At 39.5% G+C, this 72,089-nt stretch overlaps 1 pseudogene; it reads right to left on the reverse strand.

Moving 5' to 3' along the window:
- Positions 1 to 14,651: 14,651 nt before the first annotated feature.
- LOC132010888 (small integral membrane protein 14-like) lies at positions 14,652 to 23,066 on the reverse strand (annotated as a pseudogene).
- Between the last annotated feature and the right edge of the window lie 49,023 nt (positions 23,067 to 72,089).

The following is a 72,089-nucleotide window of genomic DNA, read 5'->3' on the forward strand; positions in this document are numbered from 1 at the left end:
CTTACTAAATAAACAGGTTTTTTTTTTTTTTTTTTACGGTTTTATTTATTTATTTATGGGGTCGGGGGCATAAGCAGGGGAGCAGCAGGCAGAGGGAGAAACAGCCTTCTGCCAAGCAAGGAGCCTGATGTGGTACTCGATCCCAGGAGCCTGGGATCATGACCTGAACCAAAGGCAGATGCTTAACCAACTGAGCCACGCAGGCATCCCATTATTAAATGGTTCTGATGACATTCTTCACTCTCATCTTCCCAACAACCCTGTGCAAGTATTCATCTATTCATCTGAATTTCATAGATGGGAAAATTGAAGCTCTGTGAGACAAGTATATATTTCACACAGCTGTTAGGTGACAAAAGTGGGATAGAAATCTAAATCTGTTTGATGGCAAACCTTATAGTCTTTTTACCAAGCCAACATTTGCCATCTCCAAAATAAGATCAAGTCATTCTACCTTGTCCTTAATCATCTTTGTGTCCCCCACAATGAGTAGCATGGAATCTTACATACATCTCTCATGGGACTCCTAGAATTAGTAATTATTTTTACCATGCTTTATCTTTACAGATTTCATGACAAGGGAGAATGTGAACTATTTAAGAGTAGTAACTCTTTCGCATTAAAAATACTGATGTTGACAAAACTAAAGTTGAACACAACTTCCTTTCTATTTAAGGTGGAGAACCCATCACAGCCATCTAGAATGCATCAGAGATGCTCACTTGCATAGCCTGGAAAGAGTTTTAGGCCCCTGTTCTCAAGAGAGACAAATTTCTAGTGAGGGCAGTTATTCTCTGCAAATCATTTGGTCATCTCTACCTTGGCCTGTACTCCATTATGACATCCAGAATCCGTCTACTTTAAACATATTTTTAAAGCCTGTTATTAAGGGGGGAGGGACAATTTTACCAGGTTTTCTAACATTTCCACTATTCCTCTATTGCCAGTCTGAACAAGTACACACAGGTCCTTGTAGCTTCATTTCCCCATCTATAAAAGGTGTTTGAAACAATGCTAAGTGTTTGTTCTGAGTCTTTAAGAAATCTGTGAGATAAGTTTGGTTTTTACATGGAAGTGAATCATCCTACCCTCAGTTATTCAACAACTTCAATCTAGGTGAAACAAAAATGTAGCTGATATGTTCATGGCCCTTCTAAATCATTCCCGTATCCTACTCTTGACTTTTTGATTCTTGAAGGGCGACAGGATACGCCAGCCCCAAACATGCCACTTTGTCATTAGGACTATTTTTGAGTGAAAAGCACTTAAAAAACCGCCGATGCAAAAAAAGGGTATTCTAGGGGCGCCTGGGTGGCTCAGTGGGTTAAAGCCTCTGCTTTCGGCTCAGGTCGTGATCTCAGGGTCTTTGGATCGGGCCCCGCATCCAGCTCTCTGCTCGGCGGGGAACCTGCTCCCCCCAACCCTCTGCCTGCCTCTCTGCCTGTCAAATAAATAAATAAAATCTTAAAAAAAAAAAAAAAAAAGGTATTCTAATCTCCCTTAATCTTACTGAAAACAGGAAACAAACACTCCCTTGTGAAAGATGCCCCTCCTGTACCAGGGGAAAAGGAACATTCTTCAATGGGGAATCAAAACCAAGAGAATCCTGTATAAGTAGACCATGTTAAAATAACTCCTATGGGGCGCCTGGGTGGCTCAGTGGGTTGAGCCGCTGCCTTCGGCTCAGGTCATGATCTCGGGATGCTGGGATCGAGTCCCGCATCGGGCTCTCTGCTCAGCATAGGGGATTTTGTAATAACATTATATGACAGATGGTAACTACATATATCATGGGGGGTACTGCATAATGTGTAGAATTGTTGAATCAATGTAACTAATATAACATTATATGTTCATTTTCATTTTAAAAAGAAGGTATACTTTTGGGCGCCTGGGTGGCTCAGTGGGTTAAGCCGCTGCCTTCGGCTCAGGTCATGATCTCGGAGTCCTGGGATCGAGTCCCGCATCGGGCTCTCTGCTCAGTGGAGAGCCTGCTTCCCTCTCTCTCTCTGCCTGCCTCTCCATCTACTTGTGATTTCTCTCTGTCAAATAAATAAATAAAAAAAAAATCTTTAAAAAAAAAAAAAAAAAAAAAAAAAAGAAGGTATACTTTTGAATATTTGGACTTTATAATTAAAAGGATTTCTTTTTGAGAGAGAGAGAGTGCTTGCATGTGCAAGCTGTGGGGGTGGGTGGCTGGAGGGAGAGGGAAACAGAATCCCAAGGAGGCTCCATGCCCAGCAGAGCCTCACTTGCAGAGCTTGATCCCAGGACCCTGAGATCATGACCTAAGCTGAAATGAAGAGTTGGATGCTTAACCAACTGAACCACCCAGGCACCCCTATTTAAAAGGATTTTTTTAGAGAGTTCTCATCTTAAACAAATGTCCTATCGTTACCTGTAAGAAGATCAAATTATAATGAAAAATAATAAGGCAAAGATCATTCTTACATAAGTTAGTAAATTTTGTGTTTCTGAATTTATATCTAACTCATAAATGAGATTTAAAATGAAAACTCTAAGTTCCCTTTTTGTATGTCTGTATACATCTAGGTATACATATTTTGTAATGTGTTATCTTTCTACTTTCATATGATATTGCCATAATTACTTTGCAAAAGAGCTCTATTTAACCAGTTTAAAAAAATAAGCACTTACATAAATTAAGTATTCCTAAAACTCTCAGAAGTGTAGAAGTTAACCTAAATGTTTTTCAAGTTCACAAGATCTAGGACAATCTTTGGTAAATTAAAGCTAGCTTAAAGTTTGTTGGTTTAATAAAAACAATCATGTCTTCAGAGTTGTAAACATTAAACATAATGAAGAGATACAACTTTTTCTTCTTAGGTTTACTAATTAAATGAGTTTATCTCAACTAGATGCTTAAGACTATTACTGAGTTTAAATAAAATTCAGTTTAAAAACAAGATGTACAATAAAAATAAATTGCCTCATGTATGTAAAATACAGCAATATAAAAATAAAAGTTGGAGAGAGCCATATGTTTTCCCCCCTGTGATTATCTAAAGAAGAGTAACTTAAGATTATGCTACCTTTGTTTCATTAAACAAAGTATTATGTCTACTTAAAAATAGTTTCCAAAATCTTTTAGGAAACTTGAAACCTTAAAGTTATATTAAGTTAAATTAAATGATGGATATTCACTGAATATTTAAATAAGATAATACACTAAAACATTAATTGCTAACTATAAATTTATCTGCTTTTGGACTTTCAATTCTTATAGAGAGAAAAAAGATATTTGGTTCTGTTAGTAAGCATATCTTTTACCACATTAAGAAACTGTACTATGGGGGCGCCTGGGTGGCTCAGTGGGTTGGGGCCTCTGCCTTCGGCTCAGGACATGATCCCAGGGTCCTGGGATCGAGCCCCGAATCTCTGCTCGGCGGGGAGCCTGCTTCCTCCTCTCTCTCTCTCTGCCTGCCTCTCTACCTACTTGTGATCTCTGCCTGTCGAATAAATAAATAAAATCTTTAAAAAAAAAAAAAAAAAGAGGAAGAAGAAACTGTACTATGAAAAAGTCTAAGTCTTCAAAAATTATAAACATTTATAATTATGTAGTCAGAAATTCACTAACCTAGTAGAAGATGCTAACATATATAATAGTTCACAATTGCCTGCTTCCTAATTTTCACTAGAAAATAGAGATTACTAAGTGGTTAAAATTTATAATCAATAACAGGGACACCTGAGTGGCTCAATGGGTTAAGCCTCTCTGCCTTTGGCTCAGGTCAGGCTCAGGTCATGATCCCAGGGTCCCAGGATCAAGTCCCACATCAAGCCCTGCATGGGGCTCTCTGCTCAGTAGGGAGCCTGCTTCCCTTCTCTCTGCCTGCCTCTCTGCCTACTCGTGATCTCTGTCTGTCAAATAAATAAATAAAATATTTAGAATAATAATAATATTTACAATCTATGTATGAAAATAAAACTTTAAAATGGTCTAGAAAAAGAAACTGTGTACGAAGTATAAAAGAAGAATGGGATGTGTTATTATATAAAGAGTATACGATGATGTGTTTTTGTTAAGCAAAAAGGAAGTAATTTTGTCCTTCAGCAAAATGATTAAATGTTCCAGAATAAGAAAGAGGAAAGGAATAATACGAAATCAAACGGGTGTAGAAAATTGCAGGTTTGTGGAAAAGAAATTTTATGTTGCAAGGTCAAAGCTGGCCAAAATTAAATGGATAATTTATCAGAGTTTTAAAAAGTGAGCTCAATAATATACTAATATAAAATAAGTTTAATTTTCTCTCCATTAAAATGAAAATTTCTTAGATTATTGGTCTGCTTTTAATAAGAGATTATAAAAGGTTTTTCTTTACCTTTTATATCATCTGCCAAGGAGATAAAGATTCTATGTCTTATCAAAGTAATTTCCTGTGCTTCACATTGTCTTTATTAGATCTTTGATTACTTAGGAAAACTGAGTCTTCAATCTTAAAGAAGCTGAGGAGTTTTTGTTTGTTTGTTTGTTTGTTTACAGTTATGTGACTTTCTATATTTACCTTTAAAACCTTTTAATGGTCACTTTAATTAGATGGATAACTAAGTATTTTGTCACTGGGATAGTTCTTAATCAAGTATATTAAACCTTTAGGCTTTTTGTTTTTTTAGGTAATAAGTGACTATTTATTAAAAATGAGAATAAAAATCACAAAAAAATTATAAATTTTAAAAGATGGCCACATAAATATCACAAAATCTAAACATATAACAAAATTTTCATTAACTCCTTAGTACTTTACAATTATTCCTGCATCTTAGGGTTTTGGATGACCTCATTATATGCCAATAAATTTGTAATATTTTTTTTTAAAGATTTTATTTATTTATTTGAGAGAGACAGTGAGAGAGAACATGAGAGGCGAGAAGGTCAGAGGGAGAAGCAGACTCCCCATGGAGCTGGGAGCCCGATGCGGGACTCGATCCCGGGACTCCAGGACCGTGACCTGAGCTGAAGGCAGTTGCTCAACCAACTGAGCCACCCAGGCGCCCTAAATTTGTAATATTGTCTATAAAAATAACAATGGTAACTAAGACTTTCCTTCAGGGCATCTGGGTGGCTCAGTCAGTTATGCCTCTGACTCTTGATTTCAGCCCAGGTCATGATCTCAGTGTGGAGAGATTGAGTCCCACCTTGGACTCTGCACTCAGCGGGGAGCCTACTTGAGATTCTCTTCCACTACTTCTCCCTCACCCCTCCCCGACTTGCACTTTGTCTCTAAAAATAAACAGATGCAGATACAGTGAAAAGAAGGGCCATATGCACCCCAGTGTTCATAGCACCAATGTCCACAATAGCCAAAATGTGGAAAGAGCCAAAATGCCCTTCAGCAGACTGGATAAAGAAGATGTGGTCCATATACACAATTGAATATTACTCAGCCATCAGAAAAGATGAATACCCAACTTTTATATCAACATGGGTGGGACTAGAGGAGATGATGCTGAGTGAAACAAGTCAAACAGAGAAAGACAATTATCATATGGTTTCACTTATTTGTGGAACATAAAGAAATACATGGAGGACATTAAGAAAGGTAAAAATGAAGGGGAGGAAATCAGAGTGGGAGACCAACCATGAGAGACTATGCACTCCGGGAAACAAACTGAGGGTTTTAGAGGGAAGGGGGTTGAGGGATGGGTGAGCCTGGTAATGGGTATTAAGAAGGGCATGGATTCCTTGGAGCACTGGGTGTTATAGGTGAACAATGAATCATGGAACACTACATCAAAAAGTAATGGTGTACTATATGGTGACTAACATAACACAATAGAAAAAAAAGAAAAAATAAATAAAAATAAACAAATAAATTTGGAATGCAATCTTGGAAAGGAGATTTGACTTAGGTCTTAGTTTTCTTATCCCTGGAAAGCAGTAACAGGAAGAAGTAGGGCAGCCGAGCACAGAGCTCAAGAACTGGCCACAGACCCAGAGCGCTGGCTGCCACCTCAGTGCCATGTCAAGGGGAGATCCAAACCTTTAGACATTTTTGACAAATTTCCCAAAATCAAATTCAAAATGAGTCTCTTGACCTTCAGCTAACTTTGGAATTTCTCAGAGAGTCCCTAAATGATCTTAAAGATTTGTTCTCTGTCCTTACAAAAAGATTACACTAATAGCTTGTTTGAGATGTGAAATTACATGGGAAACGTTGTCAAATAAAAGTGATAATTAACTTTCTTTAGGTTATATTTGTATGACTAGATGTTACCAATTTTTAAAATTGTACAGAATTCCTAGAAATCTGTCACTGCCCTTACCACCTATATAATCAGTCAGAATTCCAATTATTACTTGAAAACATTTCATTTTACAAAAATAACCAAATGTTCTTATAAATTGTATCATATTTTTAATAGTGACCTCTCACCAGATCTGTAACCATGGCTATTTTTAAGGGTTTTTTTTGTCACTCATAAACCATTTTCTTACTCTTAATTATTCTCTAAGAGCATTTTCCATCAACTGCAGGCAAATATGCTTCATCTCTAAGGAGATCTGTTGAAAAGACCCTGACAAGCACTCTAGAATACAGGTTTCTGATAACTGCAGATCATAATATTAAGCTAGATAAGAATTTCTAGAATTCTGGGGCACCTAGGTGGCTCAGTTACTTGTGTCCGACTTTTTTTTTTTTTTTTTTAAGATTTTATTTATTTATTTGACAGAGAGAGAGAGATCACAAGTAGGCAGAGAGGCAGGGGGAAGCAGACTTCCTGCTTAGCAGAGAGCCCGATGTAGGGCTCAATCCCAGGACCATGAGATCATGACCTGAGCCGAAGGCAGAGGCCCCAACCCACTGAGCCACCCAGGCGCCCCTGTGTCCGACTTTTGATCTCAGCTCAGGTCGTGATCTCAGGGTTGTGAGATAGAGTCCAGGTTGAGCTCTATGCTAAGCCTGGAGCCTGCTTAAGATTCCTTCTCTCATCCCCTCTGGTGTGCCACATTCCCTCTCTCTTTCTCAAAAAAAAGGTGGGGGGGCACCTGGATACCTCGGTTGGTAGAGTGGCTGCCTTTGGTTCAAGTTGTGATCTCAGTGTCCTGGGATTGAGCCCCACATTAGGCTCTGTGCTCAGCAGGGAGTCTGTTTCTCCTCCCTCTGCCCTGCCACCCCCCACCCTGTGCTCACTCTCTTTTTCAAATAAATAAATAGAATCTTAAAAAAAGAAAAAAACTTTAAGAATTCCTAGAATTCTAATGGAAAAACTGATTGATTCATAAAACTGCTAACCCAAGCTCAAGCAAAGAAAAAGCAAGTACATGAGATTGAATGAATTGATAAGGATGGTTATAATTTTACGGCTTTTTGTTTAAAACATTGTTAGATCTTTAATGTTTTATTTTTGAGATTTGAGAAAACCCTTTTTGTGGGGTGCTTGGGGGGCTCAGTTGGTCAAGCATCCAACTCTTGATTTCAGCTCAGGTCATGATGTTGGGATTGTAGGATCGAGCCCCGCATCAGGCTCCATGTTCAGCATGGAGTCAGTCTGCTTGGGATTCTACCCCCCACCTGCCCCGCTCCTCCCCTGCTGGCACAGGTTTTCTGTAAATAAATAAACAAAATCTTTTTAAAGAAAGAAAGCCCTTTTTCTCTTTTTCTTAAGCTATCTATAAATTATCTTGATTTGATAGACTATACTTTGTAAGCAAAAATTAAAATATTTATCGGGGTGCTGTCTCAGTCAGTTGGATGTCTGCTGCCTTCAGCTTAGGTCGTGATCTCGGGTCCTGGGCTCAATGGTGAATCTGCTTCTCCCTCTATGTTCTCCTTCTCTCTCTCTCTTTCTCAAATAAATAAAATCTTTTTTAAAAAATTAAAATATTTATCTTTTTCTTCCTACCTGATGCCTCCAGAATTTGCAAACTTTTTTTTTTTAAGATTTTATGTATTTATTTGAAAGAGAGAGAGCAAGAGAGAGAGAAAGCACACAACAGGGGCAGAGGAGGGGGGAGATGCAGACTACCCTGCTGAGGAGGGAACCTGACACAGCGCTTGATTCCAGGACCCTGGGGATCATGACCTGAGCTGAAGGCAGGCGCTTAACTGCCTGAACCATCCAAGTTCCCCCCACCCCGCCCCGAATTTGGAAGTTCTTAATAAACATTCTTATTCATGATAATATAGTTGTTTACATAGGTTCAGTAAGACTCTGTTCTCTTTACAATTGGAAACATTGGGTATATTATCAAGACTTTGACTGTAATGTCATATTTGACAATGCAGTACATAGACTTAAATGTGACCAGACGGAGGGATACCTGGGTGGCTCTGTCGTTTGGACATCCAGCTCTGGGTTTTTGCTCAGGTCATGGTCTTGGGGTCATGGGATCGAGCTGGAGTTGGGCTCCACACTCAGTGCAGAGTCCGCTTGGGATTCTTTCCCCCACTGCACCTCCTCCTTTTCTCTCTCTCTTTCTTTCTCTCTCAAATAAATAAGTAAATAAATAAAATCTTAAAAAAATAATGTGACCAGATGCATTTAAGGAACTAAGTTTGACTATACGGAGCCAATATTTCTAACACTTCTTGAAATACCAGTCCAATTAATTTTGCTTACAGGATTCCCAGCCCTACAGGTGACTAAGCAAGATTACTTCTTAGCAGGCTCAGGTCTTTTTTTTTTTTTTTTTAAAGATTTTATTTATTTATTTATTTGACAGACAGAGATCACAAGTAGGCAGAGAGGCAGGCAGAAAGAGAGAGAGGAGGAAGCAGGCTTTTCTGCGGAGCAGACAGCCCGATGCGGGGCTCGATCCCAAGACCCTGGGATCATGACCAAAGGCAGAGGCTTTAACCCACTGAGCCATCCAGGCGCCCCAGCAGGCTCAAGTCTTGACCTTGAAAATAGAGGAATTCACCCAAATATATGGATGCTACAGGCAAAGTTTGATGGCAAATTCTTGGCTTGATTTCTTAGCCTCAAATGGCTTTCAAGGTTCAATCTAGGGGGTGCCTGGGTGGCTCAGTGGGTTAAGCCTCTGCCTTCGGCTCAGGTCTTGATCTCAGGGTCCTGGAATCTAGCCCCACATTAGGCTCTCTGCTTGGCAGGGAGCCTGCTTACCCCTCTCTCTCTGCCTGCCTCTGCCTACTTGTGATCTTTCTGTCAGATAAATAAATAAAATCTTAAAAAAAAAAAAGGTTCAAGCTAGGATTCCTTATTAAAAGTTCCAACAAAACAGACTTACAAAGAGCCCATGTGTTACATCTCTATTGTTGCTCACTTATGTAAATAATCAGGTCAAGTTTAATGAGACTAAACTTATTTTACAAACAAAATAGTCTTACTGTAAGGGCACCTGGGTGGCTCAGTTGGTTAAGCATCTGCCTTTGGCTCAGGTCATGATCCCAGGGTTCTGGGATGGAGCCCCGTGTCTGGCTCCTCGCTCAGCAGGAGCCTGCTTCTCCCTTTGCTCCCAGCTTGTACCGTCCCTTGCTATCTCTCTGTTTCTCTCTTTCTCAAATAAGTAAATAAGATATGTTTTTTTAAATAGTCTTACTATAATTATATTTAAGAAATATGGGGAGAGAAAATTGCATTTCAGTGAAAACCTGTAACAGGGGTTTATAATTAAGATTCCAGCCCTTTTCATTGTCTTTGAGGTTTTGTTATCTACCTAGAAACTAGTCTAGATCCTGAATTCTTCTAGTTTCCTCCAGTATATGGCCACAACTCTCCAAACTAACATCTCCTATTTTCCTTCCAACCTTCACTCACAAAGAATCAAAACTCTCATTTTCCTGAGGTCCTATATGTGATGATTGGACGACCTGAGATAAACCAGAAAATCACCACAATGGATCAGAGATAAATGAACTTCATGGCTGCTTGTGTAGGCCACTCAGAAAATTCACTTGGAACACCCGGTGCAATGAGAGACCTTCAAACTACAAACAAGGAAATTTGTCAGATTACAACTTCCATCCTTACTCTACCACATGACGAAGCTTCTTCTTAAATCTAGAAATCGTGGGGCGCCTGGGTGGGTCAGTCTCTTAAGTATCACACTCTTGGTTTTGACTGAGGTCATGACCTCATGGTTCTGGAATCAAGCCCCGTGTGTGCCCTGTGCTCAGCGTGGAGTCGGCTTGAGGATTTGTTTCCCTCTCCTTCTTCCCCACCCCCCTATTCAGGCACATGCACATGTGTGCTCTCTCTCTCCCTCTAAAAATAAAGAAATCTTTTTGAAAAATCTAGACCTCTTCTCAACTGGCTATCCTCTGAACTCAGAAATCAAGTTTCCAACTATTAATATTCATTTCTCTTTAACCTCTATAAAAAGTACTCGTCAGTAAATGCCTCATTGCTCATTATCATTTGGTGGCCTAACTTAGAACTACCCTCACCTCCATCACCATATCCTGAGCTGAGACAGAGCTATTTAAATGAATGGACCTGTTCTCAAGACTAAGAGAGTAATTCACTGAGAAACAGAATAATCTGCCAACTCAGATTCTGGACCATGGATCTTTTGGGGGAATCTTCGAAGAGGAAGAATGAAAGGATGTATAATACGCCACTTTGACATAAGTTCTATTTTGAGCAAGAGGCACTTAAACAGCAGATGCATAGAAGGGCATTCTAATCTCCCTGTTCTTCCTGAAAACAGGCGATGAACACTCCCTTGTGAATGATGCCCTCCCTGTATCAGGGGAAAAAGAACATTCTTCAATGGGGAATGAAAGCCAAGAGAATCCTGTATAAATAGACCATGTTAAAATAATACTTATCTTCCTGTAGCTTCCCCATATAGCTCATTTACTTTTCGACAATTGCCTTTTTGTCCAACCTAATGTAAAAGCTGGTAGGTTTACCATTTCTTTGGATCTTTCTTTTGTTGTGAGAGCTCCCATGTCATATAAAACTGAAAGGTTTGTATACTTTTCTCCTATTAATCTGTTTTATAGCAGTTTGATTCTCAGGCCTGGCTCAAAAACCCTAAGAAAGTAGAGGTAATATTTTGCCTCCCCTACATTCTCACTATCTCCCCTATTGATTAAAAGGGTCCTGGCTCACAAGTGTTGGGAAGAAGAGAAACAGTATTTGTAATATTTCTTAAAATATCATCTTGTCTGTTTTCTAAGCATCATTGTGGGGAAAAAAAAGAAAAGAAACCATCTTGCTGGCCAGTTTCTTTCCTCTCATCTGATTAGGTGGTCATTTTGCCCTTTTTTTGGTCAGTGGCATTGTCAATGTTTAGACCTTATTTTGGGGCAGTAGTAAATCAATAGAACCCTGAGACCTGAAGACTACTCTTTACTTTTTCTACCCCCTCTCTCTTTTAACCTTTTTCTTTCATTTTTGGAGATTTACTTCCCTTTGTACGTACACCAGAGCAGAGCTGCTACAGCTGCCTAGAAATGGGGATCACTAGATCATCATCTGTGTTCAAACATCACTGTGTGTCCAAGGGGAAAGCTATAGACTCTGACTCACCTATTTCCTGCTTTGTGGGTGGTGTTTTTTGAGAACTCTGCATAAAGTCTCTAAGATCAGTACTTGTACATCTTTGAGCTTCTAGGGAGGGGCCTATTCCCAGAAATACTTGCAAACAAAAGCTCCAAGCTGGGAAGAACCTCATGCAGCAAACCACACCTATGTGTAAAAATTTGTCAATAAATACAAAGGTGTGCCTCTTAAGAAAATAAGACTTACATTTGACATAGTCTCTAATCTCTTATTCTCCAGAGCAGAGTGCACAGATTAGTTTCTCTATGAACAAAACCACTTTGTTAGAGCAGACAATTGCAGGGGTGTATGTGTATGTGTGTGTGTGTGTGTGTGTGTCTCATGAATTAGGCAATGGTGGGCTTGAGAATAAGAAACCATAGTGATTAAGAGTCCTGAAACCAGAACTGAACTTCTAGGTGTAGAATCCTAGTGTCACCACTTATTAAGTGACCTTGGGTAAATGATTGCCCCTCTGTGCCTCAGTTTCCCAGGGGTAAAGTGGAAATGACAATAATAGCATCTGTCTCATTGGGGGTGTTATGAAGCTGAATGCGTTAATACTTTAAAGCACTTAGCACAGTTTCTGACACATGGTAAGCCTTATCTAAATGCTTACCTTTAAAATTGTTAAAACTTGGGACACCTGGGTGGCTCAGTCCATTAAGCGCCTGTTGGTTTTGGCTGAGGTTATGACCTCAGGGTGGTGAGATCGAGTCCTGCATTGGACTATGTGCTCAGTGTGGGGTCTGCTGGAGATTTTCCCCCTCCCTCTCCCTTCCCCTCTAATCCTCCCCACCCCCACTTGCACACAAGTTCTCTCTCTTTCTAAAATGATTAAGTACAATCTTTAAAATTGTTAAGCCTTTTTTTTTTTACTGTTTTCAATTTATTTGTTAATTAAAAAGTGTATAGTACAAGCCCTTTATCCCAGTCCAAGTACTCAGTAAAAGATTACATTAAACCCTGGATGGCACAGACATGATTTCTTTGGCATGATTTAAACATTGAAAAACAGTAGTTCATGTTTAGTACATCACATGACCACTTTTGCTTTATCAAAGTAATCATCAGACATGGTAACAAATACATATGCTTTTTTATTTAGAAATATTATGTTAAGACTAACTCTACTATTGCAACAACAAAAATTTATGTGTAAACTCTTCGTTTCTCCTTCACGTTGCTGTTTTGTGTCTTAAGCTGATGAGCCGGTCAAATTTTAGCAGGTTTATTTAGAGTGAGAGGCTTTAATTCAGAGTGATACACTTCCAAGGTTCCTTGAAAAATAAAAGAATTCAGTCATTCTACAAACACTATCACATCACATACCACAGTGACACTAAAAGTAACCATGGAATAACTGAACCTAATAGTTACCTTAGAAAATCTCTGCAAGTTTATTTATTTATTTATTTATTTATTTATTTATTTGACAGAGAGAAATCACAAGTAGATGGAGAGGCAGGCAGAGAGAGAGAGAGTGAAGCAGGCTCTCCGCTGAGCAGAGAGCCCGATGCGGGACTCGATCCCAGGACTCTGAGATCATGACCTGAGCCGAAGGCAGCGGCTTAACCCACTGAGCCACCCAGGCGCCCCTCTGCAAGTTTATTTAAAATGTGACTTGCTGGTCAAGGGATAGTGCTTGGATGGATACATGACAAAATCTTTTACTATACACAGTTCCAATATTAACATTTTCCATAGGGAAAGCAAGAAAACATTATTTTGCTTAAGGGACATTACATGACTCTAAAACAAAATAAACTTAATGTTATTTGTGGAATATTTAAGAGCCAAAAGTGATTAAAATATGAACCTCTATCTTTCCTTTTTCTGGATTATTTAAAAATGAATGAAGCCACCGTTCCAGTGAATGTTTGTAAGCCAAGTAATGAGTAAGATTGTACTCAATTATAAAGGCCACATGTAGAAACTTCAAGATTAAATAGAGTAGGGATGCCTGGGTGGCTCTGTTGGTTAAGCAGCTGCCTTCAGCTCAGGTCATGGTCCCGGCGTCCTGGGATCAAATCCCACATCAGGCTCCTTGCTCCGCAAGGAGCCTGCTTCTCCCTCTGACTCTGCCTGTGCTCGCTCGCTCTCTCTGACAAATAAATAAATAAAATCTTTAAAAAAAAAAAAAAAAAGATTAAATAGCGTAATATAAATTGCTAGTTAGGTTAACAGGAATACTTTATAAGTATAAGCAGGGTATGTGGCCCTTCTCAGGAATGCAGAGAAATTTTACAAGAAAAAACAACAACAACAACAAAACCTTAAGTATTTCTCTAAGAACTTTTGTTGCTAATTAAATAGACGGTCCATATAGAAAAGTATAATATACTAGATGTACTGTCAAGTTAAATGTATGTGACAGAAATGAAGAACCAGGAATAAGAATCTAGATTTGTAGGTCTCTAGCTAACTAACACTGGACATTCTATTTCCACATCAAGGCCAACTGGCTTCAACCAAAGCCAATTCTCAATTATTTGTGAGCCACAGATTGAGTGAATGCATCAGCATCTCTGCCAGAGGTTGGCTTTCCAGCAGCTTAGAGAACAGACTGCTAGGATGTATGTGCAAGCCTTCAAAGTCCAGGGGCCAAGGGCAGAAAAAGGAATGTTTATAGAGATTTAACTCCATTCTATGCCACCCCTGCCCTTTCCACAATGAATACTTTAACAGCTGTAAAGCTGGGAATGCTTCCAGTAGGCCACAGCAAGAGGAAGATTGAAATCTATGGTGCTCACTTATGCAAGATTTGACTTAACCTGTTATGATGCCCCTCAATTAGCACAAGTAATTAAGAGTAGATGAAACTATGTCAAGAAGTTGAGCTCAAAGCTAAGATCCACAGAAGGAATGCAAGCAGTCAATATTGGATTATACAATGAAATGAAGCCCTTAAAAAGTTTATGGCCTAGGGGCGCCCAGGTGGCTTAGTGGGTTAAAGCCTCTGTTTTCGGCTCAGGTCATGATCCCAGGGTCCTGGAATCGAGTCCCGCATCCTGCTTTCCTTCCTCTCTCTCTGCCTGCCTCTCTGCCTACTTGTGATCTCTGTCAAATAAATTAAAAAAAAAAAAAAAAAAAAGTTTATGGCCTAAAATGTAATCATAATAAAGGGGGGAAAAATACCCTAGGAGCGTCACACAATTGTATCAGAGACTCTATTAAACAGTACAATAATATAGAAGTTTATTAATTCATACAAGTAATTTCTCAGATCGATACAGTCCTTACATCGATAGCAAAATATCTTCTAACCCCCATAAGCCATCTGTAATCACTTGCTAAGAAAAAAATTCCATAACCACATAGGTCACACAGACTTGTTTTTGTGCCATTTGTATTCTTTTTTTTCTTTCAAACTGAGCAAAACAATGCAAACTTTTACTTTTCATACATTTCAAAATTCTACTTATAATAATAATGTTCCTCCCCACCCCAATCTATCTTATCACTAAAAAAGAATGAAATAAGGGATGAGAAAAAGATCCTTGATTGCTTTTTCATTTTCCTCTTTTTCCCTTGGAGTAAACCATCAAGTATTTCTGAAGTCAGATGGCAAACAAAAGACTCAATTTTTTCTTCACAGAAAAAAATAGGCTAAATAAGTAAACAACATTCAAATGTCGGTAACCAAATAGGTCCCCAATACAGCTTTAAGAGAGTTCCATTAACAGGGAAGTGTTAGAACCGGAAAGGTTCCTGAGAGGCACCCATTTAACAAATAAATTATAGCTTTAATTATTACTGTATAGAATAGACCTGGCAAAGGCAGAAAGCGTTAATCATTTTCCTCCTTTCATGAGTCTTATAAGGCTATAATGGACTGTAAATCACCCACCATATTAAATAATGCTTATTTAAAGTTCTCATAATATTAGATAGACATTTTTGTAGGAATGAAAAACTTAGTAAACAACTATTTCATTTCTTCTCCCCTCTTTTTCTAGCCACATAAGCCAGTTGCAGTGGAGGGCACAGATCTGGAAAATATTCCAAAGGCTGCCACAGTCCCAAGAACTAGAAAAAACTGCCACCCACTAATAAACTATTAAGGTAAATGTAAATACAGTGTGGTTCTAATTCTTTTTCATACAATCTTGGAGAACACCAGGTAACTTTATAAATACCTTACGGGGGAAAAAGGCCATTTTAAAAACCTATCAAAACTTTAAAAAATACTTAAAGGCAGGATCTCAAATTTCCTTCCATCAGGCCAGAAATCATCACAAAAAAATTCTGATCACAGTTACAAATAGAATGAGTGGAATGTTTAAGCTTAGGACAACCAAAAAGCCCATGTAACTTTTTCAATATAATCATTTACTCAAATATACTGTAAAAAGGAATGATGATAACACAGGAAGCAAAAATAAGCTCGCGAGTGAAATTTCCAGAAGCTCATGAAAACAATACCATCCCAGATTGCAGATTCAAAAGGAGAAACAGTCTAATGGGGTTAAGAGTGCTCTGGTCGTGCAAGGTGTTAACTATTTTCACTTCCCATATCACAAAGTTAGTCCACAGGAGGGGCTGGTGGATCTTGTCCATTATGAGGACTGGTTGGCTTGCCAGTTAGGTTGGATCCTCTTAGGTGAGTAGGTCTCAGTAGGAACCCGAGATCACTGCAATAACCATCCAGGCCATGAAGATCAAGATGATACTGATACCATTATCACCAGAGAGGCCTGGTAATTCCTGAAGACATTCTGTGTCTGTGCAGTAGGACTGGGACTGTCTCAACAGATTGATCAGCCTTCTCACTGCATGTTCATGAGAGGAAACACATTCCCAGGGATCGAATCCTCCTTCTGCCATGATTGCCCAGCTTGATTTAACTGGACTGTTTGAAGCCGTCCAGACAACAGACCAGGCGGAGAGGATGGGGGCCGGGAGCAAGGCTCGAAAGAAAGACCGTCTGGCACTTCTGGCGCTTCGGGCGCGCGGCCGCAGTGGCTCCTGGCCGCTGGCTTCCTCCCATCCTCGGTTTTGATTCCACTGACCCGGTCGCTCTAAGCCACGAGACCCGGATCTGCCACTGGCTCCCGCGGACGGAGGCGCAACAGATGCAGCGACTCAAGACCCCAGCGGCCCGCGGGCCAAAACTGCTCAGTCTCTTAAAAAAAAAAAAAGGCGGGGGGGGGGGGGAGTGTGAAAGACCTCCTAGAACCAATAATGATGCCTATCTTCTAGTCCAACATTTTGAAGATGCTATTTGCAAACCTCGTTAACAAGGTGGGTGTTACTGTCTCCATTTTACAGGTAAGGAAAAGATTAAGGGCAGTGGAGCTGGGAATTCTAACCCAGTGTGTCTAACTCCAAATCATTTGCCCTTCTATGGTGCAGCATTGTTCTTTACAACTTCTTACCCATTCCCTACATGTTTATATCCTATCTGGTCTCCTGAGTCACTTTGCCCATACTCTGTCCTTTCACAAATAGGTAAATTGAGACTAAGAAGTTAAGTGCCTTCGCAAGACTGTAATTATTTAATGGCTGTAAAATAGCCATCAAATGCCAACCAAACGCCAACCAAACATTTGCTGATGAGAGTGATGTACATTGCTTATGGCGGTGCCTTTTCACATGGTAAGCAGTCGACCTTAGCTATTTTTACCATTGTCCATCTATTCATTCATTCCTTTAACAAGTATTTATTAGGCATTTCATACAAATCAAGCACCTTGGAGTAAAAAAAATGAACAAGATCAGATCCTTTTTGAAGTTCACACTAGCTGTCCCATCTGGGAGCCACTAGATATATGTGGCTATGGAGCATTTCAAATGTGGCCAGTCTGGATTGCAATATGCTGTTAAGTTAAAAAAACATACAGGATTTTGAAGATTTAGTACCAAAAAATAAGCTAAAACATCTCAATAAATTTTATATCAGTTACATGTTGAAATGAAAGTATCTGGGATATACTGGGTATAATAAAAATATGCAAAGTGTCTTCTCTGGTCATTTTTTTTGTTCACACTTTACGTTTTAAAGATTTTATTCATTTATTTGTCAGAGAGTGTGCACAAGCAGGGGGACCGGCAGGCAGAGGCAGAGAGCAAAGCAGGCTCCCTGCTGAGCAAGGAGCCCAACACAGGATTCCATCCCAGGACCCTGGGATCATGACCTAAGCCAAAGGCAGACACTTAACCAACTGAGCTGCCCAGGCATCACTATTTTTACGCTTTTTAATGTGGCTACTAGAAAAGTTAAAATTACATGTGGTTTGTGTTAGGTTTTAACTGAACAGCGTTGGTCAAGATGACAAAAAAGATAAACACGATAAAATATAAATGCTATGAGAAGAGTCAACAAAATATTCTATGAGAGCACAGAGGAGAACCTGGCTTAGGGATTCAAAGGCAGCTTTACAGAGGAGGTAACATTTGGCTTGAATTCCAAAGGGTGAGTAAGGATTACTGCCAGATGAGTGTTTTCCAGGAAGAAGATGAGCATGCAGAATGTCGCATAAACAGGTCAGAGTAACCAACAAGTTGAAATATGATAAACAGCTTGACTTTTCTCAAGTGTGGGATTGAGGGTAGGAGTGCTTGATGAGAAGTAGTAGGAGATGCAGTCGGAAGATAGATTAAAGAAAGATTATGAAAAGCCTTGCATGCCATACACTACTGAAATTTCTTAAAAATATTTTACTTATTTGACACACACACAGAACACACAGGCAGGAGGAGTGGCAGGCAGAAGGAAGGTAGAAGCAGGTTTCCTGAAGAGCAGGGAGCCTGATGCAGGGCTTGATCCCAGGACCCTGTTGCCCCCACTATTGAAATTTTTGATGAAGACGACTGATAGGATTTTATTTGAGCGTAGAAAGAGAACTCTCATGGCCACATGGAAGTTGGCCCAAAGTAGGAAAAGCACTTGAAATAGGGAACATAGGAAATGAAAAATAGATTTTGGTGGTGATAATCTGAGCAATGGTAGTAGGAATTTCAAGTAGAGCAGGGTCGCAAAAGGTGGACAGGGCCATCTCAGAACTGATGAGACCTAATACGTCAGGGAAGCAAAGAAAATAGGGATCATGAGAGGCACCCGGTTGGGTTTGTTCATGGCTATAGAATGGCATTTCCTTCTGCTCATTCAACAAATAATTGAAATGCTACTTATGTGCCAGATAATAGGTAGTAGAGCTTAATGGGTTCCTGGTGACAATGTCTGAACTTTTGTGTGTGTTATGCCCCAATAATGGGTCCGTGATTAAAGGAGAGAGACTGATACAAAGCAAAGGTCAAACAAAGCTTTATTTCGCCCCAAGCATCAAGAATCTAACCAAACGTTCGGGGCTGCACCTCTTACAAGAGAGCGACCCCTCTCTGTTTCACAGACTAGGTTTTAAGAGCAAAGGCCATGCGGTCAGCAAAGGCCAATGAGATTGTTAACACACACAGGAAACTCCACAGTGATGCTAGGTGACCAATTGAGTTACAATTCACCCTAGTAGACATCTGAACCAGCCTATTACACCTTGATCGGGATTGGCACCAAAAAGGCTCCCAAAGGGCGGGGCCCATACTCCTTGGTTACCAGGGAGACAGTATGCATCCCCCCCCCCCCACACCCCACTGATGTCTCCACTTGTCCTGACCTACCTTTGTATCTGGGCTTTGTTACCTGAAGCTGGTTTCCAGGACTTGTCTCCAAGTAAATCCTCTGGGGGAAGGGGAACAAGAACAGTTTCTAAATAGGTCCTTACATGCCCCCCTTTTCTTTGGAGACTAGTCAAATCAAAACTTTTTAGCTAGTTCTATACCCTCCTTTTAAGAGCTGCTTGACTGTTTTAATGACTCCAGTGTGATTTACCCAAAAGCAGTATTTCTCTACTAAGGTTATGCAGAGCCCCCCTCCTCCTTTTATCAGAAACAGTAGGTTAAGCCCCCCTTTTTTATTCATAATTGCTTATACCTCCCGCCTATATCTTAACAACAGGGCCAACAATGAATTTAATGAACTCATTGGTTTTTCTGAGTCTTAGTTTTAGTCCATGATTGGCAGGGTCCATTGGCAGTGGCATCCACCTCGGGGCAGTGTTCTCGTTTGACGTGACCCACATGAATCCAGGTCCTGACGTCATCTACTTTTATTGCATGGGGGTGTGGTCAGGATGACAGTAAACGGTCCCTTCCAGAGGTCCCTTCCAGCGAGGCTCCAAGCCTCCCGCTTGGCAGCAGCGCATCCAAACTAAGTCCCTGTTGGTGAGGATGTGGCTCCACCTCCGATTCTGTCCCAGTGTGGGCAGTCCAGATCCCTGTATGGGCTCTTTTGAGACAGAGTGTAATGCCTGCAGTGACTGGAGTACAGACTGAGCAGTCATTTCTGCTATAGCAACCTCTTTCTCTTTTCCCTCTTCCCATTCTAGTTCTTTCCGCATTTACCGCCTGACATTGAACACATCTATCAACCATGATCTTGAGCCATATGCCCTAATTTAGAAACCTATAACTGCTTGCCCATAAGCTCTTTAAACTTGCGTGTCCCCAAATGCGTGCCCTGATGTATTTGGCTTACTAATTTTCTTCTAGTCTTAGTCCCATCTACTTTATAGTCTAATTTAGTCCATCTACCATAGTGAGTCCTCCCTTAGTCAGTTCATAGAGGTCGCGCCATCTCCACCAACCACGGTATCCACAGCCCAACGTCCCAAGAAACTCCCTCATGGAGACCAAAGCCTAAGTAAGTGGTGTGGCTCTTACAAAGCTGTGTTTTCATTGCTGACACCCAATACCTTTTACCTGCAGAATCTGTAAGAGAGCTCTCATCCCCTGCAAGCAAGACCCATAGTCCTCAGCAGCTATTTCTACTATTCCCACTAACTCAAGTCAGATTCTTCTTTTCAAATTCCTCAATTTTCTGAAGTTTCTCCCTTATAGCTGGGGCTGACTAACTGGCAAAGGCAAGATCGCGTACACGAATTATCATCCAACTTCTCTGAAGTTTACCTTAAGTTGTCTAGCTCAGGTAAGCAAACATTTATTAACAATCTAATCTAGAACTTAACACCCATAAAGCCATGTTATTAAAATATAATTTTTCTCTCTAAAATAACCATTTCCAGAGATAGCCAAATCAGGACTAACTCGTTTGAAAAACAAGTCCAGTTTTAACAAACTTGGCCTAATTGTTTACATAAGCTCAGCAAGAACAGTAAGTAATCACATAGATCTTTCAGAATCTGCTTTGCTGGAACTTTTTATGAAGAATCTCTAGGTTGAACTTTTAGTAGCCTCTCCGGGCCAGAAGCCAAGCCATGACGTACTTGCCATCAGACATGCCTGCAATACCTGTCAACTTGAGCAAACACCTGAGGTACCCAAGGTATCTTGAGGGCCCTGCTCCTACCAGGGAGTGACCTTTACTCACCTGGTGAGGCTGCTGGGAACTCTCTAAGGAAGGTATCAGGCCAACAGTTCCAAAGGGCTTTACAGCTCCAGGTTTTACAAAGTTAACCTTAGTTCCTTTAAGCTGGCCATATCTGAGTCTTTTCAAATAGGACGTTCCAGTCAAAGCCTTGGTAAAATAACCAGTGTCCAAAGCTGTCCTGTTACTAGAACAGATTCTTACTGAACTTATGCAAATGACTGACTGCCAAGGAGGAACTTATTGAGCCCTTTTGTTTTCAGAGGGTTCAGATAGAGAAAAGTTGAATGCCTTGATTCATTTACAAATGAACACGTTTACATCTCTTTAAGTTACAGGTAACTTAAGAAAAAGTTTTCCTGGGCGCCTGGGTGGCTCAGTGGGTTAAGCCGCTGCCTTTGGCTCAGGTCGTGATCTCAGGGTCCTGGGATCGAGTCCCGCATCAGGCTCCCTGCTGGGAGCCTGCTTCCTCCTCTCTCTCTCTCTGCTTGCCTCTCTGCCTACTTGTGATCTCTGTCAAATAAATAAATAAAATCTTTAAAAAAAAAAAAAAAGAAAAAGTTTTCCTGGTCTAGAGGAGCAAACATTACAGAACTAGTAAGGTTTCTAAAACATGAAGAGACACAACATTACCACCTTTCAGTTTATCTAGTCCATGTTACTAATTCTGGTTTAGTCTGAATGAAGCCCTTACTTCAGTAAATCTTTAACCCTTTCGGTTCCCAGGATTTTAACATATCAAAGACCTGTGTTTGTCCCGAGAGTCTTCAAGTATGAATTTCCTTTAAGGCGGGACTCATCTTACAAGAGAACTAAAACAATTACAAATTAAAAAACTCAGAACAGATATAGTTAAATATCAAGTGATGACCCTTATCAAAACATTAAAATTTTAGGAAATGTATAGAACCTTTAGAATAATTAAAGCATTTACCCAAATGCAACCCAAGGTTTATCAATAACTTAGCATATCAAGGAAGCCTTCTGAGCCAAAGAGATCTCATTTACAACTCTGGGCAGGCAAAGGGAAAACCATTTACGTTTCAATTAACTGAAGAAAACTTTGCCTTTTTAAGCAGAGAGAAAACCAGCTTTTCTATGCCAGTGTCTTTCCTTTTTTTTTTTTTTTTTTTTTTTTTAAGTGCGCATCCTTAAGATCTGAGTTTTCTGGGTTTCCCTTCCATTATGAATGTTGCTGCAGACAAAGGGAGGGGGATTTTTCAGATGCTGTCCTGCTCGCATCCCTCTCGGGAACTTAGGAGTGTCTTAGCTAAGGTCTGTCTGTGGAAACCCCGGACCAGGCTACTCCGTGGAGTAGATGACCGTTATGCCGTATGACGCCCCGCAAGACTCAGGGTGCAGCCCACTCAGACTCCGTAGCCGAAGTGGTGGAGCCACACACATTTACACAGTCAGGCACTCTTTAGATTGAAACAGGTTGGATACCTTCCCCCACCAGGTCTCCCCATCCATTCTGTAGGAATGGATCTAGGTCAAACGGTGGCCCCAGGCCTGTTTTCCTTTCTTACTCAAATAGGTTCAGGCATCTGGTATTTTTCTCTCTTTTTTACCTATTTCCTACTTTTCTACAGAGTTGTTTCCCTTATCAGTCTTAATTACACTTAGCAGAATTTTGTACTCTTAGAAATACCTTAACCTCTACTGAAGATTAAATATAAACCAATTGTTAACTGTTACAACAGAATTCCTTAAATGGCAAATTTATCAATTAGTTAAAGAACAAAACATGCTTACCAACAGATTTCAAAAGCACAAACCTAGTTCCAGCAACCGGCGCTCTAGCATTTTATAACATTTGGTTGAAGTTTCAGGTTAGCAAAGACTTTGAAAGCTACTTTAACAATTACCCATTGAAACTCTGAGACAGACAACCATCAGTTTAGTCATCTTTTTGCTATAAGATTTCAACACAGATTTTAACACAGATTTTTTGACCTTAAGTAAAAACTCTGAAGTTTCACATTTACTACTGTTAACTCAAAAGACATGTTTATCCTAATTAACTCAACAAACTTAACTTAGTTCAAATCCCGATTTACATTCCACCTGGGCCCACTCCACTTCGATCGTTTACCTGAGACCCGGGTGGGAAGATCCGGAGTGGGGGTGTTAGGTCCAGGGGCGCTCCTGTTTCCCCGACAGTGAAGAACAGAACAAAGTACCACCAGAAGGCAGAGAAAGGGTTCACAGACTAGGGCTTATCAGCTCCGAGAGGAGCACACAAAATGCTTTCCCGCCAGCAAGGGGGAGGGGCTAGGCAGTCTCCGTCGGGCCAGAGAGGGCAAGGAATGTCCCTGAAACAAAGTTGTTTCAGCAGCTGCTTGGGAACATTCTTTAAATTCTCTGTCTCGAGTTAGACTAACCCCAGTTGGCTCCAGTTATAGCCATTTGAAAGAGTTCCCTTACTCTGTTTGCCCCATTCCTTCTAACACAACAAACAGCACAGCAGACAACAAAAAGACAAGACAAAGAGAACCGCAGGCCCAGCAGATCTTACCCAGAACCTGCCACCGGTGGGGACTTTTTGATCTTCTGGACGTCCAGGGGACTCGAACCCCCTGGCCATCTACCAGTGGAGGGAAGGGGCATCCCCGCATCCTCTCCAGCCCTGGGGAGCATGGCCGCGTTTGGCTTCACCCCGGTGGGCTATACCTGGAGCTCCACCCAGACAGACCAACCGATCTCACAGAGCACCTGGAGATCGGCGGATCCCACAGAGTAAAATCTGTGAGATCTTACCTTGAGGCTTTTCCCAGAAATTCAGATGCTGGCTCAGTTCTCGTCATTTAATCCCGGACAGAGCCCCCATATGTTATGCCCCTATAATGGGTCCGTGATTAAAGGAGCGAGACTGATACAAAGCGAAGGTCAATCAAAGCTTTATTTCGCGCCAAGCATCAAGAATCTAACCAAACCTTAGAAGCCGCACCTCTTACAAGAGAGAGAGCGGCCCCTGTTCCACAGACTAGCTTTTAAGAGCAAACGCCGTGCGGTCAGGCCTGGCCATGCACAGGTGGCCAATGAGATTATAACATCCACAGGAAACTCCAAGGTGTTGCAGGTGACCAATTGAGTTACAATTCACCCTAGTAGACATCTGAACCAGCCTATTACACCTTGATCGGGATTGGCGCCAAAAAGGCTCCCAAAGGGTGGGGCCCATACTCCTTGGTAACTAGGGAGATAGTATGCATCCCCACCCCCACCCCCCCACTGATTGATGTCTCCACTTGTCCTGACCCACCTTTGTATCTGGGCTTTGTTACCTGAAGCTGGTTTCCGGGACTTGTCTTCAAGTAAATCCCCTTGGGGAAGGGGAGCAGGGACAGTTTCTATATAGGTCCTTACAATGTGATTATGTTTAAAACATTTGCTAGGGATCAGAAAAGAATAACTTACTAAACTCGCATATGTGTATTGCCGCACTAATGAATTTTATTTCTCTGGAACTATATCTTATTCTCAGTGACCTTAAAACAGTCGGAAGTCTTATGCTAAAGTGAGAGTAAGGGTTTTCTCATCTAGCCAGTTAGAGCAGGAATCTGATCCCTGAAGGGAGAGGCCAGCTCACTGAGTGACAGGTATGAAGTCTGATAATAATAAAGTTTAGGAAAGGATGTGAAGAAACAGGAACTCTTTCATCAGCTGCTCATAAATTAGTACATTGCATTTTGAAAAGCAATTGGCAGTTATAATCAAATTGAAAATATATATTTCATAGAACTCAGCCTTTGGATTTCTGTGTTCCTGCACAGTGCTTTATAAAGCAAATTAGAGCACCCTAGGCGAGCTTCTAATTACATGTATTTTTTAATGTATTTATACAGAAATGAAAAAGAAATTGAGCTTTACTCATTTTGATTTAGTATAAGGATTGAAGCTGGCGCCTTCATTTAGTGTGTATATCAGATGTCATATGTATGCTGACAACTCCCAAATTTAAACATTCAGGCTCATCTTCTCCCCTGAACTTTGTCTACTGAGTGTCTTTGGGTGGAAATATATGATTATATTGAAAGGATGCAAAGAGTATGAATTTTGCAAATAACAAAATTCAAGCCAATATTCTCTCACTACTATGGGTACAGCACAGAAATGAGGACCGAATGGAAAGGGAAAGGAGTTGAGGCCTTGAAACTCTCACTAGGATCAGCTTCCAGAGAAGAGGAGAACAAGGAGAGGTTAACTGCTCATCCACAGTGTAAAGGGAAGGAACTATCCCACTCTCTACCTGATCCTGGGAAAGAATACACACAGTGAGCCATTTCTAAATCCAGGATCATCTGTAGTAATAAGACAAAAATTCTGTCAGTCAAAAATTACCATTCCCAGGATGCCTGGGTAGTGCAGTCGATTAAGCACCGACTCTTGGTTTCAGCTTAGGTCGTGATCTTGGGGTTGTAAGGTCAAGTCCTGAGATGGGTTCTCCACTTAGCATGGAGTCTCCTTAAGGCACTCTCTCCCTTTCCTTCTTACTGCCTCGCCCCCACCCTGCACACACTCTCTCTCAAATAAGTAAAATTTTAGGGACACCTGGGTAGCTTTTTTTTTTTTAAGATTTTACTTATTTTTTTGACAGAGACAAAGTGAGAGAGGGAACACTGGGAGTGGGAGAGGGAGAAGTAGGCTCCCTGCTGAGCAAGGAGCCCAATGGGGGACTCAATCCCAGGCTTCTGGGATCATGACCTGAGAGGAAGGCAGACACTTAAGGACTAAGCCACCCAGGTGCCGCATCTGGGTGGCTTAATCAGTTAAGTATCTGATTCTTTTTTTTTTTTTTTTTTAAAGATTTTATTTATTTATTTGACAGAGAGAAATCACAAGTACACTGAGAGGCAGGCAGAGAGAGAGAGAGAAGGAAGCAGGCTCCCTGCTGAGCAGAGAGCCCGATGCGGGACTCGATCCCAGGACCCTGAGATCATGACCTGAGCCGAAGGCAGCAGCTTAACCCACTGAGCCACCCAGGCGCCCGAGCATCTGATTCTTGATTTTGTCTCAGTTCATGATCCCAGGGTCATGATCTCAGGGTCATGATCTCAAGGTTGTAAGACGGAGCCTGCATCAGGCTTGCACTCAGGGCAGAGTCTGCTTGAGATTCTCTCTCCCTCTCCCTCTGCCTTTACACTGATCCCTTACGATTTCTCTCTCTCTCTCAAATAAATAAAATCTTTTGAAAAAAAGCTACCCTCCCCATTTCTTTAAAGTCGAGTGTATAACAAATACACAGTGAATTTCCATAGACATGTCCAGTTCCCTTCTTACTATGAGAAATGATTAAAACTCTTATTTAGTAATTTTGTTTAAAAGATTTGTTTATTTATTTGACAGACAGGGATCACAAGTAGGCAGAGAGGCAGGCAGAGAGAGGGAGAAGCAGGCTTCCCACTGAGCAGAGAGCCCAATGCGGGGTTCCATCCCAGGACCCTGGGATCATGACCTGAGCCAAAGGCAGAGGCTTTAACCCACTGAGCCACCCAGGCGCCCCACTTACTTAGTTTTTAGTTACTATTGCTTGTTTTGATCCCGTTCTGATTCCTCTTGTTTTTGCATTTGCTAAAACCTGTAGATTTTCTTTGCAGTGTCTCATGATGTTCTTATTTTATGTCCATCTGCACTTGGGTGTTCTATTGGTACCGTAACAAATAATGACAAACTTAGTGGCATTAATAATAAATAAACACACATTTATTATTTTATAGTTCTGGAGATTAAGTCTAAAGTGGGTGTCACAAGAACTATGATACTTCTGAAGGCTCTGGGGGAGAATCTATTTCCTTGCCTTTTCTGGTTTTGAGAGGCCACCTGCTTTCATTGGTCCCAGCAAAAAGTTTAGAGGGAAGGGGGAATGTTTAAGAAGAAACATCCATGACTATTTAAAATACTATGCATATTCAGTACTAAGGAACAATAAAAATGTTCATGATACTCTGCACCTAAAGAAAACTTAGTAAGAGGGATGCCTGGGTGGCTCAGCTGGTTAAGTGTCTACCTTAGGCCCAGGTCACGATCCCAGAGTCCTGGGATCGAGCCCCATGTCAGGCTCCCTACCTGAAGAGCTTGCTTCTCCTTCTCTCTCTGCCTGCTGCTCCCCGTGCTTGTGCTCTCTCTCTTTCTCTGTCAAATGAATGAACAAGATCTTTAAAAAGAAAATAAAAGAAGAAAAAAGACAGAAAAGAAAAAATTTAATAAGAAAATTAACTTAATAAAACAAGAGCTTGAACACCAGATTAAATGACAATAGGAGATGGAAAAGAAGATTGCAGAGTTAAGAAAGCAACTCAAGGGCTGAAATAACACCAACTTTCATCTAACAAATTAATATGAAATAGCAAGAAACCGAACAGACACACAAAAATGAGATTTATAACACAAAAGAATGCCTAATTAATCACTACAATGTTAGAGGAAAAGAAAACAAATGTTAAAGCGGTTAGAGCGAGGTTAGTCATTGTATAGGATATTGTCCACCAGAAGACTAATTTATATTCCTAAAACAGTGAGCCTAAAAATGCAGCAGGAAAAAAAAAAAAAAGATTTAAAGAAAATGAATCTGCAAATTAAAGGGCCATCTTGTTTTTGAAAAAGTGATATGAGTAATTGACCTGAGATGAAACTTGTCAAATTAAGTTCAATTTCAAGGATTAGAGAATGTTCTTTAGGCCTCCACACAGAAAAAGAAGATCACCTGTAACAGGGTAAAATTGAATTGTGCTCTCATTCCTTCACAGCAATATTCAATGCTAGATGATAGAACCCTATCTAGAAAATTGAAATAAAAAAAAAATACTACACAGTAAAGTTGTTTGCATATAAGGAAGCACATTTATATTCTTAAGCATAAAACAACTTAGGAAGCACAGTACCCAGGAATCCTAGAACAAAATGACTTTCAATACAATTCATATATCCATTAAATTTTAGCAAAGGTAACATAAAGAGACTGGAGGTAAACAATGAGTATATTTAAATACAGAATTAAATGGCTGTGATATCTAACATAATCTAAAATGGTGTTCACAAAATATCCTAATGATTATTTCTAGGTGATAGGATTTTATTTTTTTACCTTATTAATGTTGCTTTGTTTCTTAAATGCTTTTCAAAGAATGTGCTATATTTCCATTTTAGAAACATGATAATCACTAGTCCAAAATAAATTTGTGATATAGCTTAAGTAAATTATTTCTAAAAAAAATTTATGTGTAGGTAAACTTCATCTGGGACTAAACTTGTTGGCTTGATTTTTGTCTTTTAAATATTTATTACTTTATCCATTAGAGTCCATCTTTGTACATATTATCTTATATTATCATCACAGAAAGGTAGAATTATTTAGCACAAAGAAGTCTTTCATTTTCTTGGCCTTCGTTGTATCACTAGGGTTTTTCCAAACTCTTTGAAGAAATAGAAGAGGAAGGAACACTTCCCCACTCACTCTATGAGACCAATATTGCTCTAATACCAAAACCAAACACATCACAAGGGGGAAAAAAAAAAAAGAACAGACTAATAGCCCATGGATATAGTCACAAAAATCCTCAGTAAAATATTAACTACATATTTGTGCATTTGCAAGCAAATCCAGTAGCATATAAAGAGGATTATATACCATGAGCAAGTGGACTTATCTCAAAAATTCAAGGTTGGTTTAACATATAAAAATCCATGTGAGGGACGCCTGGGTGGCTCAGTTGGTTGAGCAGCTGCCTTTGGCGCAGGTCATGATCCCAGCGTTCTGGGATCGAGTCCCACATCGGGCTCCTTGCTCGGCAGGGAGTCTGCTTCTCCCTCTGCGTCTGCCTGTGTTCACTCTCTCTCCCTCTCTCTGACAAATAAATAAAATCTTTAAAAAAAAAAAAATCCATGTGATATAACACATTAATAGAATAAAGTTAAAGAAGATATGATCATTTCTATATTTCTGATAACACATTCAACAAACTAAGAATAGAAGGAAATTTTCTCAATTCGATAAGACCAAGATTGTACTTAATAGTGAAAGACTTAAAGCTTTCTCCTGAGATTAGGAACAAGACAAAGCTGTTTGCTCTTGCCACTTCTACTCAACATTGTGCTGGAGAGTCTATCTAGTCAGGGCAATTAAGCAAAAAAATAAAAATTAAAAAAGGCATCCAGATTGGAAAGGAAGAAGTAATACTACTTATATTTTCAGGGAACATAATCCTATATATAGAAAATCCTAAGGAATCCATTAAAACTAATAAATGAATTAGTTCACTAAAGTTACATAATATTTGATCAATGCACAAATATCAAATCTACTCTATACATCAGTATAGTCAGAAAATAAAATAAAATTAAGGAAAAATTTGTTTACAATAGCATTCTATTACTTAGAAATAACTTGTTAATTATTAAATTTTTGAAAGAACCTAGAGAAGACTTGATAAATGCAAAGATGTGTTCACAGATTGGAAAATTTAATATTGTTAAGATGACAGTACTCCTCAAATTGATCTACAGATTCAATGCAATCCCTATCAAAATCCCAGCAGCTTTTCTTTTGTAGAACTTGACAACTTAACCTATAATTCGCATGGAATAGCACGTGAATGGCAAGAGACCCAGAACAGCAAAATCAACTTTGAAAAAGGCCAAAGTTGGAGGACAAACACTACAAATCTGGCATAAAGGTAGCAATATGTGTTAATGAAATTGAATTGAGAGTCCAAAAGTAAACCATTATATTTAGTCATTTGATTTTTAAAATTTTTATTTATTTTTTTAATTTAAGTGTTCCAGAATTCACTGTTTATGCACCACACCCAGTGCTCTACACAGTATGTGCCCTCCACCATATCCACCAGGCTCACCCAACCTCCCACACCCCTCCTCTCCAAAACTCTCAGTTAGTTCCTCAGAGTCCACAGTCTTTCATGGTTTTTCTCCTCCTCCAATTTCCCCCAACTCCCTTCTCCTCTCCACCTCCCCATGTCCTCCGTGTTATTTGATTTTTAACAAGGCTACCAAAACAAGGCAATGAAGAAAAAATAATCTTTTTTACAAATGATGCTGGGACAACTAAATATCTTCATGAAAAAGAGTGAATTTTGACCTCCACCTCTCACCACATACAAAATTTAATTCAAAATGGATCAAAGACATAAATGTAAAAGCTGAAAATACATAAAGAAGACTTTCAACTGAACAAAAAACAGATAATCCAATTAGATGCAGGCAAATGATTTGAACAGACATTTCTTCTGAGAAGTTACACAAATGGCCAGTAAGCACATGAAAAGAATTTCAACATCATCATCCATTAGGGAAATGCAGCAATGACAATGAGATACCATTTCACACTCACTAGAATGGTTAAAATAAAAATAATGGACAAGTGTTGAGAATGTGGAATGGAACCCTCATATTTTGCAGATGGTACAGCCACTCTGGAAAACACTGTGTCAGTTTCTCAAAATGTTATCCATAGAATTACTGTTTGACCCAGTAATTATATGCCTTAGATACAGAATGGAATTGAAAATATGCTGATGCAAAAATTTGTACATGATTTTTTCTTTCCTTTTCTTTTCTTTTCTTTTCTTTTAGGTAGGTTCCACACCCATTGTGGGGCTTGAACTCACAACCCTGAGATCTAGAGTAGCACATCTACCAGCTGAGCCAGACAGGTGTCCCGGTACATGATTTGTATAGCAGCAATATTCATAAGTCAAAAAGTGGAAACAGTGCAAATATCTATCAATTATGAATGGACAAACTGTGATGTATCCATATGATGATACATTATTTAACCATAAAAAGAAACAGGTATTGATACCTGTTACAACATGGATGAACCTCAAAAAGATATATACTAAGTGAAAGAAGCCAGGCGCACCATGTCACATATTCTATGGTCCCATTTGTATGAAATGTCTAGAATAAGCAAATTCATAGAGATAGAAAGTTAGATTAGTAAATACCAAGGGTTGAGACCAGGGGATAATGAAAAGTAACTGGTGAAAATATTCTGGAATTATATAATAGTGATAGTTGCACAAGTTTGTGAATATAAAACAACCACAGAACTATATTCCTTGAAAGGGTGACTTTTTTTTTTTTTTTTAAGATTTTATTTATTTATTTGACACAGAGAGACAGCTAGAGAAGAAACACAAGCAGGGGGAGTGGGAGAGGGAGAAGCAGGCTGTCTGCTGAGCAGGCAGTCTAATGCGGGGCTTGATCCCAGGACCCTGGGATCATGACCTGAACCAAAGGCAGACGAGAAGGCAGATGCTTAACGCCTAAGCCACCCAGGTGCCCCAAAGGGTGACTTTTATGACATGTGAATGTGTATCTCAATTTTAAAAAAGAATAACGGAGTGTGAGGGTGCATGTATTGCCCCTGTTTGGGCTGATCTCTGAGCTGTACCAGGGTAAAGCATTAATTGAGAAAGGAGAAAGCTGTCACATTATGTCCCTGCTGTGTTGGGAAACTGGAGCTGGCGTATGGAATAAAGAATGTGTTGATAGTGATCTGCTGAATGAGGGAGCACCATCCACCCACGTTAAGCCTGCATGTACCTCCTGCAAGCATTACAGCTTCTAGTTTGAGAAAGTAAAAACTAGGAAGTTTTCATTGAAGGGGCAGTTTCCGTACACTCTCGTTAACGAGGTCTTAAAATGCATTATTTACAAATCCTGGAAAGAGGAGTGAGTGAGTGTGCAGTGAGCTGGAGGAAGAGCAGTCCTCTGGGCCAGGTCATGAAGAATCAGGAAGCAGAGAACAGGATAGCATGCACCTATTCTTCAGTGTGGCTGGAGCAGAGGTCACTAACTTTTCACAACCTGAATTCTAAGTAGTTATTTGATTTGATTTTTTTCCAAGCAGTTCTCTTAAAGAATACCCTGGGAACAACCAAATGGGAATTTATGGTGGGAATCCTAAACTCGGGTCCTTATCTAAATGTTCAGACTCAATGTGAGTAAGGTTATCCTACTCCAGAATATCTAGGTAACAACTTAGAAAAACAAATCACACCTTCCCATGTGGACAATGCCCCAAGAGAAAGCTGACAGAAATTACCAAAGCGTCTAGCAGAACCAAACACCCCCAGAAGGAAGTTTAGAGTCTTTTGAGAGGTTTTAATATAATTGCTGTAAGAGGCAGACAAGAAACAGAATAGCACCGTCTTCCTCAGCAATAGGTCTGAGCTGTTTTGATTGCAAAGGACTAAAGATCAGTCGAGTAACATTTATGGGATGCCCGAGAGAATGGTATTCACAGGAATAAAGACACGAATCTCAGGCATGTGGGAAGGTCTATGGGAGCTCCTGAAAGGACAAAAGCCATGTTGCTGGGCAGTGGACAGTTCTTGTTTTGGTGTCCCAATAGTCATCTTTTCACCTTCTACGTGCCCCAATTTCCTTTTCCCCCAATTGCCTCTTCCATCTAATTTGATAGGACAATTTTGGCTTGTGATATAAACTAGAAAGGTAGAGGGCAGGCCCTTGACCTCAGCAAAGCTAGGGCTTTTCATTTTCTCCTCCACCCTGGAATTTGAATCTCTAGCACAGGGGAAAGCAGACTAAATATCAGTGATCAAATTTGACTGGGTATTACACATCCTAACCAGAACTTTCCTGTCACTGAGACACTGTTGTCTCCAAGGCTTCTGAGTTCCCACCTCTTCTCAGGCATGAATCTGCCACCTCCTGTCAATTTGGTGATATCCCTAATGCCTCTTGAATAAATTCCCTTATGCCTAAATTAGAGCCTTTTCTGCAGCTTGCCATAGAAAGATTCACTCATGAATGGCAGAAGCCATGGTAGGGGGGGTTTCTTGGGACTAGGTGCTCATGCACAATCCAAAACAGCTCTAGGATTCTCAGCAGTAGAAATTCAAGAGTTATCTGTACAATGTGACATCACTAACTATGCCATGCATCTATTTCTATCTCTACTACCCATTGACCTCCTCACCCTTTCTCTTTTTTCCAGCTTGTGTTTCCTGGTTACTCAAACTTTCATTTTTCTCTTCAACATACTCATGGCCCCTACTAGGGAAAGAAGATCCTTTCATTCATCCTCTTAGGCTGTTTATCTGGATCTGAGAATTAAACTGACATAAGATAGATTAATAGGAGAAAAGTTAAAAAAAAAAGTATTTTTACGTGCTCTTGGAGCCTTTATAGGAAAACTAAATACCCAAAGAAGCAGTTTTAGGACCAAGACCTTATATATTTTTAAAAACAAACAATAAAAGAATGATAAATTTATGAAGTGACAAGGCAAAGAGAGTTTAAGCTTTTATGAGTGGTAAATTGTGAGGAAGTGACCAGGATATATGAAAGAACTAATAGAAGCTAAAGGTTACTTTAGTGGGCTGGTTTGTACAGATCCATTTTGTCCTTGATCCTTATCTCTGATGATGATACTCCTCTTCCCAGTAGAGTTCGTTTCTTTCTTTCTTTCTTTCTTTCTTTCTTTCTTTCTTTCTCTCTCTCTCTCTCTTTCTTTCTTTTTTAAGAAAACAGAGAACAAGAAATCACTAGTAGGCAGAGAGAGAGGGGTAAACAGGCCTCCTGCAGAGCAGGGAGCCCAATGCAGGACTAGATCCCAGGACCCAGAGATCATGACCTGAGCCGAAGGCAGAGGCTTAACCTATCGAGCCACCCAGGTGCCCCTAGAGTTCCTTTCTAAAGGGAAATTTCATAATCTGCTTTTGGGTAGGAAGGAGGGAGGTCAGAGAGCCCTTCCTGAATCTGCCTTTTCTCTGGTGCCTTCAGCTCAAAAATAATCAATATGCAAAAGTGATGTATTTGGGATTGTCCTGTTCTGATCCCCTCCCCTCAGAGGTCAGAATTCTGAGCATCTGCTCTCATCTTTAACTTGCTGAATCTTTCCATATTCTGCCACTAAACTCCTGTAACTGTGAATCTCTTTGCCACAGCTTATTACCTAATAGCCCAGAGTGCCACACAGAGCCAAGACAAGGGTGAAGCCAGCAGAGTGCCAAGGACATAAAATTTCAGAAGGTGCTCAACTCTGTGACACCAGCCCTGTGGTACTTGCACAACCCCGAGAGGGAGCACCTCCTGAAAGGTTGCTCCCTGGTCGCCTTGCTTACTTCACTCTAGTAATGGCTTTGGGCTGCCTTGGCACAGTGTTTAGAAGCTATGCATTGTCCTACCCCGACGTAAGGGCAGTCTAATTCTTGCTCAAGTACCCTTGAATAAATTTCTCCTCCCTAAAGTTTCACTCCTCACATTCCCAAGGCTGGGGGTGGGGGTTGCTTTTGTTTCTTAAAGAGTCCTCATTTTATGCTCCAGAATTTACTTTTTTCCAGGGTGATTGAAGGCAGAAGCACACATTCTCTTCAACCCTCGCCTTTGGCGCTGTCCTCCCCTTACTTAGGCTCTCGCTAGAAGGTTCCTCTGAAAATAATAGGCAGTACATTTTCCAAAATATATACAACTTGTTTTTTATAATACTACATATAGTCTTATGACCAAACATTAGAGTTCATCTGGATAATTGTGGTTTGTCTCTAGTTCTAACCTTCTACTTTTAATTACTTGGACAAACTTACATCTATTTCTTCAAATAGTGAATTTTAGGTATAGGCTTTTCTCATTCCAGATGAGGGGAGGAAATGTTTTTAATATTGTTTTCAAGGACAGGGTTCTGCTAAAAAATATATGCCAATTTACTTCTCTAAATAAGACACTCCATTTTTAACTTACATCCTCTATTTTTGAGTATTTTCACTGAATCTCCCAAGGAAAGTTGATATTTGACGTCTGTCCATAAAACTACAAAATTATACAAAAATAGTACTTCCCAGCACATCAGAGAGGGTCTGCTTCCAAAAGCAAGCTGTTTTCCCATCCTGGATGGCAGGAAGTACTTGCAATATACAAAATAAAAATTTTCCTACACATATTTTTAAGATTCAGTCTTTAGTCAGCAAATACTTAGTTAAGGCAAAGCATTTCACGCCATTTCACCACACAGGTCACGGGCCAGACTATGTGTTGGTTGGTTGTCATTTAGGGGTCTAACTGACTCCAATCAGCGGTGGCCATGGAGTACAGGGGGAAGTGGACACATGATAGGAAACAGGGTTACTCAGTCAGCATGGCTCATGGATGAAGCTCAGATCATGGCAATATTTCAAATACTATTTCTTGTATTCAACCTCACAAGTAAGTTTCAGCCACAATAAGGGAGCTTGGTGGAGCAGATACAGAGCATAACCATGTTCTAAGAGTTGGGGAAGGACTTCTCCCTACCCCTCCATAAATAGTGGTACAAGCAGCAGCCCAAGTTCCTCTTTGGGGTTTCTACTTCTACAGAGTAGCTAAAGGAAGAGTGAGTGTCCAAAGAGCAGGACAGAGGAGGTGAAAGAAGAAATTCCCTGAATAGTGAGAGAGCTGTTGAGATGTTCCCTCATTTGGTGGGAGTGAGGTGACCGATTTGCTAGCGCTAACAATACAACCCTTTCTTTGATTCTTGGAGTTTCCTTTGTGCAGAAGAAGAAGAAAGTGGGACCAATTGCTCTACGGACACCTGTAGCTTAGAACCACATTCAACAGGACATTATTTTACATTTTATTTCACTTGTTTTGTTTTTAAGTTTGAATAGATAATAATAGACAAGAGCCAGAGGCTGGATTTCGCCGTCCTTTCCTTTTGCCTCTACCTTCAGGAAGATTTTTTGTGGGAGAGGGGGTTTGGGTTGGTTTTTTTTTTTTCCCACTTTCTTTCCTCTGAAGTAGTGGCTTCCTTATCTGTCTCCTGCTATGCTTTGGGGGGAAATTCCCACTTTTTAAAAAGACCTTTATAAATTTTCCAATTTTACCTTGAGCATGGGGAGGAGGGGGCTTGTGTCTTATATTGCCACAGATAGTATAAGGCTTTGTGAAGACTGTAGTTTTACAAAATCTGGGGATCACCTCTCCAACTCACTTCACTTCTTTGTCCAGAACTTGGTAAGCCTGACAGGTCTGCTCAAAATGCAAGTTCAGGACCAGATCTCCCAGAAAATCTTATCAAGTAGTTTATATTCAACGCTTAGATTCCCATGGGAGCATGGAATGAGAAAACCTACCATTTATTGAGTATATACTGTGTTCTAGGCAAGTATATGTAATACTTGTCATTTGATCCACACAACAGCTCATTGTTGTTAAGTGCCATTATTTCTACAGATGAGACAGAATGAAATTCGAGGAAGTTGAGTAGCCTATAGTCTAAGGTCACCTAATGGATAGGAAGCAGAGGTAAAATTCAAATTCTGACCCATTTTGTTCTTTTTTTTTTTTTTAATTTTTTTTTTTTTTTTTTTGACAGAAATCACAAGTAGATGGAGAGGCAGGCAGAGAGAGAGAGAGGGAAGCAGGCTCCCTGCTGAGCAGAGAGCCCAATGCGGGACTCGATCCCAGGACCCTGAGATCATGACCTGAGCCGAGGGCAGCGGCTTAACCCACTGAGCCACCCAGGCACCCCTGACCCATTTTGTTCTTAACTGTATTTTTCTTTTGCATCATTTCAGATTATGACTAGATAACAGTTATACATTGCTTAGACAAAAATTTTTTTTATCTTTATGCTCATACTCTTTTGTTAAATACTTGAAAAACTCCAGTTTTCTTTGCAATTCTGTCATTTCACAAATATTTGTCTTTCTTTCCTTAAGGAACAACTTTTTCCTGCATGATACCACTATGCCATTTTTCACTTGTTCAGAATTTAGGTGGCAGATTTAACTCAGTGTCTCTGGCACTACCATGCCATTGGTTAGACATTTCACTACAAAAATTTCTGATTGTCTTCCATTATAACTCATGTGGTCTCCATTGTTGATCCTTCTTTCTCAGAAGAAGGATTTATTGGAGTCCACCAAGGTTTAATGCCCTCTTTTCTATCTACCTTCCCTAGGTTATCTCAGCCAGGCTCATTGGTTTAAATGGCATCTATATGCTAATCACCCCCCAAATTCTTATATCTAGTCCTAACCTCGACCCTACTCACAAGTCAGTAACTTTTTCAACTCCTTCTTTCTAACTCCACTTAGAGAGTATAAAGGTTAATTTCCAATGTCATCTTCTTCCCTAAGCCTGCTTCTCCTGCAGTTTTTCTTATTTTATTAAATGGAAACTCCAGGGATGCCTGGGTGATGTAGTCAGTTAAGTGACCAACTCTTGATTTTGGCTCAGGTCATAATCTCAGGGTAGTGAAATCAAGCCCTACACTGGCTCTGCACTCAGGCTGAAGTCTTCTTAAGACTCTCTCTCTGTCTCTCTGCCCCTCCCACCTCTAAAATAAATAAATAAAATCATTAAAAAATAAAACAAATGGAAATTCCATTCTATCAGTTACTCAGACCAAAATTACTGTATTAGTTCCCTATTGCTGCTTAACAACTTACCACAAACAGTGGCTTTATTAAAGGGGCAACAGGGTGACTCCATCAGTTAAGCATTTGCCTTCAGCTCAGGTCATGATCCCAGGTCATTAATCCCTTATCTGGGATTAAGCCCCAGATCAGGCTTCCCACTCAGTGGAAAGTCTGCTTCTCCCTCTGCCCCTCACCCTGTTTGTGCTCTCTCTCTTTCTCTCTCTCAAATGAATAAATAAAATCCTAAAAAAAAAAAAAACCACACAAAAAAACAGTGCCTTAAAACAACAATTTATGGGCAATGCTGTCAGGACCCCTCTTACTCCTGAGAGCTTTTTCTGTATACTTGCTTAATAAACTTCTGTCGCTTTACTCACAAAAACAAAAAAACAAAAGCAAAAACAAAAACCAATCATTTATTCTCTTATCATTCTGGAAGTCAAAGAATTCTAAAATTATATTATCAGCAGGCCTGTGTTCTTTGGGAAGGTTTCAGGGACGAATCCTTGCATTTGTAAGCCTCTAAAAGCTGCGTACATTTCTTGCCTCATGGCCATTTTTTGTAACACACTAACCTCTTGCTTGCATTTCCTATTTCCTCCTACTACTCACTCTAATCTCCTGCCTTCTCCTCACAACGATCTTGTGATTATATCAGACCCATCCAGATAATACAAGATAATCTTCCCATTTCAAACCTTTAATCACATCTTCCAAGTTCTTTCTGCCATATAAGGTAGCATGAACAAGTTTTGGGGGGGACACTATTCAACTGACTCCAATCTTTTTTTGTTCACAAAAATTGTGATTTTTCACAAAAAATGTTGATTTTTCACAAAATTTCACAAAAATTGTTGTTCACATTGTTCACAGAAATAAATTTTGATGGGTTACAGACCCATGTGTTAAAAAAAAATTATCTTTCAAAAAATAATAGAAAATTTAGGGGAAGATATTTATAACTTTGGAAGTAGAGAGTCTTAAAATGGGTTTTTAAAATCAGAGTGAATCAGTAAAATAGAAAATTATGGAGATCCAAAGTTCTGTCCCTCCACAAAAGCAGTAAGTAAATTAGTAAAAATTATCAATACCAACTTTATCAGAACACCCAAAACTAATTAAAATTTTATACCAACCACGCAAAAGCTTAATCAGGAAAAAACCCCAAAATTTAAAAATAGCCAAATCTTAGTAAGTTTTGTGGCATTTTAACTTATTTGCTTCCTATCCTCCATCCCCTACTACCTGGTTTAGCAGTACCCTGTGAGACAACAGCTTCTAGTCTACGTATAGGTTTCTAGTACAAGAGGGAGCAGAAGAAATTTTATTCTCAAAGAATTGTGTAGGGGTGCTTGGGTGGCTCAGCTGGTTAAGCGACTGCTTTCAGCTCAGGTCATGATACCAGGATCCTGGAATCAAGTCCCACATTGGGCTCCCTGCTCAGCAGAGGGCCTGCTTTTCTCTCTCTCTCTGCCTGCTGCTCTGCCTAGTTGTGCTCTCTATCTCTCTGTCCAATAAATAAATAAAATCTTAAAAAAAAGAATTGTGGTGGTTTAGTTGACTTGTCTAATGGTTCCCTGAAAGACCAGACCAAAGGCCTTGCCTTTATTTCACCTTAAATCTCTCCTAAGTCTGAAGCTACTACTTGGGAGTGGGGAAGCGGAGCAAGGAGGAGTGTTTATTAAACGTATTGAAAGGCAAATGAATCAGCTACTGATGCCTGGGGTAAAAGATAACAGTTAGGGGAAGCAATAGAAAAATGAAAAGCTTAGCAGGAAAAGGATGAGAAACGAGTTGCTTTGGAGAATAAAGCCTTTGGAAAGCTTCCACATATTCCTGAGTCTCTTGAAGACTGGATACATGTTTAGGACTAGTGTATGCTCAGAAAAGACCTGAGAAGACCCTGAACTGTCACCTCTAGTGGGCCTTCAGGTTCTGCTCAAGCAGGGAAGAAGACTAAGGCAAAGTTGTTCAACACTCAGTGTTTTTCAACACCTAAGTGTTGAAGGTGTGCCCAACATGCATGCAGAGCCCCTTGGAAAATTGGAAGATTTTCCGTTATCATTGCTTTGGGCATTTAAAGAAAGCTCTGTCAAATCATTAGCTGACCACTAAACTAATGGAAAAGAGACTTCAGTGGCCCTAAGCTATAGCAACAACAACAAAAGTTTACAATATTAGTTGAGAAAACTCAATAAACAAACAACAACTACAACAAATCCTGGGGAGGGAAGAATATAATTTCTGGAGTTGCTGCCTTGTGATGTTCAAATGTTCTTTGTACATAGAAATAAAGGAAACCAAGAGAATGAAGTTTCTTCAAAGAGAGAGTATCAATGAAGAGACACAAAGTGTGAAAAAAAACTAAATAGTCTACATTTGAAAAATGCAATAACTGAAATTAAGAATATATACTTAAGAGGTTCAACAGTGTATTTAAGCAGCCTGAAGAAAGAAACTGTGAATTTGAAGATAGGTGATTTGAGATTACCTACTCTGAGGATCATGAAGAAAGTGAGAGTAAAGAAAAATAAGGAGACTCAAAGAATTGTGAGTGTACCAACACACACCTAATAGGAATCTTAGAAAAAGAAAAGAGAAAGAATGTTTGGAAAAATAATAGCTATACCTCCCATATTTGATATAAGATGTAAGTCTTCATATCCCAGAAACTCAATTAACTTCAAGTAGGATAAAATTAAAAAGATACACATCAGACATTATAATCAAATTGTAAAAAATCAAAGACAAAGGGAATCCTGAAAACAGCAAGAGAAGTGATGTCCTGAACAAGTAAACGTCAGTAAGATTAATTGTTGATTGCTTATCAGAAACTATAGAAATCAGAAGGTTTAGGACAACACATTAAAAATGTTAAAAGAAAAAAACCTGGCAACCAAGAATTCTGTATCTGGCAAAATAATCCTTCATAAATGAAGGAGAAATGTTTACTGGTAGTATTATTCACAATAGCCAAGATGGGGAAGTAACCTAAATATCTATTAACAGATGAATGGATAAAATAAATTTATAATGTAGCTACAATAGAATATTATTCAGTCTTAAAAAAGAAGGCAGGGGCACCTGGGTGGCTCAGTGGGTTAAAGCCTCTGCATTCAGCTCTGGTTGTAATCCTGGGGTCCTTGGATGGAGCACCGCATCCGGCTCTCTGCTCAGCAGGGCGTCTGCTTCCTCCTCCCTCTCACTTGTGATCTCTGTCAAATAAATAAATAAATAAATAAATAAATAAATAAATAAATAAAGTCTTAAATTAAAAAAAGGCAATTCTGTTATACACAATATAGATGAACCTTGAAAACATTATGCTAAGTACAATAAGCCAATCACAGAAAGACAAATACTGCCTGATTCCACTTATACAAGATATCTAATCAAATTCATAGAAACAAAGTAGAGTAGTGGTTGCCAGGGACCTAGGGGAGCAGAACATGGGAAGTTGGTGTTCAATGAGTATAGAGTTTTAGTCATGCAAGATGAAAGAGTTCTAGAGAGCTGTTGTGCAACAACGTGCATATACTTAAAAATACTATAATGTACAATTAAATGTTAAGATGGTAAATTTATTTTATGTGGGGTTTTTAAACTTTCTTTTTGAAGATTTTATACATTTATTTGAGAGAGAAACATACGCACACACAGAGCTAGTGAAAGAGAGCATGAGTGGGGAGGAGAAAAAGAAGCAGGCTCCCCGCTGAGCAGGGAGCCTGATGCATAGTTTAATCCCGGGGACCCTGGGATCATGACCTGAGCCTAAGGCAGATGCCCAATGAACTGAGCCATCCAGGTGCCCTATTATGTGTTTTTTTTTAACAACCAAAACCAAAAACAACTCCCTCCAAAAAGAGAAATATAGACTTTACCACATAAAAACTGAAAGATTGTTTCAAGTAGACCTATCCCCACAAAAAATGCTAAAAGGAGTCCTTCAGGCTGAAATAAAAGGACATTAGACAGTACCTCAAACACATACAAAGAAATCAAGAACACTGGTAAGGGTAACTACACAAATAAATATAAAAGGCCTTCCTAATGTATTTTTTTTTTTTTTTAAAGATTTTATTTATTAATTTGACAGAGAGAAATCACAAGTAGACGGAGAGGCAGCCAGAGAGAGAGAGAGAGGGAAGCAGGCTCTCCGCTGAGCAGAGAGCCCGATGCGGGACTCGATCCCAGGACTCTGAGATCATGACCTGAGCTGAAGGCAGCGGCTTAACCCACTGAGCCACCCAGGCGTCCCTGTATTTTTATTTTTTTAAAAAAGATTTTTATTTATTGGGTCGCCTGGGTGGCTCAGTGGGTTAAGCCTCTGCCTTCGATTCAGGTCATGATCTCAGGGTCCTGGGATCGAGCCCCGCATCAGGCTCTCTACTCAGCAGGGAGCCCGCTTCCTCCCCTCTCTGCCTGCGTCTCTGTCTACTTGTGACTGCTGTCTGTCAAATAAATAAATAATATCTTTAAAAAAAGATTTTTATTTATTTGTCAGACAGAGCGCACGTGCACAAGCAGGGGAGAGGCAGACAGATGGAGAGGTAGGCTCCCTACTGATAAAGGAGTCCAATATGGGACTCAGTTCCAGGACCCTGGGATCATGACCTGAGCCAAAGGCAACTGCTTAACCAACTGAGCCACCCAGGTGTCCCATCCTAATGTATTTTTATTGTAACTTCCCTTTTTAGTCTATTTGATTTAAAAGGCAACTACATAAAACATTAATTATAAATCCATGTTAATGGGCACAAATGTTTAAAATGTAATTTGAGATAATAGCAGGGATAGGAGCTATATAGGAAAAAGTTTTCACATACTATTGAAGCTAGACTGGTATTATCTGAACAATTTTGTCATAAATTAATATGTTAATTATAATCTCCAGGGCAATCACTAAGAAAAAAACTTAAAAATAGTCAAAGAATTGAGAAAGGAAAAAATGGTATCCTAGTAAATATCAGTATAACACAAGAGAAAACAGCAATGGAGTAACTGAAGAACAAAAAAGACATAAAACATATAGATAATAGACAAATCACAAAAGTAAATCCTTCTCTATCAGTTACTGTATTAAATATAAATGGATTAAACTCACATTTAAGGCAGAGATTACAGAATGGATAACTTAATCTAAACATGATAATTGTCTTTCTCTGATTGACTTACTTTCCTTAGCATAATACCCTCTCTAGTTCCATCCATGTCATTGAAAATGTCAAGATTTAATTTTTTATGGCTGTGTAATACTCTGTTGTATATATATATACCACATCTTCTTTATCTATTCATCTGTTGATGGACATCTAGGCTCTTCCCATAGTTTGGCTATTGTGGACTTTGCCACTATAAATATTAGGGTGCAGGTGCCCCTTCAGATCACTACATTGGTTATCTTTGGGGTAAATACCCAGTAGCGCAATTGATGGGTCATAGGTAGCTCTATTTTCAATGTTTTGAGGAACCTCCATACTGTTTTCCAGAGTGGCTGCACCAGCTTGCATTCCCACCAACACTGCAGGAGGGCTCCCCTTTCTCTGCATTCACACCAACATCTGTCATTTCCTGATTTGTTAATTTCTGACTGGTGTGAACTGGTATCTCATTGTGGTTTTGATTTATATTTCCATGATGCCAAGTTTTCATGGGTCTGTTGGCCATTTGAATGTCTTCTTTGCCAAAGTGTCTGTTCCTGTCTTCTGCCCATTTCTTGACTGGATTATTTGTTCTTTGGGTGTGGAGTCTGATAAGTTCTTTATAGATTTTAGATACTAGCCCTTTGATCTGATATGTCATTTGCTGATACTTTCTCCCATTCTGTCGGTTGTCTTTTGATTTTGTTGACTGTTTCCTTTGCTATGCAAAAGGTTTTAATCTTGATGAAGTCTCAATACTCCATTTTTGTCTTTGGATATGTATCTAGCAAGAAAGAGCTGTGGCCAGGATCAAAGAGGTTGCTGCCTGTGTTCTCCTCTAGGATTTTGATTAGATTCCTGTCTCACATTGAGGTCTTTCATCCATTTTGAGTCTGTTTTTGTGTATGGTGTAAGGAAATGGTCCAGTTTTATTCTTCTGCACGTGGCTGTCCAATTGTTTTATGTTGTTTTGTTTTTCCATTGGACATTCTTTCCTGCTTTGTTGAATATTAGTTGACTATAGAGTTGAGGGTCCATTTCTGGGTTCTCTATTCTGTTCCATTGATCTTTGTGTCTGTTTCTGTGCCAGTACTATACTATCTTGATGACAATAGCTTTATGATAGAGCTTGAAGGAGACTCACTTTAGCTCCAATCACAAATAGATTGAGAATGAAAGAATGGAAAAAGGTATTTCAACAGTCAAAAAAGAACAAATGGTAACCAAAAGAGAACTGGCATGGCTATTCTATTTTTTTAAAAAGATTTTATTTACTTATTTATTTGGCAGATAGACACAATTAGAGAGGGAACACAATCAGAGGGAGTGGGAGAGAGAGAAGCAGGCTTCCCACAGAGCAGGGAGCACAATGTGGGGCTTGATCCCAGGACCCTGGGATCATGACCTGAGCCAAAAGCAGATCTTAATGACTGTGACACATAGGTGCCCCTGGAATGGCTATTCTAATATCAGATAAAATAGACTTTAAGACAAAAATTGTCACATGAAACAGACATCACATGGTGAGAAAATTAATTTATCAGGAAGATACAACAATTACAAACTTATATGCAAATAACAGAGCCTTAAAACATATGAAGCAAAAACAGAATTGAAGGGAGAAATAGTTAAACAAAACGTGTAGAACAACCCGAGAAAAGATAAACAAGAAATATAAGACTTGAATAAACTATAAAATAGCTAGACCAGACAGACATATATAGAATGCTTCAGCCAACAATGGCAGAAAGCAGATTTCATTCATTCTTTCTTTCTTTTTAATTTAAATTTCAGTCAGTTGGGATACATTAGTGGCTCAGTTGGTTAAACTTCTGCCTTTGGCTCAGGTCATGATCCCAGGGTCCTGGAATCAAGGCTACATTGGAATCCATGCTCAGCAGAGAGCCTTCTTCTCCCTCTGTCTCTTCTTGCTGCTCCCCCAGCTTGTGTGCTCTCTCTTTCTCAAAAAATAAATAAAATCGTAAAAAATAAATTCCAGTCAGTTAACATGCAATGTAATATTATTTTCAAATATACAATATAATCAATTCTACACTTAAACTCCCAGAGATCCTCACAAGTGAATTCCTTAATCCCCAACCCCCCCCCCCACCCACCTCCCCTCTGATAACCATCAGTTTAGAACACACATTATTTTCAAGTGCTTATGGAACATTCTTTAGTGTGGAACACATGTTAGACCACTGAACAAAAATTGATATAGTTAAAAGTATTGAAATCATACAAACTATCTTCTCTGACAACAATGGAGTGGAATCAGAAGTCAGTAAAAGAGAAAATCTGGGAAATTCACAAACATGTGGAAATTAAACAGCACACTTTTAAATAACCAATAGGTCAAAGAAGAAATCACAAGGGAAATTAGAGAGTACTTTGAGATGATTTAAAACAAAAACACAACATGCCAAAACTTATGAAACAAAACCATGCTCCAAGGGGAACTTATAGATGTAAATATTTACATTAAAAAAGAGAAGATCTTAAATCAACAGCCCAACATGCTGCATTAAGGAACCAGGAAAAAAAAATAGTAAACCAAACCTAAAGCAACTAGAAGGAAGGAGACAATAAAGATTAGAGGAGAGATAAACAAAATAGAAAATACAAAGAAATAGAATCAATAACACCAAAAGCTCATCCTTTGAGAAGATCAAGAAAAAAAAAAATTTTTTTTTTTTGAGAGAAAGAAGGGGTGGGAAGCAGGCTCCCTGCTGAGCAGAGAGCCCGATGGGGGGGTTGATCCCAGGAACCTGAGATCAAGACCTGAGCCGAAGGCAGAGGCTTTAACCCACTGAGCCACCCAGGTGCCTGAAGATCAAGAAAATTTATGGTTAGAATGACTAAGCAAAAAAGAGAAAAGACTCAAACTAATAAAATCAGTATGAAAATGGGGACATTACTTTCAATCTTACATAAATAAAAAGGCTTATGACAGAATATTATGAATAATTGTATGCCAATAAATTGGATAACGTAGATGAAATGGACAAATTTCTAGAAATAAACTACTAAAATTAACTAAAATATAAATAGATAAATTGACTAGATCCATAGCAAGGAAAGAAATTGAATCAGTTATCTGAAAACTTCCAACAAAGAAAAGTCCAGAACCAGATGGTTTCACCACTGAATTTTATCAAATATTTAAAGAATATTTAAGACCAAACCTTCTCAAATTCTCTCCCAAAAATGGAAGAGAAGATAAAACTTTTATCTTCTGGTATTACCTTGATACCAAAGTCAGGGGAAAAAATCACAATAAAAGAAAAATACAGACCAATGTCTCTTATGAAAATAATGTAAAATTCCTCAACAAAATACTAGCAAACCGAATCCAGTAACACATCAAAGGGATTACACACCATAACTACTTGGGATTTATTTCAGCAATGTAAGAGTGGTTCAAAATATGAAAATCAGTCAGTGTAATACAGCATATGAGAATGAAAGGGGGAAAAATCATGATTATCTCAATAGATGCAGGAAAAGCATTTGGCAAATTCTAAAACAATTTAATTTAAAAACAAACATTAAAGAAAAAAAAAAAGAAAGAAAACACTCTACAAACCAGTAACAGAAGGAAACTTCCTCAACCTGATAAAGGGATCTATGAAAAAAAATAATAAATCACAGCTAGTATTATATTTAAAAGTTTTTCTATTATAATTAGGACAAGACATGGATATCTGCTTTCACCATTTCTATTCAACATTGTGTAAGACATCCTAGGCAGGGCAATTAGGCAAGAAAAAAAAATTTATCCAAATTGTAAAGGAAGAAGTAAAGCTATTTCGATTCACAGATGACATTTTATGTACAGAAAACACTAAAGAATCTATTAAAACTATTAAGGCTGATAAAATGATTTCAGCAGAGTTGTAGGACACAAGATCACACAGAAAAATCAGTTGTATTCCTAATACTCTAGCAATGAACAATCTGAAAATGAAATTAAGAAAACAATTCTAGGGCGCCTGGGTGGCTCAGTGGGTTAAGCCGCTGCCCTCGGCTCAGGTCATGATCTCAGGGTCCTGGAATCGAGTTCCGCATCGGGCTCTCTGCTCAGCAGGGAGCCTGCTTCCTCCTCTCTCTCGCTGCCTGCCTCTCTGCCTAATTGTGATCTCTGTCAAATAAATAAATAAAATCTTTAAAAAAAACCAATTCTAATATTAAAAATAAAATACTTAAGAATAAATTTAACCCAGAAAATGCAAGACTCATACACTATAAAACACTACTGAAAGAAATAAAAGAAAAATGGAATAAATTGAAAGTGTTATGCGTTCATGGATTGTAAGACTTAATATTAAGATGGCAATATTCCCCAGCTTTACAGACTCATTGTCATCCTTACCAAATTTTCCATTGTCTGCTTTGCAGAAATGGGCAAGCTGGTTCTAAAATTCATATGGACTAGCAAGAGACACAGAAGAACCACCACAATCTTACAAAAGAACAAAGTTGGAGGATTTATAATTCTTTTTTTTTTTTTTTTTTTTTTTTTTTTTAAAGATTTTATTTATTTATTTGACAGAGAGAGATCATAAGTAGGCAGAGAGGCAGGCAGAGAGAGAGAGGAGGAAGCAGGCTCCCCGCTGAGCAGAGAGCCTGATGCGGGACTTGATCCCAGGACCCTGAGATCATGACCTGAGCCGAAGGCAGCGGCTTAACCCACTGAGCCACCCAGGCGCCCCGAGGATTTATAATTCTTAACTTCAGAACTTATTACAAAGCCACAGTAATCAGAATAATGTGAAATTATGAGTATAGACATATAAATAAATGGAATAGAATTGAGGTTCCAGAATGAAGCCCTCACATTCATGGTCAATTGATGATTAACAAGAGTACCAAAACCATTCAACAGGCCAAGAACAGTCTTTTCAACAAATAGTGCTAGGACAACTGGTTATCTGTTTGCAAAAGAATGAAGTTGGGGAGCATCTGGGTGGCTCACTTGCTTAAGCGTTTGTCTTCAGCTCAGGTCATGATCCCAGGGTCCTGGGATCAAGCCCCACATTGGACTCCCTGCTCAGTGGGGAGCCTGCTTCTCCCTCTCTCTCCACTGCTCCCCATGTTTATGCTCTATCAAATAAATAGGGGCACCTGGGTGGCTCAGTGTGTTAAAGCCTCTTTCTTTGGCTCATGTCATGATCTCAGGGTCCTGGAATGAGCCCCCGCATTGGGCTCTGCTCCACATGGAGCCTGCTTCCCCCTCTCTGTCTACATGTGTTCTCTGTCTCTCAAATAAATTGAATCTTTAAAATAAATAGATAAATAATATATTTTTAAAAATGAACTTGGACCCTTATCTCACATCATACTTAAAAAAAAAAATAAATCAATATCCAAATAGAAGAGCTAAAGACAAACTATTAGAGAAAAACACAAAGGCAAATTCCATTTCTTGGATTTGGCAATAGATTTTTAGACACATCAAACCACAAGCAAAAACTATGTTAGAAATAAAAAAGAAAATAAATGTTAGGCTTCATTAAAATAAAGGACACTATCAAGAAATCAAGAATGTTAAAAGACCACCCACAAAATGGGAGGAAATATTTACATCTGATAAGGATCTAGCTCCATAATAAAAACAAAAACAATCCTCTTACAACAAAAGACAAGCACCCTAATTTAAAAATGGGCAAAAGATATTCCTCCAAAGAAGATATACAAATGACTAATAAGCATATGAAAAGATATTCAACATTAATCATTAAGGAAATGCGATTCAGAACCACAATGAGGGACCACTTCATATCCACTAGGGTGGGTATAATTTAAAAATAGGAAAAGAACAAATGTTGACAAGGGCATGGAACAATTCAAAAGCTCATAAATTGCTGGTGGGAATGTAAAATGTTACAGCTATTTTGGAAAACAGTTTAGCCATTCCTTGAAATACTAAAGATAGACTTAGCATAAGACTCAGCTACTTCTGGTATATACACAAGAGAATTGAAAATAGTTGATAAGGCAAAAACTTAAACAGGTATGTGCATAGTGGAATTATTCAGAAGAGCCAAAAAATGAAATAAACTCAAAATGACCATGACTTATGGATGAAAAAATAAAATGTGATACATTCATATAATGAAATTATATGATTTGCATTGTTTGGCAAGAAAAAGAAATTTAGTACTGACATATTACAACAACACAGATGACCCATGAAAACATCATACTAAATGAGAAACTGAATACAAAAGACCACATACTACACAATTCCATTTGTATAAAATGTTCAGCATAGGCATGTTCATAGAGATGTAAAGCTGTTTAGTGCTTACCAGGGGCTTGGTGAGGGAGGGTGTGTGTGGCATGAATCCCTAATGGGTACTGGGTTTTAGAATTAGAGAGTGGTGATGATTGCACCACACTGTGAGTGTACTAAAATAACTGAATTGTATACTTTAAAAGTTAAAATGGTGACTTTTCTGTTAATGTGTTTCACCTCAATTTAAAAAAATCAAAAGTTATAAATTGGCTTCATAAACACACAAAACTTATTTTCACCAAAAATAACATTAATGGTGAGAAAAAGACCACCTCTATAGAAAAAGCATAAATGATATAAACAGACAGCTCACACAAGATAGAAAAACAGCAGATGCCTGGGTGGCTCAGTGGGTTAAGCCACTGCCTTTGGCTTGGGTCATGATCCCGAAGTCCTGATGATGAAGTTTTAGAACCTAGGTGAGGTTCGGTGGGCTGAGGTCCGGAGCTGACGACCAAGAAAGAATTTCTTGAGACATCTTTGTTGCAAAATGGTAGTATATTAAAGCATAGGAACAGGACCCATGGGTAGAAAGAGGGGCTGCCCGGGTTGTGAGAGATGGCAGGTTATATACTTTGCTGTTGGAAGGTGAGGGGAAGGGAGGTTTCAACGGAGCTTTCATATGCTAAAGAGGGTCTGCTAGGTGCCGGGATACCACGGACCTTGAGGCTAGATCAATGTTGTCTTTTGGCCATTAACATCAAGATAGTTGAGAGATTCTTGGTAGGATGTCACAATCCTGCTATCAAGCGTCTTTGTTAGTGAGATTTAGGTTCAGAAGAGATTTAACTATATTTACATTTCCTTCTACCTCAGCCTCCTTCAGTTTTGTTTATGGAGGGGAGGGTGACATTAGGGTTTGAGGAACTGAGTTATTTGCCTCTGGAAATTGTGCTATTGATAAGGTAAATTCTTTGTTTGTAGATCTCTAGGACTTTTGTAAACCGAGGGAGACGCCTGTCTCGTAGGATTGTGATCTCTGCAAGTTAACTATTTGCTTCTCGCTTATGAGAGTCAGGGGTGCCTGAGGAATGTCACACACTTTACTGAGGGGAGTGGGTGGAGAGGGTGTGCAAGGTGCCAGCTTTTGCTTTGTCTTCTGCCAGCCTCCTGTTCCCTCATCACTGGGATTGAGTCCCATTAGCGGCTTCCCCTGCTGTGTAGGGAGCCTGCTTCTCCCTCTCCCTCTGCCTCTCTCCCTGCTTGTGCTCTCTGTTTCTCTGTTAAATAAATAAAATCTTAAAAAAAAACAATAACAGCTATAAAGATATGTGAAGACACTGGACCTCACTAGAAAACACCCCCCCGAATGCTAATTATAACAATGAGCTAGCTTTTTTACTTAATGGATTTGCAAAATTAGAAGAGTTTGAAAATACCCAGGGTGGCTAAGAGTTGGAAAAAGAGATCATCTCATGCAAGGCTAAGAGTAGTTTAAATTGCAATTGTTTTGGAAGGCAATTTGGCAACAAAGTATTACAATTTTAAAACATACCCACTCTGTGACTCAGCAATTCTACTTCTGCATATTTACCCTAAAGAAATAATCAGTAGAGGTGTACAAGGAAGCAAGGGTATTTGTTGCAGCATTGTTTCTAAGTGCAAAAATAAGAAGCCAGTGGGTGTGGAGAAATAAAAACTTTGGCAAGACAAAAACAAAAGTGCTGTCAGTGGTTACCTACAGTGGAAGGAGATAGATCTAGATTGTTGAAAGCAGTAAAAAAAAAAAAAAAAAAAAGGATTTTAACCTTTTCTAAAATATTTTTCCATGCAGGGATGATATTAATAATAAAACAAGAAAGGGGTGCCTGGGTGGCTTAGTTGGTTAAGTGCCTGTCTTTGGCTCAGAGCATGGTCCCTGTAAGGACCTATTTTATATTTTTATTTTAGTCAAAGGCTTCCATTGAGGTTAAACAATAACTTTGTTGTTTAACCCTTAAACTGTCCCTGCTCCCCGACCCTGGCAGACTGACTTAAAACAAGTCCCGGAAACCAGCCTCAGGTAACAAAGCTCAAACACAAGGGTGGGTCAGGCCAGGTGGAGACTTCAGGTCAATGGGGAGCGAATACTGTCTCCTAGCTACCAAGGTGATGGGCTAGTTTCCATGGCTACTGTGGGGTGAATTGTAATTAAATTAGCGACCTGTGTGTGGCCAGGCCCAACCACGTGGCCTTTGCTCTATAAAAGTTAGTCTGGAAAGCAGGGAGGGGTCGCCCTCTGTAAGAGGTGCGGCCCTGGCCGGCCAGTTTGATTCTTGATGCTTGGTGCGAAATAAAGCTTTGCTTGACCTTCTCTTTGTATCGGTCTCGCTCCTTTGAGCTCATCAATGTGACTTGGTTGAAAGAAAGCTTTGATTTTTATCCTTGTCTTCCCTGGTTAGGGGAGACTATAAGAGGGCAAGGAAAACCTTCAGACTAACTTCTCACTTTACTCTGCCAAAATGAAAGTCAGGCGAATTTTAGGTATTTTTTAAATGACTTGAATCAATTATTTAGACATATAAAGAAAATATTTTTCAAACATCTAAAACCTGAGACTTCATCAGTAAGGAACCGTATCTCCAACTCATCTCTCAAGAAACACTTGAAGTGGGTCATCAAGATCTCTTGATAAGAGTGACATGGACACTGAAAAAGGCCTATTGTTCCTCCATGTATTTATTCTGTGCAACTGACTGTTGGAGGGGAGAAAAAGACAAATGGAAAAGCAAAAAATGGCAGAAAAAAAGGAGGGGAAGATATTCTAGAACACTGATTGTGGCAGAAGGTAAAGATTCTGAACTGGAAACAATAACTTTGGCTAATTGAGACCTCACCCACTATCTAGTGTGACCGCAGGCATCTGTAAAATGAGAGTAAGAATACCTACCTGCTTACCTCACTGGGTTGCTGAGGCATTGTAAAAGGAGATGTACTAACAAGGTAAAAAAAGTTCAAAAGACTCAATAATGTAAAATCCTTAGGGAATGAAGAGCTGCCAAAAGACTTGGGACAAACTGGCCAGAGAGAGTCCTCTTTCCCAAGTACATCTTTATTCTTTATCCTGTGCCTAGTAATACACATTGGCTTCATATTATGCCTCTGTTTCCCCATCATCATTTCAGGAAATACTCTTAAATTACCAGCTAGGGGCGCCTGGGTGGCTCAATGGGTTAAGCCTCTGCCTTCGGCTCAGGTCATGGTCCCAGGGTGCTGGAATCGAGCCCCGCCTAGGGCTTTCTGCTCAGTGGGGAGCCTGCTTCCTCCTCTCTCTCTCTGCCTGCTTCTCTGCCTCCTTGTGATTTTTCCCTCTGTCCAATAAATAAATAAAATCTTTTTAAAAAAATTACTAGCTAAATAATTTCCATCATTTCATTTCTATCTAACAGATTTGTTGACTTAACGAAAATATCCGTTAGTTTCTCCTATCCACTCAACCTGTGTGTTTTTGAGAATCATGCATTCAAGTGAGGCAACACTGGAATAAAGATGAGGGTTCCAGGGTCAGATTGCCTTGGCTTAAAGCTGAGTGCCACACCTTAACAAATATGTGGGCTTGGAAAAATTACTCGTTTTCTCTATGTCTCATTAAAATGGGTTATGAAAAATACCTAATATATAGAACTGTTATGCAGTAAAATGAAAAAAAAAAGTTTCTTAGAGTAGTGTCTAGCACATATTAAGCACTCAATATATGACAGGTTTTTGCTGTTTATCAGTCCTCTACCTTCCTGACTCATGTGGAACATAAATGAGTCCTTTCTGGATCTAGACTAAAGAAAGTCCTCATCCCAATTGGATGAAAACAGCGTGTGGGCTTGTGGAGGCCAAGAAAAACAAGGCTGTACCTGATGAGGGAGCAAGAGGCTGGCTGAGGACAAAGCAAAAGATGGCACCTTGTACCCCCCCCATCCACTCCCCCTCAGTCCTATGTGTAGCATCCCTCAGGCAGCCCTGACTGCCATGAACAATAAGCAAATAGTTAACTTGCAGAGCTCACAATCCTGCTAGACAGGAGTCTCCCTTGGCTTGCAAATGTCCTAAATCTCACTAACAAAGATGATTGATAGCAGGATTGTGACATCCCACCAAAAAGTCTCCCAACTATCTTAATGTTAATGGCTGGTCTCAAGAGAACATTGATCAAGCTGCAAGGGCAAGGCCTCCGGTAGGCCTCGAATATCCTGGCACCTTGTAGGCCCTCTTTAGCATATGAAAACTCCCGTTGAAACCTCCCGTCTCACCTTCCCCCAACTGCAAGGTATATAACATGCCTACCCTCACAACCCGGGGCAGCAGCTCTTCCTGCCCACGGGTCCTGTCCCCATGCTTTAATAAACCACCATTTTGCACCAAAAATGTCTCAAGAATTCTTTCTTGGTCATCAGCTCCGGACCTCAGCCCACCGAATCTCACCTAGGTTCTAGAACTTCATCATACCCACCTCAAGTCTAGCCTTGGCCCTGGCAGGCATCTTAGGCCTCCATAACCGGTAAATGACCCCTGGCTCCAGGAAGACAGGAAGAGCTTTTGAAAACAAAACACCATACCAAAACCCAATTAGGAATAGGATAACTTAACGAGGTAATAAGTCATGTCAGGAGTAGAATAGCTTGATGTTGTAATAAATCACGTCAGAAATAGGATAGCTGAACACTGATCACAAGAACATAGGGATGAGATCATGGCCCAATCACCTACTGCCAAATCCACCCCTATCTGTCTTTAAAAACTCTGACTGTAATCTGGTTCGGGGTCCAAGTCCCTACTCCGCAGTGTCAGGTATACTTGGGCCCAAGCTTAAGCTTGCTAAATAAACCCTCATGTGTTTACATCGGTGTTGGCTCCTTCGTAGTCTCTCGGATGCGAAAACTCAGGCACAACAGAATTTCACTCGCTTAAATTAAAAACACAAACTCCCCATTCTCCCACCCCAGGATGTGTGATTTTTTAATTTCTATAAATTCATATATTCCATGTTCTCAGACATCCCTCCGCTCCCTGCTCTCACTAAAAGTAAGTTGAAACATAAACAGAATACCTATTTCATTAGCATAGCTACAATCACAGCACTGATCACACATTCCCAGGTTGGCACTCTATATTTCCATAAATATGATGACAATGACTATGATGATAGCCAACATTTATTAAACACAAATATGTACAACATCTACTATGTACTAGGCCCAGTTCTCAAACTTTATGTGTATGATTTCATGTGATCATAAAAACCATCCTATGGGGAAAGTGACATTAAATAATTTATCCAAAACCACCCTGCTACTAAATGGTAGAGACTAAACTACTAGACCCCTACTCCCTTCCGAAAATTTAAGTTACTTTTGCAATAGTGTGGAGCTTCTTACAAATCAAATAAAAATCAGAAATTACAGAAATTACCAAATCCTTTAACTAAAGCACTTCATTGCTGATGAGATTATAAATTAGTATAAGTACCTTGAAAAATAATCTGACATCATCTATTAAATATAAATCACACCTTATATGATATAAATCATACCCTATTGGGCCAGAAATTTGGTGCTATTTTTTTAAGATTTTATTTAGCTGTTAGAGAACACAAGCAGGAAGGGAGAGGTAGAGAGTGAGGGAGAAGCAGACTCCCCACTGAGCAGGGAATCAGACTCAGGTCTTGATCCAGGGACTCTGGGTTCATGACCTAAGCTGAAGGCAGATGCTTAGCCAACTGAGCCACCCAGGCACACTTATTTCTAGTTATGCTCCTTAGCACAGCAGTTCTCAAACTTTTTGGTCTCAGGATCTGAGTATTCTCTTAAAAACTGTTAAGGATCCCAAAGAACTTTTGTTGATGAACATTGTATCTGTTAACATTTCCCATGAAAAAAAAAAAAAAAAAACACTCAGAAAAAAAATCACTTGAGCACTTGTCCGTATTTCCTACAGACATCTACTAAATGTGTTGAAGATGGTAGATACTACTAGAAAGCCCAGGTAGAGCTTGTCATGGACTCCATTCCAAGCAGCTGATCTTTACCCACTGAGAATGTTTTCCCTTTGTGTCTGGTTATAGTCAGGGAAAAGTTCACTGAATCCTCAGTGTTGGTCATGGAAGAGTCTATTCTCCTGGGATTATGGCTATATTCTCAGGGGCTAAATGCCCATACGCAGCACAATGTAAAGCAAAACAAAACAAAATGTGTTGGTTTTGTTCATTGTAATCTCAATATCTGGCATGAAATAGGTGCTTACAAAGTTTTGGTTAACTTACGAAGAAATGAAAGTTAACACCTCTACTTAAAGCCAGAGACTCATTCTCTCTGGAACATTATAGATATGAATTTATGTAGGAGTTTGTCATATTTGTAAGCAATCCAACTAGGAGAGCTCTGTTACCTTTAGAAAAATGAAATACTGTAAGCAACAGTTCTTTCAATCAGTTCTTCCAATCAGTCCTGATTGTGATGCAAGGGCCCACTCCCACATATCCCTAATGTAGCAAACTGACTCAGAGGGGTTCAGGTTTTCACAAAGGTGGAACTTTAATGTTCAAAAGCAATATCCAAGGATGAGAGACCACCAAGAGAAGATGACTTTCCAGATCTATTTGGATCCTTCAGTGTATGTCACACCCCAGAAGGTTTCAACGATTCATGATGATTTTATCTTCTAAGGTCGGGATGAGAAGGGATATAGAATGGAGGTTAGTATTGAACTACTTACTAAATGACATCCTGATTTCCATCCTGCACCTAGCCTCAAAGGAGCAACTGATGCTTCTGTTCCTGGGCTATCTACTGAGAGTCACCCCAGGCTAATTTATATTTCTTTCTTTTAATTTTTTTTAAAGACTTATTTATTTGAGAGAAGAGGGGGAGGGGAAAGGGAGAGGAAGCAGATTCCACATTGAGCATGGCACAGAACTCAGAGCTCCATCTCATGACTGAGATACAACCTTGAGATCAAGACCTGAATGGAAACCAAGAGTTGGAGTCTTAGCCAACTGAGATCATGACCTGAGCCGAAACAAAGAGTTGGAGTCTTAACCAACTGCACCACCAGAGTGCCCTCTGATTGTCTTTAAAAGAAACAAGATTATTGGTTGAGGATTAAGGGAAGAGGATATTTGAGATGTGAAGGGAGAAGAAAATTACAGATTTCTGGAGAGTGAAGGAGGATGATGACTTCAGGTAAATACACAGGATATAATTGAATGCGGGCCAAGTATTTGTACAACATATACAATGCTTGAAGCTAGTAAAAGCAATCTGGAGTTTGAAAGAAAGTTTGAAAGATAAGAGTAATGAGAACAACAGTAGTTTTTGTTTTATTTTATTTTTTTTTACTCAATTTTACTTTGGGAAATTACCCAAGGCAGTAATTGGAAAAAAAAAAAAAAAGAAGAAGAAGAAGAAGTCATAATGCTTGTCAAATGTTGATGTTAAGTTTTAATAGTGTCATTAATAGAAGTTTTACTCTACATATCAATATCACACAGCCTAACCATTTATGTGGTAGCCTCTGGGGGAATCAGTCAGAGGGTCCCGTTTCTCAAGCATGAACGAAGGAGAAATGTTGGCTTTCTATCACCTACTTGCATTTTTGCAAATCATATGAGCCATTCCTGGCCTGGTTCCTGTGGATCTCTCTAGCCTCATCTACTGATGCCCTTTTGTACTTTATGCCCTGAAAACTTTGGATGTCTTAGAATTGCTCACTAGATTGTGTGCTTATGTGTTCAGTACTGATGTTTTACTCTTAGCAAAAAACAGATCCAAGAGACAAAGAGTATGGATTGTCATTTTTGTAGCATCTGAGTTTTATACAATTTTGACTAGTTTTTTTTTCTTCTATTCACCCCAAGTCAACCACCTAGCAGTTGCTTTTCAGGCCTCAGATGAGTCTGTTCCTCATTCTTTTTTTTTTTTTTTTTCACATTAAAAAAAAAATCACTTATTTGACAGAGAGATCACAAGTAGGCAGAGAGACAAGCAGAGAGAGAAGGGGAAGCAAGATCCCTGCTGAGCAGAGAGCCCGATGAGAGCCCGATGTGGGGCTCGATCTCAGGACCCTGAGATCATGACCCGAGCTGAAGGCAGTGGCTTAACCCACTGAGCCACCCAGGCACCCCAAGTCTGTTCCTCATTCTGATAACTAATTTAAGGCAGGTTGTCAAACAAGAAAGGCAGCCCTTGCAGGAGGACTACAGTGATAAAGAGAATGCCAGGGATTTCTATCTTGAGTAGGTGGAACACCCTGACTTCCTCAGGCAACATAATGCTGACAAGAGCCTGCCTGGGTTGGTGTCCCAGCTCTGCCATTTACTTGCAGAATTTTAAGCAAGTCTTAAGCAAGTTACTTACCCTGATGTTCTCCTTGTTAGGATGAGGATAATAGTAGTATATACATTAGAGAAGATATAGAGCCTTATGAAGGATTAAATAAAATTGCCTAGGGCGCCTGGGTGGCTCAGTGGGTTGAGCCGCTGCCTTCAGCTCAGGTCATGATCTCAGGGTCCTGGGATCAAGTCCCACATCAGGCTCTCTGCTCAGCAGGGAGCCTGCTTCCTCCTCTCTCTCTGCCTGCCTCTCTGCCTACTTGTGATCTCTCTCTGTCAAATAAATAAATAAAATCTTAAAAAAAAAAAAAGATTGCCTATACAAAATACTTAGAATGGCTTCTATTTCAGTTATACTCATGGGATTTTAAGTTATGGAGATGACTAAGTAAAAACATGGGAAGGCTAATGCCATCGAAATGTTTTTATTACTTATGTATTCCCCAGATGTGAAGATATAACAAATCCTACAGTCTATGCCATACCCCACAAGTTTTCAACAATTCATAGAGCTACCTGGAGAAACATGGAGAAAGCAGTGAGAGGGAAGCCTGGCCCAGAGTCTTTATTATTCTCCATGGGAAAGGCAAAGGCAGGACAAGGGAAACTGCTTAGGACTGGTTGGTGTGAATAATTTGGTAGGCTCTGAGCTATAGGGGTGGCCGCTTGTTGTGTGGTACCTGGCCCTGGGTGAAGAATATTGAATTGATGTGGGGGAGTTAGATAACTAGGAGGTGACTGGGATATAAACTTGGGATTTGTTGGTTTGTATATGAAAAGCATGTTTTCAGGCAGGTTGCTTTTTTTTAAATTTAATTTTTTATTGAAGAATCCATTGATATACAATATTGTATTAGTTTCAGGTTACAACATAATTGATAATTTTTAAATTTATTTTTATTTATTTTTTATTTATTTTCAGGATAACAGTATTCATTATTTTTACACCACACACAGTGCTCCATGCAGTCTGTGCCCTCTATAACACCCACCACCTGGTACCTTGACCTCCCACCCCACCCCTTCAAAACCCTCAGATTGTTTTTCAGAGTCCATTGTCTCTCATGATTCACCTCCCCTTCCAATTTCCCCCAACTCCCTTCTCCTCTCTAACTCCCCATGTCCTCCATGCTATTTGTTATGCTCCACAAATAAGTGAAACCATATGATAATTGACTGAAACATAGTTGATATTTATATATATTGTGAAATATATACATAGATTTGGTATTTGTGTAATTTACAAAATGGCCACCACAATAAGTAGTCACCATCTGTCACCATAAAAGCTGCTATGATATTATTGACTACATTCCATATGTTGTATATTGCATCTTGTGTCTTATTTATTTTATAACTGGAAGATTGTACTTCCTAATCCCCTTCACCTATTTTGACCATCCTCCCACCCTTTGCCCCTCCAGCAATCATTGATCTGTTCTCTATTTGAGTCTGTTTCTGTTTTGGTTTTTTGTTCACTTGTTTTGTTTTTTAGATTCCAAATATAATTGAAGTCATATAGTATTTGTTTTACCTCTGGGAATTAGCTAGCCCTGGGAGGGGCAGTCTCTCCTTAGCCAGCTAATCCCCACAACATGTCAAAACATCATAAAAAGGGCACGTGGGTGCTCAGTAAGTTAAGCCTCTGCCTTCGGCTCGGGTAGGATCTCAGGGTCCTGGGATCGAGCCCCATATCGGGCTCTCTGCTCAGCGGGGAGCCTGCTTCCTCCTCTCTCTCTCTCTCTCTGCCTGCCTCTCCACCTACTTGTGATCTCTGTCTGTCAAATAAATAAATAAAATCTTAAAAAAACCCCATAAAATATTAAAAATATGATTAATACACTAGCCCATGGAAAGTGTTGTACAAATGTTAGTGACTCTTCAGCAAGAGACACAGCCTTGTTGGAAATCAAAGACAAGGAAGAGTTCAGATAAGGCTCATTGTGAAGGTTTGATTTGATTTGATTCTACAGGTGACAGAGAAGTTCAGGAAGCTTAGAAAAACTTTTGCCCAGAATTTTTCTGTTGGTTTGTGTTTCCCCTGGTTCTGGAATTTACAAATTGGAAATTTGTAATTCTGGAATTCCAGTTCCTGATACTATTCTGTTCACTTAGTGAACAATGTCTTGAGTTAAGGATTATACCTCTCATCTTTTGGTTTTTATGGAAACTGACTTAAATATGTTCTTAATCACATTCTTGGTTTAACCAAGGTACTAAAGCTTTTCAGACATAAATCAGCAACCTTTAAGTGAGATAATACTAAGCTAGTACCACCAACCCAGAGTAGTCAAATAAATAAAAGTATAGAGGTGGGTGTGAGCAAAATATGTTAGTAGCATAGAGTGTCAAGGAGACATGGTAGGGAGTTACAGCAATACAATCTTGAGATTATGGTTATATCAGTCCTTCCTGATACCATCTGAAAATGGCCCTCCTTCCTGATCAATGGCTCATTTTGTCTGGCCCAGGCCTCAAGGCATAACTTGCTTTCTAGGTTGGTACAGGCCTTACAGATCAAAGCTCTCATCTATTGCTCTTGACCTCATGAAGGAGAAGTTTCATAAATAATTGAATAAGTGGCCGAAGGAAGTGGAATGGAGATGAACCAAGTGGTTTGAGAATTCTTTAAAAAAATACCTGCGATTGCACTACTGGGTATTTATCTCAAAGATACTGATGTCGTGAAAAGAAGGGCCATCTGTACCCCAGTGTTCATGGCAGCAAAGGCCACAGTCACCAAACTATGGAAAGAAGCAAGATGCTCTTCAATGGACAAATGGATAAAGAAGATATGGTCCATATATACAATGGAGTATTACGCCTCCATCAGAAAGGGTGAATACCCAACTTTTATATCGACATGGACAGGACTGGAAGAGAGTATGCTGAGTGAAATAAGTCAGGCATAGAGAATCAATTATCAGATGGTTTCACTTACTTGTGGAGCATAAGGAATAACACAGAGGACATTGGGAGGTGGAGAAGAGAAGTGAGTTGGGGTAAATTGGAGGGGAGACAAACCATGAGAGACTGTGGACTCTGAGAAACAAACTGAGGGTTTTGGAGGGGACAGGGGTGGGGGTTGAGTGAGTCTTGTGGTGGGTATTATGGAGGTCACATATTGTATGGAGCACTGGGTGTGGTGCATAAACAATTTTTGCGTGGAGCACTAGGTTTGGTGCATAAACAATGAATGCTAGAACACTGAAAATAAATAAAATAAAATGAAATGGAAAAAAAATACCTGTGGGAATTTTTGGCAACTGATAAGATGTAGGGAATGAAGGGCAGGGAACTGATTTTGAGAAACTGTTGTTGTTACCACTAAGAAATGAAGTTGAAAGGAAGTTGATTTGGAAAATAAAATAAGTCCATATCCAGAATTACAATATTTGAAATGATGTGATACCTAATTAGATGTGCCCCACAGGTAAGAGGAAGCATAAGCCTAGATGAGAAGATTATCAGGATAGAAATGTTTATAAAACTAGCAAGCAAGGACTAGGTTAGCTGAGAGCATGTTCATTGGGTGTGGTCGGAAGACAGGAGAGAATACTGGAGAAGAAAAAAACCCAGATATTCAGACGTGGGAGATCCAGAGTTCAGAGAACAAAGTTCATGAGGCAGAGAGCAGGCAACTATGTCTGAGGTTACCTGAGAGGAAAATTGATCATTGAATGTGGCAACACAGCAGTCCTTGGCAGGAACAGTATGAGTGGTGAGGTAAGGAAGCCACATTTCAACAATTGAACACTCTGTCTAGGTGGGATTAAGGTGACTGGTATAGGTCACTGAAGATGTTTCACAAGAAAGAGATGGGCTAAACCCACAGATATTACTCAGATCTGAAGAAGTTTCACAAGGAAGAGATGGTCTGAACCCACAGATATTATTCAGTATAGTATTTTTCCTTTGAAGTGTTAGATATGATTTGAAGTAATTCATAGATAATCTCTTTTGGGAAAGAGAGTCTGTCATCTGTGAGTTCTTTAATTGAACTTCAAGATTGATGTCAAGGGAGTTGAGAAATATAGTGAAGTTATTTTAGAGAATATTTTTATTGAACAATCTTACTCAAAACTCTGTGTTTAAGCAAAAAACAAAAAGGAGGAATCTGTCTGCCATGTTGCTAGCATTTATTGGGTACAATGAAAATGATAAAAGGAGGGATGCCTGGGTGGCTCAGTTGGTTAAGCTGCTGCCTTCAGCTAGGGTTGTGATCCCAGGGTCCTGGGATTGAGTCCTGAGTCAGGCTCCTTGCTCAGCGGGGAGCCTGCTTCTCTCTCTTCCTCTGCCTGCTTATGTGTGCTCTCTCTCTCTGACAAAATAAATAAATAAAATCTTAAAAAAGAAAAATGATAAAAAGAAACTCATGTTCTGTTACTCTTATATGTATATTATTATGCTTCATGGGGATAATATAAAAAATATAAATCTATATAAACAATAATAAGCTTTTACAAAGTTAGAAAGTTCTGCTATGATTTTCAGCTACCACCCTTTCAATGGCACCTTCATGGAATTTTATTGAGCAAATGAATGGTAATAATATGTGATAATTCTCAATATGCATGTTGGGATGTTGTGTTATGAACATTGTGAGGTATATTACAAGTAATCTGCTGTTAAGAAAAGTTTAAGGTAAAACTACAGATTTATCATGGGAACCCACCTCATTAGATGGTCCTCTTAATAGACCACTGGGATGTTGATGAACTTTTTCACAGTGAGCTTCATGGGCATCACTTTAAAAAAAAAAAAGATTTTATTTTTAAGTAATCTCTACACCCAATGTGGGGGCTCAAGCTCACCACCCTAAGGTCATGACCTGAGCCAAAATGAAGAGTCAGACGCTTAACCGACTGAACCACACCCCAGCACTCCAGGAAGATCTTTTCTATTTTCTTGACTTCATCCTGCTGAATTGTTTCATGGTTCTCTATTAATGTGGCCATAATGAACTATTTTATGTTTTTTATTTCATAAATTTCATGTTCTTTGTCAAAAAAGAGAAAATTATAGATGAGAATATGCAAATACCTTTAACAGTTCCTTAGAGTTAACTACTATGGATTATATATGCTATCTAAAGTTTTCTGCATAAAGACACAGACATTTCTGTTGGGTGGGGAGAAAGTGGGCTCAAAGGACATGTACTATTTGTGACTTGCTATCCTGAACAACTGCCTAAAACAAATAAACAAATAAACAAAATGGCTCTCTGTGGCTACAGCAAAGACTCCACAGCTATTGGAAATATATCAGAGACCCACCTACACTGGGTTCTTCAAAAGACCCCAAAGAATTGGATGGGTTTTGGAAGTTTGTCAGGTCAGTTCTGAGACTAAAATAGGAGAAAGAGAAAAATCTCTCTCTTTTACCACACTCCCCCTCACCTCCAAGATTTTAAAAGCTGTGGCATAAAATTAAGCTCAGAACACAACTCTAGGGCACCTGGGTGGCTCAGTTGGTTAAGCGTCTGCCTTTGGCTCAGGTCATGATCCCAGGGTCTTGAGATCAAGCCCGACATCGCACTGGGCTCTCTGCTCAGCAGAGAGTCTGCTTCTCCCTCTGCCTCTCCCCTGCTTGTACTCTTTCTCTTTCACTCTCTCTCTCTCTAAAATAAATAAGTAATTGTAAGAAAGAAAAAAAAAAGGACACAACTCTAGAATGGCCATGCCTCCCTCAGAGTCCCAAACCCAAGATTAAGAGAATGACAGAGCACAGAGGAGCCATCAGAAAGACCAATTCTACTCTTTGGTTCACCTATAAAATTCTTCCTATCTTATTGAACAATAGCTTCCTTTAGCCTATTTTGTTTTTGGTGAACTAAACAGTGTGATTCCAATTTAATTCTTCTTTGCACAGTCCAGGATTGACGTATTTGGGATTTTCTTTGAGGTATAATGGGAGAGCTCCAGGATAGCAGTGTAGGGAAACCATATCATGTTTAAAGATTCCCCAGGCTGGCTCTGGATATATTTCCACAGAAAGTAGTATAGTACAGTAATTAAGGGCATGGTCTCTCTGGTCAAGACTGGTCAAGCCATTCTGGCTCTGTTGTTTACTAATTGTGTGACACAACCAGGACAAGCTACTTATCCTCCCTGTACGTGTTTTGTCATTTGAAAAATAACAATGAAATCAAAGAGGGAGACAAACCATAAGAGTCAGACTCTTCACTATAGGAAACAAACTGAGGGTTGCTGGAGGGGAGGTGGGTGGGGTGGGGTAACTGGGTGATGGACATTAAGGAGGCACATGATGTAATGAGAACCAAGTGTTATATGCAACTAATCACTAAACTCTCCCTCTGAACTAATAACACACTATATGTTAATTAATTGAATTTAAATTTTTTACAAAGAAAAACTACAGTGATTATGTCTATACTGCCCAAAGCATTCTACACATGTAATGTAATCCCAGCATTACATTTGGTATGGAACAACAAAATTTGTATGGAACCACAAAAGACCCCAAATAATCAAAGCAATCTTGAAAAAAGATAAGCAATGCTGGACGCATCACAATTCCAGACTTCAAGTTATATTACAAAGCTCTATTCATCAAGACAGAATGGTACTGGCACAAAACCAGACACATAGATCAATAGAACAGAATAGAAAACCCAGGAATGAACCCACAACTATATGGTCAACTAACCTTCAACAAAGCAGGATAGAACATCCAATGGAAAAAAAGACAGTCTCTTCAACAAATAGTGTTGGAAAAACTGGACAGCAACATGCAAAGAAGGAAACTGGACTACTTTTTTACACCTACATAAAAATAAATTCAAAATGGATGAAAGACCTAAATGTGAGACAGGAAACCATTAAAGTCCTAGAGGAACTGAGTACAGGCAGTGATTTCTCTGATGTCAGCTATATCAACATTCTTCTGGATATGTTTCCCGAGGCAAGGGAAGCAAAAGCAAAAAAAAAACAAACAAACTATTGGGACTTCATGAAAATAAAAAGCTTCTGCAAAGCGAAGGAAACAATCAGCAAAACTGAAAGGCAGACTACGGAATGAGAGAAGATAATTGCAAATGACATGTCCGATAAAGGGCTAATATCCAAAAGATATAAAGAACTTACACAACTCAACACCCTAAAACAAATAATTCAATTAAAAAATGAGCAGAAGGGGCGTCTGGGTGGCTCAGCGGGTTAAGCCGCTGCCTTTGGCTCAGGTCATGAACTTGGAGTCCTGGGATCAGCCCCTCGGGCTCTCTGCTCAGCAGGGAGCCTGCTTCCTCCTCTCTCTCTGCCTGCCTCTCTGCCTGCTTGTGATCTCTCTCAATAAATCTCTCTCAAATAAATAAATAAAATCTTAAAAAAAAAATGAGCAGAAGACATGAATAAACATTTTTCCAAAGAAGACATACAAATGGCCAATAGACACATAAAAAGGTGCTCAACATCACACATCACCAGGGAAATACAAATGAAAACTACAATGAGGTGTCACCTCACACCTGTCACAATGACTAAAATTAACACTGGGAACAGTAGGTGTTGGAAAGAATGTGGGGGAAAGGGGAACCCTCTAACACTGTTGGCAGGAATGCAAACTGGTGCAGCCACTCTGGAAACCAGTATGAAGTTTCCTAAAAAAATTAAAGATAGAACTACCCAGGGGCACCTAGGCAGCTCAGTCATTAAGCATCTGCTCTCAGCTCAGGTCATGATCCCAGGGTCCTGAAATTGAGCCCTGCACTGGGCTCCTTGCTCGGTGGGAAGCCTGCTTTTCCCTCTCCTACTCACCCTGCTTGTGTTCCCCTCTCCCACTGTGTCTCTTTCTGTCAAATAAAAAAAATATTAAAAAAAAAAAAAAAGGTAGAACTACCCTATTCAGCAATTGCACTACTGGGCATTTACCCTCAAAATACAAAAATATTAATCAGAAGGGATACCTGTACTCCTGTGTTTATGGAAGCATTACTTACAGTTGCCAAATTATGGAAACAGTCCAGTGTCCATTGGCTGATGAATGGGTAGAGAAGATGTGGTGAGTAAATATGTACATATTTATAATATATTTATCTATAATTAATTATAATTATGATATTTATCATGTATTTAAAATATTATATATTTACAATGAAATATTACATTACAATGGACTATTACATTACAATGGAATATCACACAGCCATTAAAAGTATGAAATCTTGCCATCTAGAACAGCACAGATGGAGTGAGTATTATGTTAAGCAAAATCAGAGAAAAACAAATGCCATATGATTTCACTCATATGTGCTATTTAAGAAACAAAACAAACAAGCATGGGAGGAAAATATATAATGAGAGACAAAACAAGAAACAGACTCTTAACTCTAGAGAACAAGCTGATGGTCATCAGAGGGGAGGCGGGTTGGGGGAATGGGTTAAATTGATGATGGGGATTAAGGAGTTGCTTGCTGTGATGAGCACTGGTTGTTGTAAGGAAGTACTGAATCACTAGATTCTATACCTGAAACTAATTTTATATTGTATGTTAACAACTGGAATTTAAATTGTTGGGGTCGATTCCACATTAAAACATGTTAACCCCCTAGGGCCTGCCTGGGCCTACTTAGCCATAGTGACTCCATGTTGCCTAGGTAGACATTTTGTTGTTTAATAAATGCCTCAACAGTTATTGATATCAGTTCCAGGTAACTGTTACTAAAACACACACCTAAAACAAGGCCATTTTGTTTATATCAGTTCCAGGTAACTATTACTAAAACACATACCTAAAACAAGGCCATTTTGTTGTTTAAAAAATGCCTCAACAGTTACTAGTATTGGTTCCAGGTAACCATTACTAAAACACACAGGTAGGAGACATCCAATCAGCCAAAGCCACATATGCAGATGTCTGCGATTGTGCCCTATAAAAACCAGCCTGTAAGACCAAGGGGCGTCGCTGTCTTCGGAGGCGGCCCTGGCCAGTCAGTCTGACTTCTAATGCTTGGCATGGATTAAAGCTTTCCATAACTTTTACTTTTGTCTCAGCCTCGTTTCCCTGGCCAGTCAGTCTAACTTCTAATGCTTGACATAGAATAAGGCTTTGCATAAGTTTGTCTCAGTCTCGTTCCTTTGATAATGGACCCAACAAAATTAAAACTTTAAAAAAAAGAAATAGTGAAGGATTCCGAAAAAACAAATAGCTAGTGGTTACATATAGAGGACAAGTTAGGGGATATGGATTATAAAGAAGTAGATGGGCATATGTGAAATTAAGATTTCTCAATATATAATTTTTTAAAAACCTTCAAACCAAGTGAATGTAGCACTTATTCAAAAATAACCCCTGGGTGGCTCAGTGGTTAAGCCTCTGCCTTTGGCTCAGGTCATGATCTCAGGGTCTTGGGATCGAGCCCCGCATTGGGCTCTCTGCTCAGCAGGGACCCTGCTTCCTGCTCTCTCTCTCTCTGCCTGTCTCTCTGCCTACTTGTGATCTCTGTCTAATAAATAAATAAATAAATCTTAAAAAAAATAACCAAATTGAATTTTTTTTTAAAGATTTTTTATTTATTTGACAGACAGAGATTACAGGTAGGCAGAGAGGCAGGCAGAGAGAGAGAGAGGAGGAAGCAGGCTCCCTGCTGAGCAGAGAGCCCGATGCGGGACTCGATCCCAGGACCCTGAGATCATGACCTGAGCCGAAGGCAGCGGCTTAACCCACTGAGCCACCCAGGCACCCCCCAAATTGAATTTTTAAGCATTTTGCCATCTGCTTCAGGTAGATGCTCCCAGAGATAACTAGTTCTCTTTTCTCTTTTCTCTCCTCATTCAAAAATGCCTGGAGTTGTTTCACTGCTGTTTTTATTCCCTTAACCTCTCACTCATCAATCTGGTGTCTGCCTCCATTGTGCAAACAAATTGTTCTTACCTATTGTCTCCAGTGACCCCCATATTGCTAAACTGATAAACAGTGTTCAGTCTTTCTCTTACATAACCTCCTGGCAGCATTTGATAAATGACCTCCCTTCGTACACATCCTCCCTTTATTTTAATGTTTCCATGCAACCCTGGTTTCCTCCTATCCCTCTGGATGCCCTTCTCTTTCTTTTCCCCCCTCCTTCCCCTTCTTTTTCCGCCTTTACCTGGACATTAAATATTAGATTTCCTCAAAACTCTCTTTTAAACCTTTTCCCCATCCCTAAGGGACTTCTTTCAGAACTATAGACTCATTGATTATTGTGACATCCATATCCATATTTCCAAATGCTATCTGGAGCATTCTGTTCCTGGCAGCTCCCTCTAGCCAAGGGCAATGTCTAGAGGCAGAGTCACTTGTTGATCTGGCACCTGTTGATCTAAACTTCTGGCAGCTGTGGAAGGGAATTCTGGAGAGAGCATCACAGTATCCACTGAGGATACATGGTGTCATGAATATTTTCTCCTAATACGTGATATGCCTATTCATTTTCTTTTCACTATCTTAAGGAATGGCTAGTTTTTTTTATGAATTATAATTAACTTCTTTTCTTTTATGTTAAATTCTCTTTTTTCAATAAAGTTTTTTTTAAGATTTTATTTTTATTTTTTTATAAACATATATTTTTATCCCCAGGGGTACAGGTCTGTGAATCACCAGGTTTACACACTTCATAGCACTCACCAAAGCACATACCCCCCCAATGTCTTTTTTTTATAAAGTTTTTTAAGTTTTTCATTATGGTAAAAAACACATAACATAAAATTTACCATCTTAGCCATTTTAAAGTTCAGTAATGCTAAGTAATTCACATTGTTATGAAACAGATCTCCAGAACTTTTTCATCTTGTAAATATAAAGCCCTGTATCCATTAAACAATAACCCCCCAATCCTACTCCCCAGCCCCTGACAACCTCTATTCTACTTTCTATCTCTGTGATCTTGACTACTCTGTATACCTCATAAAAGTGAAATCATACAATATTTGCCTTTTGGTGACTGGCTTATCTCATTTAATGTAATGTTCTCAAGGTTCATCCATGTTCTAGCATGTGACAGAATTTCTTTCCTTTTTAAGACTGAATAATCTTCCATTGTACGTATATACCACACTTTGCTTATCCATTCATCCATCAGTGGACATTTGAATTGCTTCCACCTCTTTTCTATTATCAATATTGCTTCTATGAACATGAATATGCAACTATCTCTTTGAAACCCTGCTTCCAATTTTTATGGATATTTACCCAGAGGTGGGATTGCTGGATCATATGGTAGTTTTTAAATTTTTTTGAGTAACCTCCATATTGTTTTCCATAATGCTTGAACTATTTTTACAATCTCACTGTGTGTATGGCTCAGATTTCTTCATATCCTCTCCAAGTCTGGCTATTTTCTGTTTTTTGTTTGTTTGTTTGTTTGTTTGTTTGTTTTTCATAGCAGCCATCCTAGCAGGTATGAGGTTATTTAGTGCTTTTTGTGTCTTCTTTAAGAAATATTTACCTATTGGGGCGCCTGGGTGGCTCAGTGGATTAAGCCGCCGCCTTCGGCTCGGGTCATGATCTCAGGATCCTGGGATCGAGTCCCGCATAGGGCTCTCTGCTCAGCAGGGAACCTGCTTCCCTCTATCTCCCTCTCTGCCTGCCTCTCCGTCTGCTTGTGATCTCTCTCTGTCAAATAAATAAAATCTTAAAAAAAAAAAAAAAGAAATATTTACCTATCAAGGTTACAAATATGTTTCCACACTTAAGATCCTGGCTCTTAGGTGCCTGGGTGGCTCAGTGGGTTAAGCCGCTGCCTTCGGCTCAGGTCATGATCTCAGGGTCCTGGGATCGAGTCCCGCATCGGGCTCTCTGCTCAGCAGGCAGCCTGCTTCCTCCTCTCTCTCTCTGCCTGCCTCTCTGCCTACTTGTAATCTCTCTCTGTCAAATAAATAAATAAAATCCTAAAAAAAAAAAAAAAGATCTTGGCTCTTACATTTACGTGTATGATACATCTCAAATTAGCATGAGGTATGGGTTAAGGTTCATTTTTTTTCAAGTGGATATCCAGTTATTCTGACACTATTTGTTGAAAGAAACTTTCCAGTCTACATGAAATTTTCTTAGCACCTTGGCAAGTTTCTTTTGGCATTGGGTTTTAAGAAGCATCCCAACTTTAGGCATGTCAGGCTGTGAAGAAGCAAGTACATCTTAGAACTGAGAAAATAGGAGCCTTTTTTGGATTCCTGCAGCCCCTCGCACAGTGTATGTAGGTCACCACAGTGAGTGGCACTGGAGCTTTGGACTCAGACAAATCTGGATTCAGACCCAAGTCTGCATGGCCTTGAATAATTTACCTAACCTCTTTTGCCTGTGTTTTTGTACACACACAGTGAAGATCCATCTTCTCTACTGTCTTGTGCTGAGAAATTAAATGATGCAAAATGCGTGGTGTTGCTCTTTGCTAAGTATTCTTTTCCCCTCATATTTTCGTTCTTCCAGTAAATATTTGTTATCTTCATTGAACTCGGTGGTTTGGAGTTTGAAGGAAATTTCTGTCTAAATTCCTTTGTAGTTTTTCAAAAAGACTTGGAAATTGATTTCCAGTCTCCTTACCTTTAACAAGGTATGCCACCTAGTATTAATCTTACTTTTCTCTAATTCTCCTTTTGCAAATTCTTCAGAGAGTGGTTTGGATGTAATTATATGGAAATTTCATCATATTAAGGAGAAATTTAGTAATGATATTATGTGAGCATCAGAAGTCAGGAATCCTTCCGTTTCAGCTAGATGAAAGCAGAGCTTCTTAACTCGAAGAGGCACACAACCAACCTGAGGATCTTGTTATACTCCAGGTTCTGATTCAGGAGGTCTGAAGTGGAGTCTCATATCCCGCATTTCTAGCAGGCTCCAAGGAGATGCCAAAGCTTCTGGTGTAAGAGCCACTTTTCACTAGGTAGAGGCTGGAGGCTTCCGTTCTCTAGGGGGAAAAAAATGAAACCCTGAAGTACATGAATAAATAATGTTTCCCTTGGCTGAGTGTCCTTTGGTGCAGAGAGAGAGGGAACTGTTCGTTGAATTTTTACCATACACTTGCAAGCATTTGTGTAAGGTGAAACATAGGTAGACTGAGCACAAATATTTTCTGTTTTAGGCACTCTGGATTTAAAAGAAGACAATGTGAAACAGCCAGTGCTCATGACAACACTAATGAATTGTTGAGCACTACACCAAAAACTAATGATGTGCTATATCTTGGCTAATTGAACTAAGTAACTAACTAAATAACTAAATAAAATCAGACAATGTAGTTTCACGCCCCAGCTTCCCCTACTTACAATCCATTGTGACCTTTCACAAGTTGCTAAGGGATGCCTGGGTGGCTCAGTTGGTTAACCAGCTGCTTTCGGCTCAGGTCATGATCCCAGCGTCCTGGGATTGAGTCCCACATCGGGCTCCTTGCTTGGCAGGGAGCCTGCTTCTCCCTCTGCCTCTGCCTGCCATTCTGTCTGCCTGTGCTTGTTCTCTCCCTCTCTCTCTCTCTCTGATAAATAAATAAAATCTTAAAAAAAAAACAAAACACACACACAAGTTGCTAAACCTCTCCCAAGCCTCTTACAGGCTGACTCTCAACTGCATTTCAAGTTCAGTATATTTTGCATGTACAAGAAGACTCTTGATGCTAAGTAAACTGAGATTAAAGACATATGAACAAATTATACCAAAGTAACCGAAAACCATATACAATATTATATATGTCAATGGGCTAAAGTCTTAAAATAGATCACTTCCTTTCAATGTCAAAACAGTTGGGGCCTTAGAGAAGTTAAACAGTTTACCCAAAGATCAGTTATCAGGCAGCTGTTACTTGAACCAAGATGGTCTAGTTTCTCCTCCCTCTTTCCTAATCATTATACTACACTGCCCGATAGCTCTGTGGAGCTGTCTGAGATTTATTTACTCAGTTTCAAGGTCATCAGTCCAGATTATGCGGGGTTAAATTCCTGAGAGACTATGAAATAGAGTCCAAGCTACCTAAATAGCTCAGTGTGAGGTCAGATTATGAGCAAGGCAAGGAAGTACTATCCGAACCCAGCAATAATATCTTCATGTCCATAGGCATGACAAATCCACTTCAAGATACAGGCATATAAGGATTATTTTAGATGAAGAAACTGAGGCTCAGAGAGGGTAAGTGATTTATCCCCATGAAGGATTCATAGCATTTTTGGCTATAAGGAAAAGGATGCTTCACTCATATGATTTCAAACAACAAGGAAATATATTACCCCATTCATTAAGTGTAGAGGTAGGGTAGACTTTAGGGTCAACACGTCAGCATGGGTGTGGGGGCAGGGAGAGGTTGACGAGGAGAAGAAAGGCAAGAGAAATGTAGCTTAAATTAAACCTCCTTACAACTTGCAGTGCACTGATAAATAAATACCTGGGACAGGCACAACATGACATTCTTCAAGGAACTCCTGGCTGTGGTAATGTTGATGGTTTATTAGAGACTAAAAGCAACTTTTGGACAATAACCAGATCGCCAACATCCTGAAACCTCACTTTCAGCAGTGAAAAATTCCTTCGAAACTTAAATTATCTTCTATCCCCCTTCTCTCCACAAACGTAGAAGTATATCATCAGTCACCTCTCACAATCACAAGGGCAGCTCTCTGTTTGCCCACAGGTCCTGTCCCCATGCTATAATAACAACACCTTTTTGCACTGAAAACATCTCAACAATTCTTTCTTGTCCATTCGCTATTGGACCCAACAAATCAGATCATTTGGCGCCAGTTTGGGGCTCAAGTCTTCTCATCTGGACAAACTTGGTGAATACCTCCTCTTCTCTCTCCCCACTCTCATATCAGGAGTATGGTCTTATTAGAACACTTTGATGTTTACTGATCAGGCTGTAATCCTCTAGTCTGTGGTTACTCTAGGGAGGAAAAAGCCTGCCTTTTGACTGGAAGCTAGCACCCTAAACAAAATGGTTTTGTCCTCCCTTTATTCCTATTCTTATATAAATTCTTTTGGGGCATGAGACAGACACCTGTCACTAGGGTGGCTGCCAATCTTAAGACTTCCATGTGAGGTTTCCTCCTCATTGGTCTAATGTGATCCTCTTCAGATCTCTGGTCTAGCCACTTCTGGCTCTGAGACGTCCACCCAGAGACAGCCCAAA

The sequence above is a fragment of the Mustela nigripes genome, chromosome 1 (genome assembly GCF_022355385.1).
Source record: "Mustela nigripes isolate SB6536 chromosome 1, MUSNIG.SB6536, whole genome shotgun sequence".
Lineage (NCBI taxonomy): Eukaryota > Metazoa > Chordata > Mammalia > Carnivora > Mustelidae > Mustela > Mustela nigripes.